Source organism: Pteropus vampyrus, unplaced genomic scaffold (assembly GCF_000151845.1).
Source record: "Pteropus vampyrus isolate Shadow unplaced genomic scaffold, Pvam_2.0 Scaffold217, whole genome shotgun sequence".
In the NCBI taxonomy this organism is placed as follows: Eukaryota; Metazoa; Chordata; class Mammalia; order Chiroptera; family Pteropodidae; genus Pteropus; species Pteropus vampyrus.
This window is the reverse complement of record NW_011888998.1, coordinates 3,494,866-3,562,409: the sequence shown is the minus strand read 5'-3', so window position 1 is coordinate 3,562,409 and position 67,544 is coordinate 3,494,866. Positions and strand designations below refer to the sequence as shown.

At 49.4% G+C, this 67,544-nt stretch overlaps 4 protein-coding genes and 1 long non-coding RNA gene across 12 annotated transcripts; 1 reads left to right on the top strand and 4 right to left on the bottom strand.

Moving 5' to 3' along the window:
• Positions 1 to 13,414: 13,414 nt before the first annotated feature.
• On the bottom strand, positions 13,415 to 20,284 carry TAGLN2 (transgelin 2). Of its 3 annotated transcripts, none has more exons than XM_011373096.2 (5): positions 20,146 to 20,284; positions 15,337 to 15,544; positions 14,736 to 14,910; positions 14,367 to 14,469; positions 13,415 to 14,073 (listed from the first exon to the last, which is right to left on the bottom strand). In XM_011373096.2, exons 2-5 carry the CDS (start codon positions 15,514 to 15,516, stop codon positions 13,932 to 13,934), a joined length of 600 nt encoding a protein of 199 aa, XP_011371398.1. In that variant the 5' UTR covers positions 15,517 to 15,544; positions 20,146 to 20,284; the 3' UTR covers positions 13,415 to 13,931. The 3 variants fall into 3 exon arrangements, with proteins under 3 accessions (XP_011371398.1, XP_023394089.1, XP_023394090.1); XM_023538321.1 differs by lacking the exon at positions 20,146 to 20,284 and adding an exon at positions 19,014 to 19,038; XM_023538322.1 differs by lacking the exon at positions 13,415 to 14,073 and having other exon boundaries at positions 14,361 to 14,469; positions 14,633 to 14,910.
• LOC111747286 lies at positions 18,230 to 19,220 on the top strand. Its single transcript, XR_002783485.1, has 2 exons — positions 18,230 to 18,509; positions 19,031 to 19,220. It is a non-coding gene; the product is annotated as an uncharacterized LOC111747286 (long non-coding RNA).
• Positions 20,285 to 21,701: 1,417 nt separating the features above from the next.
• IGSF9 (immunoglobulin superfamily member 9) lies at positions 21,702 to 39,533 on the bottom strand. 6 transcript variants are annotated; one of them, XM_023538318.1, is made up of 21 exons: positions 39,107 to 39,533; positions 36,915 to 37,165; positions 36,523 to 36,711; positions 31,692 to 31,844; positions 30,769 to 30,923; positions 30,414 to 30,531; positions 28,847 to 28,988; positions 28,599 to 28,744; positions 28,355 to 28,497; positions 26,956 to 27,096; positions 26,396 to 26,512; positions 26,037 to 26,187; positions 25,756 to 25,867; positions 25,339 to 25,514; positions 24,830 to 25,080; positions 24,546 to 24,630; positions 24,273 to 24,452; positions 24,015 to 24,057; positions 22,830 to 23,690; positions 22,434 to 22,561; positions 21,702 to 22,232 (listed from the first exon to the last, which is right to left on the bottom strand). In XM_023538318.1, exons 2-21 carry the CDS (start codon positions 36,970 to 36,972, stop codon positions 22,051 to 22,053), a joined length of 3,531 nt encoding a protein of 1,176 aa, XP_023394086.1. In that variant the 5' UTR covers positions 36,973 to 37,165; positions 39,107 to 39,533; the 3' UTR covers positions 21,702 to 22,050. The 6 variants fall into 6 exon arrangements, with proteins under 6 accessions (XP_023394086.1, XP_023394085.1, XP_011371393.1 ...); XM_023538317.1 differs by having other exon boundaries at positions 25,744 to 25,867; positions 36,915 to 37,213; positions 39,107 to 39,531; XM_011373091.2 differs by having other exon boundaries at positions 25,744 to 25,867; positions 39,107 to 39,531.
• Positions 39,534 to 43,870: 4,337 nt separating this feature from the next.
• On the bottom strand, positions 43,871 to 46,587 carry SLAMF9 (SLAM family member 9). Its single transcript, XM_023538313.1, has 4 exons — positions 46,434 to 46,587; positions 45,653 to 45,994; positions 44,589 to 44,861; positions 43,871 to 44,242 (listed from the first exon to the last, which is right to left on the bottom strand). The coding sequence occupies exons 1-4, from the start codon at positions 46,477 to 46,479 to the stop codon at positions 44,037 to 44,039; spliced, it is 867 nt and encodes a 288-aa protein (XP_023394081.1). The 5' UTR covers positions 46,480 to 46,587; the 3' UTR covers positions 43,871 to 44,036.
• An 11,811-nt stretch (positions 46,588 to 58,398) lies between these two features.
• On the bottom strand, positions 58,399 to 64,065 carry FCRL6 (Fc receptor like 6). The gene is made up of 4 exons (XM_011373114.1): positions 63,990 to 64,065; positions 59,117 to 59,395; positions 58,695 to 58,976; positions 58,399 to 58,409 (listed from the first exon to the last, which is right to left on the bottom strand). The coding sequence occupies exons 1-4, from the start codon at positions 64,063 to 64,065 to the stop codon at positions 58,399 to 58,401; spliced, it is 648 nt and encodes a 215-aa protein (XP_011371416.1).
• Between the last annotated feature and the right edge of the window lie 3,479 nt (positions 64,066 to 67,544).

Here is a 67,544-nt window from a genome sequence, read left to right as displayed (position 1 = left end):
AGATGAAGGCATGTCCTTTTCTGGATGTTCTCTCCACCCTGGATCTAGTTCCTCTTTTGCATATAGGTTCCCTGCAAGCTAGCAAATTCAGGCTTCAAGCTCTTGACCTGATTCTGCTTCCTTTTACTGTAGGCTTTGGTTACTGAGGTGGGGATGCCAAGGCAGCAGGTGCCTTGTCTTTCACTAAGTAATCCGCTCAGTTCACCTCTTTCCTCACATGGAACCAGGATGGCCTTCTGTGGGATGCCATCTGAAGACATCTTAGTCAGTACTGAAGTCCATCCCTCCTTCCTGAGGATATAGTTATTCCTTGTTTTTAAGAGTCCTAGAGGTCTGCATAATTGTGAATCTCCCCCAACCACCAACTCTCCCCACTCCCCCAAACACTCTAAAAAGCTAGTAAGTAGCACCATACAATACACAGACACACACACACACACACTCACACATGTACACACACTCACTTGCACACACCTGGTCTTCCAGAAGAGCAGAGATCACTAACTTGACCCGCTGCTTCTCAAAGGTGCCTTTATGCCCAGTCCTGTCCATGAGATTTCAGAAGTGCTCAGTCAGCAGGCCAAACCTCTGCCCTGAGTGGCCCTTGGACAGGGAATCCCTGATCTGGGTGCAGAGAAGCCCACAAGTCTAGTCCAGGTGCAACTCACTGATTAATTTGGCTTAGAAATATGAAAGTTTTAAAAATGGAGGAAAAAAGAACTAACACTTACTGTATGCCCTTAGATGCCAGGTGTGATGCTAGGCCCTCACAGACAGATGTATACCACTGAACCTGAAAGGCACTGAGGAGAGCTTGGAACAATATGCATAATAAGTGCCTAAATGAAAGGGACTCCATTGCAACACCACAGGGAGTCTTCAGAAGAGGAAAACAGCTCTTTTCTGGAGACTTGTTTATAATTAACAAAGCTCTTCTGAAATCTCTACTTGGGGAGACTGCATTTGAACCATTGAGGCCCAGAAAAGCAGTGTCACCTCTGGGCATTAAGTATGTCCACCAGTGCACCCAAGGTGCCACCTTTGCCTTCTGGTGTGCCCCCAGAAATTCTAAGGTTATTTCCAATAACCCAAGGCTCCAACATCTATCCTCTGCCCCTCTCCATTATCCCTCAGGGACCAACACACTCCTCACTGGGGTCCATAGGTCCCCTGTACTATGCCTCCCAGCCCTCCTGACGCTTGCAATCTCAGGGACCCCAAGCTGGACAGATCAGTCCCAATCCCTCTCCAGGGACTATCAAACCTGGTACCCTCTTCATTGAATCATTTACAAATGTTTGCTGAGTAAGTACAGAGTGACCCAAGCCCCAACAACAGAAAAGAAAACTGAGGCTCAAGAATATTATGTGATTTATTTGTTGTCACTCTGCTAGTTCGTGGCAGAACAAGTATCTATAACCTGGTATCTGGCCTCCTCACCAGTGGTTTTTTCCCCATCACATCCTACAGTCCCCAGCCCATGTTGGCCCCAGCCTGATAGAAGGGGAAAAGGCTGAGACATCCCTTTCTCCCCAACTTCCAGGCTCAGCACCACTCCATGCTTTCAATCCCTATCGACCTCGCCCTTAATTCTTCTTTTGGAGGAGGAAGTTCCTTAGGACTTCCCTTGCGTCTTCTAGTGGGGTGTCTGCCCCACTCCTGGGCCTTCCTGACATCCAGACCCTGACCGAACTTCTGCCCTCTCCCAGCTCCCCACTTTCCTGGCTCAGAAATCCGACCTCATTCAGGACCCCTTGAGACGCCACCTAAGGTCCTCCTCCACCACCCGGGACCTCACCATCTCAGCCGCGCCTCCGCTGCCTCCGCCGCCCGCACCGCCAGGGAGGCGCTGGGTGTTGACGTGTTGCCATAGCAACCGAGAGCCCGTGTTCCGCGGCCTAGGCCCCACCCTCTGCCCCGCCTCTGCCCTCTGCTGGAGCTGTCGGAGGCGGCTTGCTGGTGGCCACAGGAACCCGAACCCCCTGTTCTGACCACTCGGGCAGACGCTGGAGCGGGAGCCGGGTCTCTGAAAGACTGGTCCTCTCTGGTGCGCCCCTCTCCCGGCTTCGGCTTTGGCTTTGGCTGAACTCTTGGGTCAAGACCGGAACCCTGAAGGGACTAGAGGGGGCGAAGGCAGGGGCGTTTAACTGCTGCAGCCCTTTGAAGAGCCAGGCCCAGGGTCCCGGTTTCCCCTAGACACCCCACTTAAGTTACTATGGTTACCGTTGCCCGAGTGAGGTGCCAAGCCAAACTCTGATGAGGGTTTAGTCTGCAGGGAAGCAAGCAGGATCAGAAGAAACAAGTTTCAAAACAGGAGAGTCTGGGTAGACCCAAAGAAAGAACTTCCAGCCATGAGGATGTGTATGTAGTTTTAGGAACAGTCACTTAAAACGTGGGCCTCAGACCTCTATCTCAGAATGGTAGAGTTTAATAGCCTCTTTAGGGAGCCTACAATTTAATGCTTCCCAGTTTGTTTTTATTTGTTTATTTATTATTATTATTTACACCTACAGCATCTAGTCTTCCTAGGTGGTCTCCTATCTAAGTACTAACGAGGTTCTACCCTGCTTAGCTTCCCAAATCAGACATCTCTGCTTGTTCAGGGTGGCATGGCCGTAGACCATGGACTGTGGCTGCACTGGGGCACAAACCCAGGACTCTCTGCATGTAAAGCAGACGTGCCCACTGCTACACCATGGAACCATGTCCATAATGCTTCCCAGTTTGTATGTACTGTTCTCAAGGAGCTTTTAGGAGTTTTATGATTTTTCCCAATTTGGTTTAGCCCTTATAACTTCCCAGTCTGCAGAGACAAAATTGAACTGAACCCCACAGCCGACTGGCCCCAACTCTTACCAAAGCTTTCCCACCTGACCAAGGACATTTTTCACTCCAGTGTTGATTGGCTAAACTCTTATGCCAAAAAGAAGTGGTGCTTTCCCACTCCTAAACCTCTCTCCAAACCTTCATAGGTGAACTTTCTGAAGCTTACTCCAGCTTGACTTTTGTGTTTCAAAGCCAATCACTGTGCCCTGTGGCATACTCCGGGCTGAAGGAGGACTGGCTGCAGAGCTAGGGGCACTGAGAGCTGTTTACAAGCCCCAGGGGAATGGAGGAAGGAAGATGGGGTAACCTCCACCTGCTTTTAAAAGGACTCACTCCAGGGATCTTTTCATTCCTTTTCCAGACTTCCCAGCCTTATCTCCTTTGGGATCCTCAAAAGAACGAGATTGGGGGTGAGAGAGCACAAAGTGTTGAAGGTGGGATCAGAGAGAGAAGAGGCCAGAGTAGCTACTATACAGGGGCAGGCCTGAAGAGGGGGAGCAAAACCCTCGGGACTTGGGAGTAAAGGAAGGGCTTTTCTGTCCCTGGCACCCTTCCTTTCCCTTGGTGTCATGACCCCCTCTTCTCTGTAGCCCAACATGGATGGACCTCAAGGTCATTATGCTAAATAAAATAAATCAGACAGAGATAGATAAATACTATGATCTCATATGTGGAATCTAAAAAATAAACAAAATGAACTCACATATAGAGAACAAACTGGTGATTGTGGGGGGGCTGGGGGAGGAGGTAAAATAGGTGAAGGTGATCAAAAAGTACAAACTTTCATTTACAACATAAGTCCTGAGGATGTAATATACAGCAAGGTGATTGTAGTTAATGATATTGTATTGTATATTTGAAAGTTACTAAGAGAGATCTTAAAAGTTCTCACCACAAGGAAAAAAATTATAACTACATATGGTGATGGATGTTAACTAGATTTATTGGGGTTGGTAATCATTTTGTGATATATACAAATATCAAATCATTATGTTGAAATAATATAATGTTATGTCAATTATGATTTCAGTTTAAAAAATTAATGGGTTTATGAAACAAAAGTGATGAAAACGAATCATGAAATCAGTAGAAATTGTTTTGAAACCGAGAAGCAAATTGTAACAAAAATTTTAAGATTATACCAAAACGGGTAATTCAGCAAAAAGAATAGACAAGTTTTAAATATAATAAACAGGCACTTGGATTGTTTGATAATCTAATTAACTCAGAGAAGAAAATCATATGAACACATTAAGAAAATATTAAATTCTTGATTCGACATAAAACATTGACATTGATGGAGAGTGCACTAAAATGAGGACTTGTGACAATCTGGTTAATGAGTGCCATCAAGGGAAAGAACATTTAAGACTAATTACTGAACAATGTCTTGAAATCCTACAACTTACATAAGAAATTTAGCGCAAATGTTCCCAAATTCGACATCATAAAAATTGATACGATTTTACCAACAATAAACTGTGCAATGAAAGAAACATTCTAATCTATCACAAAAATAAATGTGTTGATCAATCCATGCCAGAAGAAAGACTGAGTTACTGAGTTATTTTTCTATTTTCTCTATAAAAAGTAATATTTTAAAATCATTGTCATTTAGGAAGACAAAGAATAAGCAGCCAAAAAAGGTAAGAGTGAATTACTTGAAAGTTGTTTCAAGCAGCAGATTCATACAAATCTATGCTACTCTTCTAGATATTATGATATTTATAGTACTTGTTAGATTTTTAAGTTTTTATAATTTGTGATTTATTATTCTAAATAAATGTTTACTTCTATGTTTTGATTTATTAATTTCATATTAATAATTTTATATTGTTTTTCTTAAGCGGGGCTTCCAAAATTGTATAAGCTTCACCTCTCACAAAACTCAGTTCCACCCCTGATAAGTAGGACGGTAGCTTTTCCCTTCTCAGCAAAACTTGGCACAAAAGCGTAGCCATATCCAGTGGGGCTGGAACGGGTGCCCGTTCCTGCCCTCACTGCCCTCTTCCACCTTCTCCCCCTGAGCCCTTTCTTTTCTTCTTCTCATTTCTACTTGCTGGCATCTTTGAGGTCTTTCTTCTACTCCATCCCCAAGCTCTCATTTCATTCTCCTCTGCTCTGTCCCCATTTTCAGCGTTTTCACTGCCCCACAGGTGAGAATAATGAAGGAAGGGTTAAGAACCTGGAGAAGAGGGCAAGTCCTGATTCTTAGCCCTTAGCCCAACCCTAACCCCACCTCCAGCTGCCTGACCCTTTCTAGTAGGTCGCCACTCCCCAAGAAGTCTCGGAATTGCTGGCAAGGGCCAGGAAATCAGAGCCAGGAGAGGAACTGGAAGCAGAACCCATCAACCCCAGGCTGGGCTGGGTCCCACGTTCCCCCTCACCCAAACCAGCCTTGGAACCTTCCCAGGACCGGTCAGGCAAGTCCCACTTTATTGGCCTCCTGAGGTGCCCCCAACACTGGTTGAGGTGAGAGAGAGAGAAGAATTTTGACTCCGTGATGAATAGGCACATTTAAACATGAGGAGCCTAGGAGACAAGACCCAGAGGAGCCATTTGGTTAAAATGAGGATGTATCCTGACCAAGATGAGTGAGAAGAAAGACTGAGTCCTGGCTCTCCTCAATCACTCTTTCTCTCCTTTAAATGCATTTGGGAACTTGCCCTCCTGAGCACAGGGATCAGAGATGCTGAGGCTGGGTGTAGCATGAGGGTAGCAGAGCTACATGTGTAGAATGAGCAAAAGAGATGAGGCTGCCACATTTCTACAGAAGTCTTTGTGTTAAGTGCATGAAGTTCTTTGTTCATAATAGTCTGTTTTGTTCATGTTTTCTCCGAACTCCTTGCTATACACATCCCGGGAGTTCTCTGAGGTTGAGGCCTACTCCCTCCCTCTGGACCTGCCTCCTTTGCCCTGGCAGCATCTGCTCCCATTTTAGTAGTGAAGGGAATTCTGGGATGCCCACTCAGTTCTCAGTAAATTATTATTTCTTCTAGGCTGGTTCACAGTCAACAATTCCATCTAGAACAGCCTGGAAAAAGGTCCCCCATGAGCGGTTCTCCCTGGAGCAACACAGTGAGAAAGGAAAGCAGTGACTGATTCTGGAGCCAGACCAGCAGGGTCTGAACACTGGCTCAGCTACCTATAGCTGAAAAACTTGGGCAATCTGCCTACCCACCTGGGCCTTGTTTCCTTATCTGCGAGATGGGATGACAACCCAAAAGAGAGGCTCCGTGAAGAGACGAGGCTCAACAATCAATTTGCACAGTGCCTTGTGGTTTTCTTCTCTTTTCCTTTCTCCAGAGCAGGGAGATATTGGGTGGCGGTGAGGGGAGTCTTTGTCCTCACTGTAGTATAAACACGACAGGAATCAGACTGTAAATCCTCAGTTGCAAGGGTGCCCGACAAGCTATTTCACTAATCATTCTTTCTGGAACACTTGAACTCTAGGAACTGCCTTCAAGTCTTTTTAAAACAAAGGACTGCTTAAAACATAAATAAATACTTAAATGCATAAATTATTTTACTCAAAGTATTTGCTGCCTTCCTTCTTTCTTCAAAACTCTTTCTCATTCTTAAAAGTTGTAGGGCCTTCCAGCTACAGCCTAAGAGACGAGGCACAGGACAGGAGCATGGAGAGAGTTTGAGGAACAAGAAGAAATTCTAGACCAAGGAGAAAGATTGTGAGCATCAGTGACAAAGTGAGTGGAATGGCACTAGGGGTCAGGGCAGGGAAGTGGGGGAGGGCTGGGAGATGGTTAGGGTGGGAGCAGAAGTGGAGACTACTGGGGGTGCCTGGGGCTGGAGACCCTGGATGCAGAGTAAAGAGGAAAGGAAAGAGCAGAGGACACATGCCAGAAGGGCAGTATCACCTTCTGATAGCAGCAACTCCCACCCAAAGCATGGGGCAATGAATGAGGAGCTGACTCTCCAGAGAACTGACAGAGAGAGCTCCTTTTCTGGTCACACCCCCCACCACCACCCCTCCACCTCTCCCCAAACCTCATCCCCTACCTGGCGGCATTTCTACTGGGAAGATAGATATCCCCCAGGCAGAGGGGAAAGACATTAAATAATCTGCGGCCTCCCTCTCTGACCTCTTTCAAAACATCACCCCGCCCTCTTGCCTGCCCCAGGTGCTTGAGCCGGCATTGCCCTGGTGCCGTGGACACTCCTCCACTTGCCTGTCACCAGTTTCCCTGCCTACGTGACCAGCACAGGCCCTGGACTGGGTGGCGGATGCTGAGATAAGGCTAAGGAGGGGTAAACTGCCAAAGCCAGGAAGTTACACAGCCTGGTTCCCCTGGCAACCCAGCCACAGTCACCAAACAGTGCAAGGGTAGCGGGTAGGGGGTAGGGACAACTCCCATTCAAGGCATTAGGCCAAGGCCCTCAGTTTTCGTGTTGGAAAACTTCTCTCCAAATCTCCTAGGACAGTGCCTAAGAATTACAAGGAAAGCCAGTTTAAAATACAAACTCAAGTCATCATCCCCACAGCCTCCACCAGACTCTCAGCCTAGTAGGACTAACTCAATCTGCATTTCTATCCCGCACCCCAGTGATCTCAGTGCCGCCAGTCTGGGAACATCACTTAGAGAACAGAATATGTTTCACAAAATTGAGACTCGTGTCAGGGTTGAGGAAGATACAGGACAGTGCCCGGGGTATCCCAACCACCCAGGTCTGCTGGAATCTACAGCTAGCCCCATTCACACAGGTGCTTGACTTTAGGTCTTTTCAACTTCCAATGAGTGACCAGAGTCCAGACACCTGGATTCCGGTATATGCAGAACCAATTCAAAGCCACGACCTTTGACTGAGCTCCTTCTAGGCCAGGTACTACTGTGCTGAGAACCATGAGCCCTATGAAGATACACATATGGTACACTTTCTGCTCTCAAGAACCCTAGGTCTGGCACATAAAGTCTCTAAGTTTCAGTTTCTTCCTTCTCTCCAAAGGATATAAAAATACTAAAACCTTCTCAAGAGGTGACAAGGCTCCCTGGAATTTCCTATGGAACCGCCTTGAAAGTGCTGCTCTCAGATAGTCTCCTGGTGGTTGTGATGGTAGCTGGGCTGTCAGGGGGTTCTGGAAAGGTCAGGGAGCCTTGAGGAGGGAAAGCTTAAGTTGCAGGAACCAGGGACTGGGCCTCAGGGTTTCTCCATCAGTTCCTTCTGAAGCGGCCATATCTTTGTTTGCCTTGGAGGGGTGGCTGCTGCAAAGCTGAACTTCCTGCACCTCTTCCCAGGCCTGACCTCTCCCTTCCTCACTGTGGCCCTGGCCTCCACCCATAGAATAACCACAGTTCAGACTGGCCGCTAGCCAAACCCTTCCCCAGGGTCAGCCACCTCACAGAGAAGCCTCATGATGGAGCAAACAATTAGCTTGGACTTGTTTTGTCACAAGTTTAAATCTCAGAGCAGCCACTAGCCAGGTTCTGCAAGAGACTTCTGCTCTCTTAGCCTCAGTTCCTTCATCTGTAAAATGGGAGAGAATAATATCTTGTGGTGGTCTCAAGCCCCTTCTCCTGGATTTCCTATTTCAGCGACAGACAACACCATTTGCTTAGTCGACAAAGCCAGAAGCCTGTCTCTCTTCCCCTTCTCTCTGTACAGTCAACCAGAGAGAATTAAACAATTTTGAAATTCATCCTCTTCTTTTCGCCCCCACTGGCCCTTCCTTAACCCAGGCCACTCTCACTTCAGCCTTAACTACTGCAGTATCCTCCTCAAGGCTGCCTGTCTCAGTAGTCTTTCCCAACCCTAGGCCGTTCTCTACTCTGCGGCCTAAGGAAACTTTCTAAATAGAGCACAACTCTAATCTCTTTGTTCCCTTGCTTAAAATCCTTCAGTGCCTCCCCGTGCCCTTAACGAAATGTTCACAATTTGACTTTGAAGCTCCTTGGATGATCTGGTCCTGACTCCCCTTTTCCATTGTATTTCTCAGCATCCTACCCTGCACACCTCTGACACATACATCCTACAGTCCAGTGCCACACGTTCTCGTCTTCAGCCTCTGCACTTGCCACTTGTGTACCTAGAACACTCTCCTCATCACCACTGGCCTCTCTTTCATGCTTCTAAGTATCCTTAAATCCTCAGTTCAGACATCACCATCTTCCAGAAATCTTCACTGACACCCCTCCGGTGTTAAGGCCCCTCCTGTGGGTTCTCAGCACCTATAATCCCCTTATCACAACCTGTATCACATTATGTCATAATTGGCTCTTTACTCCTCTAGCTCCTTGCAGGAAGACAGACTATATTTGCCTTGTTGACTGCTATATACCCTAGCACCCAGGGATGCATTGCCTTCTAATGAAATTAAAAATACAGGTAAGGCTCTTAGTACAATGACTAGCAGAAAAGTGGTAACGAACACCATCATCATCATCATCATGGTTCAGCCCCACATTGAGCCATGTTTCTTGAATGGAAACACAATTCAAAATTCAAATCCCTCCAACAGTGAGTGAAATGGTGTGACAGCCCTGGTGTCTGAGATGTTTCTCTGACACCCCCAATCTCACCTCTGTGATGTTGATCTGTCCCTACCCAATCCCTGGTCCTCACCACTCCAGGCAAGAAACATATAGACCCCCACTGAAACTTGACCTCTGACCACAGAGCAGGTGACAGCTCCTTTTTCCAGAGGATCCCCCCTAACCTGCAGCCCCACTCCCCTGGGCAGATCAGGGGAGAGGATCCCTGAAATAGTGGCCTCAGCTTGCCATGACATCACCACCAGACTTTACTCTGGAAATGACCCAGGACCGAGAGGTTGGCGAGTGGTCCTCCAGAAGAGCCCATTTGCATTTCTCTGGAGGTGCGCATCACGGGCTTCCTGAGTTATCATGGCTGCTATCCATGTTTCATCCCTACAGGACTGTGCACTCTTTAAGCAAAGAGACCATGGATTAATAATCTTTGTATCCTTCATAAGGTCTGACAGGATAGAAAACCAATGTTGGATGGACAAATATGTAAATGAAGAAATGAGTGTGTATGAGGATTCCCAGGCAGAATTGCCCATTTTCCACTTCAAGAAGATGGGACTGGCCCTATTATTGAAGACCTTCCTCCTGATTTTTAAGACATTCCAGAGGCTAATAGCCTTCCAAGTCAAGAAGATCATTTTTCATTGTCTAACCTAAATTTCTCTGGATATAACTTCAGTGCATTTTATTTTTGTCTACCTCCATAACCACTGGGACAAAATTCATTTCTTTGTGAAGAGACAATTACTAATTTATTCTTTAGCCTACTCTTCCACAGATTTGACCCCAGACCCTTTACTGTTCCCTCCCTGGAGCCCTATCGCCCAGCCCTTTCCCAGTTCCACTACTCCTTGGGCTGTTTGCCACGCTCTCAAAGTCCTCCCTCAGCTGTAGAGGCAGGAATGGGACATATTGTTCTCCACAGAGCCATGTGCAAGCACACAGATGCTTATTCACCCACCTACACACAGGACACACACCTTTCTGCACCCATAATCCCCAGTCCTCAGTAAACACATGCTCACAGACAGCCTCCACAGTCATAGACTCTCTCTTCCACCTGCACCCCCTGAGCCCTAGTCCTACACACCTAGACGCACACTCACATGCCTGCACAGACCTATGCTTTTTCCCCACAGATGAGCCAAACTAAATAGAGTGTCTGAAGCCTTCCGCTTCTCCCTCACCCACCTTCCTCTCCTCCAACTCTCTTTTCCATTGGCCATGAAAGGCCAAGCCTACTTTCTCTCCGCCTCCACAGTGATTTTCCACTTCAAGGCTGAAGGCAAGGAATAAATGAACCAAAGTTGACTCCTCTGTTTTCCTTTTGCCCTCCTCCCATTTTCCCCCTCAATGCACCTTCAGTTTGCCCAGAGCAACACCTTCCTCTCCATCCACTTCCCAACCTCCATTCGTCTGGCCGTATCTCCAAGAGCACTGGCTTCTTGAGTTTTTCCCTTTCGGAAATGAATAGTGGAAAAGCATTGGAAACTGACAGACAAAGTCAATGGTAAGTGGGTTGCTGAGACCCTGGGCTGGTGACACACTGCCCAGCCAGCCCAGGGGATTCAGGAACATGAGAGTTGTGTGATATTCATTCGTCCATTCATTCATTCGACAAATATTTATTCATCACTTGCAATATGTCAGGCACTACTCTACATCAACAAAACCAACTCAATCCTGCCCTTACAGAATACATACTGTGGGTGGAAACAGAACATAAATAAGTAAAATATATTGGTTATCAAGTGGTGACAGAAGAAAGCAGGGAAAGAGGATGTGGTGCAGGCTGAGGGTGGAGAGTGCAATTTTAAATAGCGCGGCCAAGGAAAGCTTCACTTTGGAAGGCGATATTTGAACAAAGATCTGAAGGAGGTAAAGGAGCAAGCTATAGTGAGATCTGAAAGGACACTGTTACAGACAGCAGGGACAGACAGGCCTGCATGTGCAGTTAGAGAGCCATGGAGAATGAGGTTCTATACAGACACACTCTCCCTCCTGACCCCATTCTGGGCCCCAGACCCTGAGAGAATGCCAGGAGAGATGAGAAAGGGCAAATCAGGGATGAAACCTCAGATGGGACAAAATACTAAAAAGCAAACAGAAAACAAAATGTTGACGTGTCAGTGCTGGCCATTTCCAGAGGGAAGGACCTGACCCTGAAGCAAGACGGGTTAAGGGCAGAAGTGGAGAGTCCTCGTAGGACTTGCTGGTAGCTGTGGGTTGCAACCAGAAGGGAGGCAAGCGCTCTGGCTAAGTACCTCTCAAATCTAGGTGACATTTGCTTTGAAGAGTGAATTATTCCAGGAAATAGAGATGGGGCTACCTGAACTGTCTCTGACCACGTTCAACAGGACAGTGGCATGGCTGGGCACCACCTCTCTGCCATCAGTGTCCACACAAACCCTACCTGTTCTCTCCACGCTCCCATTTCTTCAGCACTTGCTATGAGATGGGGACTATGCAAAGTGCTTTCAGCATATATCTCACAAAATCCTCACAGCAGCCCCACAAGGAAGGCATAATTATCTTTAGTTTTCAGACGAGAAACATCCACCACTCCACCACCACCTTTGGTCCCCATCTCCCTCTGCAGCCCCTCTTCTTGCTGAGCCTGAAATAGCACAGGCTTAACCAGGCTCACAGCCAGGTTGACCCAGGCTCAATTCTCTGTCCTTCCACTTACTCCTTATGTGACCAGTGTGCTCATCTGGGAACAAAATGGCGAAACACAGCAATGCCCACCTCATGGACTATTGTGGGAATCTACTGGGAGAAGGCAGTGGTTCTGTCTTGACTCTGTAACTTGCTGTGTGTCTCTGGAAGTTGTGAGGTATGTGGCCAATAATTTGTACCTATAAATAGTTAAATCAAGGAAAGGTGCAAATGTTTTGCTTTTTTAGTATAAATATCAGTGAGTTCAATGTTTTCTCTGCAATGACATCACTCTCCTTGAGTGGCATTCCACAAAGCCTTCCAGAATGGGAGATAAAAGGATGGAGGGAGGGCCTAACCTGAGGGAGCCGGCAAGCAAATACTATCTCCCATGGGCGTGGTGTCAGATCAGGCCGAGGCACTGGACCGACCCCTCCTTCACAGCCTTGGCAGCGGCCTGGCAACATAGTAGGGCTTCTTGGCAGAGGAAGCCACAGCAGGACAGGGGAGTGGTGGGGAAAGGAATGGAAAGCTCACTGGTTATCAACCCTGCATTGCGAGGGGGTGGAAATTACGGGTAGAACATTCATGCCTGGTTGAGGGTTAGGAGCTTGAGATGACCTGACCCCAAAACTGATTATCTTGGTCCAAGGCTTCCCCCTCCCCACATCTAGAAGGGAATCTTGCTACTAGGTTCTCCCAACAGGCAACTCACAAGTTCATGAGATCAGTCAACAAGGCTTTCTCCCTGTAGTCACCAACATCAACTCTGTGCTCGTCCCCCTGCTTTCCAGGTCTTCCTCACCACTGAACCCCTGCCTCGGGGCCCAAGCTGGTGTGACCGCCTTGCCCCAAGGCTGTCTGAGGGGCCACCCCCAAAAGAGACTTGCCAGGACTCAGGGCTATGCCAACAGCCAGCCCCATCCTCTTTCAATGGCTGAGAAGCTATTATGGTTGGGTGTGGGGAGGACCCAGCCAGGAGCACTGGGGAGGACTGCCAAATTCCCTGGGTAGGTGAGGGCCCCACTTCCTGTGGACGTTGCCCACATTTCCTGCACTATGGCTCCCAGACCAGGGGTAACTGTGAAGGCCTGTCCCTTCTCAATCCCAACCTACCATGACCTAAAACAAAAGAGAAAGATGGAAAAGGGAATCAAAGATGGGGCTGAGGATTGCAACTTGTCATCTCAAAGTTCTCTTCTCCTGTACTAGTCACTGCATATCCCCATATTCCTTCCTCCCCAACAGTAAGCTCAGTGGCCTCAGACATAGCCAGAGTCCATCAAAAAAAACAAAGATTCTTTATTGAAATCAGTAAACTCAGATTCTTCGAGCCCCAGCCCAGAGTGGGCAGCTCCCCGCCATCCCCTGTCCCCTCACCGCACCCCTTAGCCACAGAGAGGGGAATGGAAAATGAGAAGCCAAGAGGGCCTCTGCCCGGGCAGGCTGCCTCCAATGTGTGGTGAACCCAGTCCAGCTGCGGCAGGGGCGGCAGCCGCTACTGGCCCCTCCTTATAAATTAAGTCCCTGTAGCCACAGCTGTGGGTGAGGCATGTTTGTGGAAGGAAGGTCCAAAGGTAGCATTGCCAACCCCCAGCCAAGGAATGGATTGAGGGCACAGAGATCAGAGAAGAAGAGGTATGGGGTGGGGGAAGGAAGAGGCCCTAAATTTTGGTCCCAGGAGAAAAGAGGCCAGTTGGTCCAGTTTTTGTGGGTTTGGAGAAGGGAATGTATTAGTAAGCACATGGGGAGAGGCTACCATTGGGCACCCCCAGAGGAGATAGGCCAGGCCAGGCCCTCACCCTAGCAGGGGGGAGGTTGAAAGCTCAGGGAGCTCTTGGGGAATGTCACTGCTAATATATATATGTAGATGGATATGCATATCTATCTATCTATATATATATATTAACCATCCACGGGAGAGTAGATGCAAGGGCTGGAGATGGATCAGAGGATCTGGCGTGGCATCCCATAGCCGGTCATGCCCGCCTGAGATGCCCCACGATTGGTGCCCATCTGCAGCCCAATCACGTTCTTGCCCTCTTGCAGCTGGTTGTCCGAGAAGTTCCGAGGGTTCTCCTTGGACTTCCTGGGTGGAGAGAGAGCATTGGTTAGGAAGAGGTTGAGGCTGCCCTAGTAACATCTTCCCTGGAAAGAGCACAGGCTTTGCTGTGGCTCTAGTGCTGGCACCAGCTGTTCTTGAGAGCCCTGAGTGCTTGGAAGCCACCTCCTCATCTCTCGAAAGGGACAGTACCATGCAGGAAGATTAAGTGAGAGGAGGAACGTGAAGGTGCTCTGTAAAGGGCTAGCTGCTAAAGTGGATTAGTCATTTCCTAGGGACAGGGAGGGACAGGGTGACTGGGTAGCCCCTGCAATACTTACTTAGGAAACCAGTTGGGATCCCCAGAGAAAAGCCCATCGTCCCGGGCCACTGCCAGCCCACCCAGGTTCATCAGTGTCCGCTGCACACAGGCCATGTTCTTTCCTGGGAAGGAGAAAGGGGTGTGTTGTCCTCAACAGAGTTGGGGTCCTGACACCAGGGTTCCACCTCTATCCTAAGTCAGCAGGCCAGCTTCCAAATTCTTTTACTCTTTATCCCCATCTTTCTCCATACACAGCTCCTCCATAACACACACATACACACACACCCCTTTGGTCTCAGGGTACCATAAACCTGCCCCTTCTCCCTAGTCAAATTGGCCTGGCCCAGTCTCTGGTCTTCTGGATGACAGCACCCTGGTCCTGGCCAACCTTCCCACAGGTCCACAGTCTGGAAGATGTCTGTGGTGTTGATGCCATAGCGCTCAGCTGCTTGCAGGAACTGAGAGATCTGCTCCATCTGCTTGAAGGCCATGGTGGAGGCCTGGATCTTCTTCACTGGGGCCTGCCCCTCAGGGTATAGTCCATTAATGAGCTCACACAGCACCTGAGTAAGGACAGCAGGTATGCAGAGGTGAGGCCACGCCTACCACAGACCAGAATGCATCACCCTCAGAGCCAGAGACAGTGAACCACGGAGGTTCCTCTCCTACCTGAACACACCTGACATAGCCTCAGGCTCTTCCTGCCTAGCCGCTGCCTCTGAGCCCAGAGTGAAAAACCTGGATATTCTAATAGCAGTGACTAGAGTACATCCACGAACAGTTCCTTCCTTAGAGCATTCCATGTGTCACCTAGAGCCTTCCACTATAGGGAGGCCCATTCACCTTCCCCCTTCAGAAAAGCACGGGTCCTCTCCAGGCTCCAGAAGTTGGGACAGGTGTGCCCTCAGTTCTTCAGATGAAACAATCCCCAGTCCTCCAGACCTAGCCCCGCTTTCCGGCACTTCCAGTAGGAGGGGCCCAGCTCTCACCGTGCCATCCTTGAGCCAGTTCTGGAAGTTCTCACGCCCAGGCTGGGGCCGGCCCACATCCTTGCGGCACTGGGCTGTAATCCACTGGATCAGGATCTGCTCCAGGTCTGCATCATACTGCTTCTCAATCTTCTGCTGCACCTCCCGACTCAGACCATAAGCAGGTCCCCTGTTGGCCATTCTGAAGGGTGGTGGTGGCTGTGGGGAACTAGGAAGGGGACACACCCAGGCCTGTGGTCAGCACTCTGTAGCCTGTGGGTTGGGGGTTTTGCCTGCAGGGATATATCCCACATCCCCAGGGTAGGCCCCAGAGGTGAGAACAGTTGCCAAATGAGGGAAAGGCTCACCTTTACCCCTGGACATGGGCTAGAATAGCACAGTTCAGCACTCTGGCCACACAGGCCACCTCTGGGCTCTCCCACCCCTATGATGGTCTGTTTATTATTGAGGTTTCCCACTAGATTGCATTTGAATGGTTCCATTACTAGAGTGAATTAGAAAACCCACCAGAATATAAGATATATGAGGCCAAGATTGGGGGTTCAGCCCCTCATTTAAGGTGGTCAGATTTAGGAAAGGCAACTGGTCATTCTAACCCCACCCCCTCCTTTTTTCAGCCCAGTAAGGAGAATGATTTTGGGAAACTAGGAAGAATATGGATCAGTTTGGGAAGACTATGGGAGGAGCTAGAGGACTGGCTGGATCAACCCTCAATCAGCCACTAGGTTAACTGAGCACCCATTATTTCTGCTAGGGATTGTAGAAGAGATAGAAGCCCTTTGTCTTAAAGTTGCCTCAGAGTGCCATCAGAAAGATGAAGTGAGAACAATGAAAGGATAAGGGCTGTACACGACAAGTATTAAACTGCTTAGTCAGACTATCTGTTGTAGGAATTTGAAGAATAGTATGGGCTCTAGAAGCTAGAAAAAGCAAGGAAATGGATTCTCCCCTAAACTCCCCAGGAGGCATGTAGCCCTACCCACACCTTGAGACCTTTGTTGGGGTCCCTAGAACTGTAAGATATTAAATGTATATTGCTTTAAGTCACTAAGTTTGTAGTAATTTATTACAGCAGAAATAGGAACAAATACAGGAGCCCTGAGTGGTATTTTTAGGGAAACCTGGGAAAAGAGGGAGGGATGGGGAAGTACATAAAAAGGTTTTTCTTTAACTTAGTTTGAGGACCTCAGGAAGTACTGGGTGGTTTCCTGACAGCTGGCATGAGTTGGCAGCACTTAGCAGGCAGCGTATCCCCACCCACCACCTCATTGCTTAGGTCCCACACCCAGAGGTCTATCAAGTAAGACCCCAAATGCCACCAATGCCAAGTGGGAGCCCCTTCCTGAATGGGCAACTTTCTGCTCTGAAATAGAGCTAGCTGTCCGGTTGCTCATAAAAGAGGATCCCCCAGGAGAGGCACCTGTGCTCAAGGAGAGGCAAGGGAGCTGCTTCTCCCCACGCCTAGTCCAGGGCAGAGTCAGATTTAAGGGATGAAGTCACTCTGGCTCCCTTTCTCCCGTGCACCCCAGGTTAAACAATCTTGCCACTCCTTCAATGGCCCTTGGGGCTCGGCAACAGCACAAGGCACCAGGGCACAGGGGAAGCAGCTGTCCCAACCCCCTCACATCTCTCAGCCCGAGGGCCTGTCTCAGGCCAGTCCCCACCCCCACACTCCAGCATGGCTGCTCCTTTCCACTCCAGCTCATCCAGCAGCACATTTCCGGCAAAGATCCTCCCCACAAATCAGTTATTTTTAAACCTCATTAAGAGCAACCGTCCCCCTTCCCCCAGCCTGGAAGCCGGGCCAGATAAATGTGGGTCTGGGCCTTGACCCACACCATCAGCCACACACACTCAGCTAGGGGAGGGCAGGCAGTTGAGTAGCTAAAGCCTGTGGAGAGAGGAGGACAAGATTCCCCCCAGGCCAGCCCCAACTGCTCAGCCACCACTCAGTCTATAACCTGTGACCCCCGTCACACAGGGGCAGAGCTGGAGGCTTGGGAGGAAGGGGAGGGGGCTCAGGGCCACCGCCTTTTCTCAGTAAACATCCCTTTCCCAGCCCAATGTCCAGACCTCTCTCTGAGAACAGCTTCACTTATGGCCACCTGGGCCTCAGGGCTGCGTCTCTATGGAGCCAAGTGGCCCGAGGCCCAGGGATGACAGTGGCCCAGAGAAAGAAAGGGCAGGAGAATGATTAACCCAGCATCAGGGTTAGGAAAGGTGAGCAGGCCTGAAGCTGGACCCTTCCAGTGCCCCTGACGGGCAGCCTCTCAGGCCAACCTCTGGACTCAGGGTGGATGCTGAGGACCCCTCCCCTACTCTGGCGCCAGTACACAGCTGGCAGTCTAACAGCCTCCAGCTGCAGTGTCCAGGCTCCACTCTGAGGCTGTTGCCCTGGGGTGCCAGAGCCATAGGGCGGAGCTCTGGGAAGGGGCAGAACTCCAGGAAGGAGAGAGCCCAGCCAGGCACAGCCTGTGGCAGACAGTTCTCCTCCCACCCCCTTGGGCAGGCGACCGCTGATGGGCTGCGGCTGCTGAAGCGGGAGTGGCCTACCCTAGTGACACCCACAGGACCTACTCCTGCCCTCCCTCAAAGAAAGGGAAGACAAGCAGTTGCCTGCTGGGATGAGGAGAAGCTGTGTGGGAGATGCCCAGGGCAGAGGATCCAGAGGGAAGACAACAGCTGAACGACTTGTGGGGTGGGTTGGCCGTGAGTAACCTAAACTGGAGAGCTGCCTACAGCTGTGGGAACTGCTCCATACCCCCACCCACAAGGGTACAATAGCTGGGAAAGGGGGAGGGGCAACAAAAGGCCCCACCCAGACTCTGGGCTGGAAGTTTACCTCACTCCTCAGACCAATGCCAAGGAAAAAGCAGACTGGGGTGGGGGTGGGAGCATTTTGAGCATTCCTGGCTGGGGGTTTAATTGGGAAAAGAAAGGTACTCTCCATTAATTGTGCAGATAACACAGGTGAACTTCCCAGCTCCAGAAATGGGACTAAGACTATTTTAAGAGGGCAAAATGGGGTACCTGTCCCCAACGCAAAGTACCACATGGAGCAGGCAGAAGGTTGGTGGGAGACCTACGATTGGGACAGCCCCCTCACCACCATGTCAATGAGCAAGAGAGAAAGCTGAACCTACATAAACAGGAAGCCACAAGGCCTGCAGGAGGTAGGGTGAGATGGGGGACGTTGCCATGGCTTCTGTGTACCAAACACAGGCAAGGGGTAGGGTGGGGGCACTAGACAGAAGCATGCGCTCAACTCAGAGGCGTGATGAGGAGCTTCCAAGCACTTGGGCAGAGGTGGGTCCTTGAGAAAGTGGCCCCTCACAGCAGTTCTCAGGGATAGCCAGGTACAAGCCGATCCCCAAGGAGGCAGCTATGGACAGTACAGAGAGCATTTGGAGATGGGAAGTTCTGAGTTTGAGGACAGAGAAGTAGACTGAAGGAAATGGTTCAGAAGAAATAAATACCCTGGGAACAGAAGATATATTCTGAGCTAGAGCCCCATACCTGAAAATCCTGTTGGAAGACCTGGATGGGGCGAAGAAAGGATTAGAGGCCAAACCCCAGGGGGCAGAATAGGCACTGAGACAGGAGAATGAGAAGGTTGCAGCTGGACAAAAACTACTTGTTGGTTCTGGAATGGTAGGGCCCTGCTGGCCTTACCATACCTTGGCCTCTTCTGCAGTTTTAGGTCATCTCTGTGAATTAAGAGACGGAACTGAGAGCGGGGTTGAAGCTGGGGAGCTGTCCCTCTGCCTGGTGCTCTGGAGTCTGACACACAACTAGGGAGAGCCCATCCAGGTCTCCTCCGGCACCAGACTTCCACAGCAGTCCATCCTCACTTCCAGCAGCTGCCTTCTGCTCATGGATACCAATTCCCCCCAGAAAGTCCCTGGTGTGGGCTCCAGGAGGTTTGCAGTGCGGGAAGGCGGCAGGCCGCTTCCGGTCCCGTAGGTCCGCACCGCCCCCCCTCCAACCCCGGCCACACCCTGTGCCGTTACTGCCTAATGAGTCACACTGCCTGCCGCTGGGGTGACGCAGTGGTCTGGGCAGCCCGCCGCCTGCCTGCGGCCACCACCGGCTTTCCCAGCAGCTGGGGGCACGGGGTGGAGACCTCGGCTAGCCTAGGGGCAGGAGGGCCTGGAAATCGGCCATCCCTCCCACCATCACCTCACACAGGCAGGGTACCCGGGCGCAGTCAGGGATGCAGCCCCCAGAGATCTGCGCTAGGGGACTCTCCTGGAGTAGACTGCAGCTTCAACTCCCCGCCCGAACCCAGGAAGGCGAGGCTACCGTGGGATCTGAGCCCCTGAGCCTCAGCCCTTGACCATGAGTCCTCAGGAAATGAGCCGGCAGGAGTAACAGAAAGGATGGCCTTGGGGCGCAAGGGTCAGGCAGCCGCCCGCACGTGTTCCTGAAACCAGGAAGCTCAGGGACGCTCCGAACTGGCCCAGGGTGGCCCTGGGACACCAGACGCGCAGTCGCTCGGAGCCAACCAGCCAATGCTCGACGCTGTCCTAACGCACCCCAGCGAGAACCCGGGGTTGGAGCCGACCGGTGGGTCGCAGTCCCAGAGCCCCTCCCTGCTCCGGGCGGACGCCCCGTCTGTGCACCAGCAACATGGTCTGACCTCACCACCCAGCAATGCAGGTCAGGGCCTGGGACAGGACCTGACAGCGTGAGGCGGAGCCGTCATCGGACCCTTGCCCCGCAGCCCTGGGTTCCCAAGCTGTGTTGCAGGTCGCCAGCCGGTCTTCTCGCTTTCTACAGATCCCCCTTCCCCCACTCCCCACTGCTCACCGTAGGGTAGTGCAGAGAGCGCGAACTCCTGGCGGGGCTGCAAGGCAAGTGGTGCGCTCGGGCCGGGCTGGAGGTTTTCAGCCGCTCCCGCCTCGGACGGGGTGGACCGAGGGCGGGGCGAGAGCCGCCAAGGTTTAAAGGCGCCGTAGCGCAAGCCGAGGGCCATGCTTAGAAGAGAGGGGCGTGGACGAGAGAGACTGGGTTAAAGGATCTGGGGAGCTGGGAATTCCACCCGGGAGTGGCGGTGGTCTCCTCCCGGGACGACCTCTACTCCACCCCAGAACCCAGAGACTTGTGCTCCAGTGGGAAACTTTTTGCCTAGGTTAGCTCAAGACTCAAGGTTAGCTTACGTGGTTAGAAGCTGCTTGGTTTGAAAAGGGTGGTTAGGTAAACGGAGGCACAGGAAAATCCCTCCCCGCAAATAACTAGGGTGTGACTGGACTGGGGCTTGCAGGCAGGGACAGCACCCGCACCTACTTCAAGCCTAGGCAAGAAAACAGTAGTGAGGTCATTCATCTCCCCTGTGCCCAGGGGTGTGGTCATTACTGGAGCCCAGGGTTGGGACCCGACTACTCTCCCCTTCATCTCCTCCTATGTATTTTTTGGCATCTCTCCTTAAACCTGGAGGGCTCAGAAGAGGCGGCCCCAGTGGAGGAGGCTGGCAATTCTTGTCTCTGAGGGCGGAAGAGAACATAGTTTGGGGGTTGAAGCATACGCCCCGCCTTTCAGGCTTTAGCTGAGCAGTCAACCTAGGCTGGAGTCCCTGCTTACACTCATCAGTGCAGTTCTTCACGTAGGGTAGAAGCCCATTTCACCTGGGTTTCAAGGAAATCAACGACTTGTCCTCTCACCTTTCCATTCTCTTCCCGGATTCAACCTGGCCCTAAATTCCAGTGCCAGTGATTCCCAAAGCAGCCAAAGTTTGTAGGGGTCTGTGCCTTCACACAGGCTGTGCCTCTCCCCGGGGTGCTTTCCCTCCCTTGACTGACTCTCATTTGCTCTACACCTCGCCCACTGTGACTTTTGGAAAATTACTAAAACACTAGATATGTTAGTTCCTTAGTCTAATAGTACTACTCATCTTAGTTGTAGAGAATTAACTGATACACCCAAGGCTCTCAGAGCAGTGCCAAGCACCTCAGGAGTGCTTGGCTGTTAGCTGTCATTGTTCCCACTCTGAGGACTCAAGGATCCCCTACATGAAGCATTTGTCCCAGTACATAGCATAAGCACTCACTGTGTTGGCTCTTTCTTGTTACCACAGTAACCAGCATATCACTTTATCACAGAACTTATCACATCACATTGTAACCATTTCTTTGTCTGCCTCACAGACTAGAAAGAATTCCCTAAGGGCAAAGGTGTGACTTCCTTAACTTTGTATTTTTTCAGCATCTAGCTCAATGTCTGGTCTTTAGTAGCTCATTTCAATAGACAATAAATGCTTTTTGAATGGATGTTGAATGTACCTCTATTCATTCAGGAAGAGGCCCCTCATTTTTAAGGGTTCAGAATTTTCCCACCTCCCTCAGAGATTCAAAGCCAGATGACACAGAAACATTTGCCAGACTTTATTCACCTGTAAAAAAACCTCACCCACACCACCACCACCACCACCACCACCGCCGCCGCCACCACCACACACACACACACACACACACACACACACACACACACACTCTCTCTCTCTCATACACCAGCAGACCTAGGATCCCTGTTCCAGTCCCCAGACTCTAGGGGCTCAGCACAGACATCCCACACCATGCCTACCCAAGCCCACCACCAGGGTCTGTGCCTGGGCCGAAAGGGGCAGGGGCAGTTTCCCAGGCCAGAGCTAGGTCTTGTTGGAGCCTCCTTTGCAGGGTTTGTGTGCTTTCACCCTCGCCCTGCCTCACATTACAAAGTTCACAGCAGAGTGGCCTGTTCAGGATGGGGTACTGGCTGTCGACAGGCTGGTAGCCGGGCTCTAGTGGCATCTCGGCGGCGGCGGAAGGCCAGGAATTCCTCCCGAAGGGCAGCACAGCGGGCCTCAGGGCCAGGAGCGTGAGCAGTGCTCAGGAGGCAGCCCTCCTCTGGAGTCTTTTCACCTGCAAGATGAGGGCAGAACAATGTGAGAACAAAGTCCTGCGGTTCACTGGCACCATGAAGCGCCCCAGGGCCTGCAGTGCAGATGAGGCAAGGGAGCAAGAGGAGAGAGCTTGGAGTGCAAGGATGACAGGGAACAAACTGGGTCATCGGGCTGTGAGGGAACGTGGGACAGCGAGGCCAGGTGTGGAGGGCTCACACACCTAGCTCTGGCTCAGCTTCAAGTCGGGATCGAGGGCCAGCCAAGCCCAGGTGCAAAGTCTCCAGCAATTCCATGTCCCCAGGGAATTCTGAGTCCCATTCATAGTTTTCATCCACAGATGTGTTTCTCCTGTTAAAAGGGACAAACGCATGGGGTGGGTAGAGGAAGAGAGTGGCCAGAAAAGCCTGAACTAAGGCTCTCCAAATTCAGGTAGGGCCACAGGTTTTCTCTAAGGATTCCTGGACCTCAGCCAAAGCTTCTAAAGAACAAGGTCCTTTAGTCCCAGGGTGGGAGTGAAGCAGAGAAGGCAGAGGGTATTAAGAGAGGGGTGAAAAGAAAATCTAAGACACAGGGCAGCACTGGGGGCAGGGCAGGGATAGCCAAGGACTGCCCTCACCTCTTGCTGACTGTCACCACATGCTCCCTTCGGGGCCATCTCTCAGGGCCACTGGCCCAGCTGCTGGTATCTCCTGGAGCAGGGCTGAGGTAGCTGCCTCCTGCAGAGGGGGCCGTGGAGGGGGGCCGCAAGAATGAGGCACTGCCCCGCCCACTGCTCTGGCTGGTGAGGCTGCCCCGAGGGGCAGCAGGGAGAATGCTTGGCAGCAGCCGCTCCCTCAGCGTCCAGTCAGCCAGTGCTGTATACGGAGGCTCTGGGGCAGCCCCAGCCCTGACCATGGCCCCAGGAAGCACTGCCCTGGGAGATCCAGGGGAAGAGTCCAGAGAATGAAGGAGAGATGAAGTGGGGCAAGGCTGGGTGTCCACGTAATCTGGGAGTGGAGCAGGACGGGGCTCCTCAAAAGGGGGCCAGTCCCCATCCACATTCATCTCTCGGAAGAAGGGCAGGCTCAGGTACTGGAGCAGCGGTCCTGGATGTGGCAGGGGACTGGCTGGGGCTGCAGGAGGGGGCCCCACAGGGCTGATGTCTGAAATGCAAAGGGGCTGGGGCTGCCCACTGGGGCTGCTGCTGCTGCAGTCATAGGACCTGGCCTGATGCCAGGCTAGGGTCTGAGGTTCGGCCCACTCAGGGCCTGACTTTTCTTGGGGGGTCGCCATGTTGGGTCCCATCACAAAGCGCCCATCTGGTCCCCGGCAAATGGGCTCTAGGGGCAAGGGCCCCCGGCTAGGTAGAGGATCCAGAGGGGAGCCTGGGGATCCCGGGGGGTCCCCACAGAGCAGACTCTGGCGCACGCTGGGGACTGGGGAAGCCTGGAGCTTCAGCTTGGCCACACTGTCAGGACTGCCTGAGCCTGGGGCAGAACTGTGGAAGGAAAAGAGATCAGGGTCTGTGGTTGGGGCCAGTCCCCCTCCCAGGAACCAGCGTCAGGCCTGGATAGGTTTGGTATACAACAGAGCAGAGCTAGGAGAGCAAACAAAAAAAACCCACATGGAGAGGCAAAGGGAGGCACAGGCAATGCTGGACTACCCCAGGCTGAGGCTCTGCATGTCCATCCTTACCTCTCTCTCACTTCTGTCCCACCTCCCAAACCTCCCGCACCTCCCACTCTGAGGTGCAGAAAAGGAAGCAAATAATGGGGTGTACTGTGGGAAGGCAGAAGGAAGCCCAGGAGGTGGAGGGACTTACAGTAGAGCTGACAACCGGGGCGGAGAGAAGAGAAGAGGTGGATCTGTAAGGGCAGGAGAACAAGAGGTGACACAGGCAAACCCAGGGCCTTCCAGGGCCACAGGCACAGACCCTCACCCAACAGCAGGTACCCAGCTCCATTTGGCTGGGACTAGTGTAGGCAAGGCTGAGTGCAGGACCAAGTAAGGGAGGGCCCCTGGCTCAGAAGAAGGGAGGGCTTTCCTCCAGGTAGGAGGTACTGCTGGGGGTCAGCCCTACCTTGGTGGAGGTGCTTGCGGCGGCGGCGGCGGGCAGCCCTGCGCCGGTTGGTGATACAAGCAGCCAGAATGCTCACAAGGACAGCCACCCCAAGGAAGCAGAGCCCACCCAGCACGCCAGCCAGCACAGGCTGTGGCAAGAGACCTGGCAGCTGGGTGCGTGATGGGTAGACCTCCAGGCCTGCGAAAGGGGCCACAAGGGAGGATGGGTGTCCAGAGTCAGTAGGCTTAGAGCCCCTAGGCCCTAGTGTCAGCCCTCCTGCCAGGTTCTCACCAGAAGTGGAGACATTGGCTGTGTTGCTGGGATCGCTGACATAGCCACCAGCCAAGGCCACAAGGCGGAACTCGTAGAGAACATCCTGGGGATGGAAGGGTCAAGGAAGATCAGGGCTGGGCCTGACCGACCACCCCAGCCCCATGCACACTACAGCTGGGAACTAAGGGTAAAGTGGGAAGCCAGGGAAACGGTCAAATCTGGGTGAAAAGATCAGGTTTGGTGCATGGAGCGAGGGCCTGGAAAGCCGCAGAAGGACCCCTGTGCCCACCTCCCATGCTAACCTTAATGAGGCCCGGCACCAGCAGCTGCATTTCCGTGCCTGCCACTGTCCGGTCCAGCACCTCCCAATTCTGGGAGCCTTGTCGGCCCTCCAGGATGTAGCCATCCAGTCTCTTAGGGACCAGTTCTGGGGGATCCCAGTGCAGGAGTATCCCCCGGGGTGTCCTCACTGCCACCAGACCTCGGGGAGAGGACAGCGGAGGTGGCATTGCTGTCAGGGGAAGCCTGGGGGCAGCTGGTGTGGTAGGAAGCCCTGATTGGGACAGACAGGCATGGTAGCAATAGGATTTCCAGTGCCCTTCTCCACCTCCCTTGGCCTTCCACAACCCCTGGTGCCCAACCATTCTCCCAGAGCCCCGAAAAACAAGCCTGGATCATCCTCCACAAACCCCTCTGGGTCCAACCTGCCCATCACCTCTGCCCTCTCCCACCTAGGTCCCCCCATATCCGGGCTTTCCCTGCCAGCCCTTCCCCATCCTTGTCTGTTGCTCTGGGGTGAGAGGTCTCTCACCTTCAGGGGCAGACAGGACGATCTCACTGAAGGGCCCACTCCCCAGCTTGTTCTGGGCTAGGACGCTGAACTGGTACTGGGTGTGGGGCTGCAGCCCTGGAACAAGGAGGTGAGCAGCCCCCACAGGCACCGCCAGGGACACCCAATCATGATGGGCTCGGTCAGGACCCTTTGCCCTGGAAGACATGAGGAAATGGGGGCACCTGAAGAACTAGGAAGCACAAGAAGCTTGGAGTCTGGAGAGCTAACCGTTCTCCTCCCCTCAACCACCCAGGATCACTTAAGATTCTCTGGAAATCAGGCAGCAGAGTTGGAGCAGGGCTGAAATGGAGGGGTAGGAGAAAGGGCAAAGGGCCGGAGAGAAGCAGGGTGGGGAGGAGAGAGGTGGAAGGGCAGGTCACGCACAATGGGGTATACCAGATGCTGAATCTCTGCAGATAGCCACCATCAAAGCCAGGCTCCCAGGAGACATTGGCACCCTCGGGAACAGACACCACAGACACATTGGTGACAATGTGGGGGCTGGTGCCTGGGTGAAGGGACAGAAGGAGGGACAATGGTTAGGGCCATGAGGAAAGGCAAAGAGCTAAGGGGAGCCCAGGGGTCCTCCCATCCCCAACTGGGCCTCCAGAAATGATTCCCCGTCTCCTGTCCCACATGGTTTCCTACAGCCCCCAGCCGGCTCTGCAGCCACTAACCCAGCACGTAGACCTTCGTGGAGGTGGCCACTTGGGCCACAGCATTGCTGGCGGTACACTCCCAGCGCCCATGGGCCTCCTTGGTCAAGGGTCGCAGGATGAGGCTACTGTTGCTGTCCACCTGGGCCTGGCCCTTCAGCCCCCGGCCCACCTACAGAACCACTGGTCAGCCCTGAGGACACACGCAGCCACCCCTCACCAAGGGTGCCACTTATCTCTCCAGGCAACTTCAGCTTCCTTCCCACCCTGCTTCTGACAACCCTCCCATTTCAACATCCTCCTTCAACGAATGGCCAAGAGCACAGAAAGGAGCGGGCAGAGTGGGCAGAGGACAGGCAGAGCGGGCTCAGGAGCCTTACCTTGGCCCAAGAGACAGTAGGCGGAGGGTCTCCTTGGGCAGAGCAGGGGATGAGGAGCTCCCGCCCTACTTCCTGGAAATACTCTTCCTGGGGCCGTTCTAAAAAAGCTGGGGGGGCCTGCAGGCCAGAAATGGCTTTGGGAGGGGCCGCTCTCATACTGCTTGCTGTCCCCTCTCTGGGGCTCCCTCTCACACCACATCTCCGTCTCATCTCTCCCTATCTCTCTAGCTTCGTAGATCGGTTCCCTGGTGGGACAAAGACTGTGGGGGTGGGAGGCCTCTCTACAGAACACTTCCAGAAAGGGAGGTGGCGGGGTCAAGGTTAGTGAGATGGGGTCAGGCAGGGTATCAGACTCTGGGGATGTGCTGTGTGACTGATGTCCCACCTATCTCTCACTATCTCTGCAGAAAACTCTGGGATGGTGCCCGACAGCTGCTGCTGTGCACTGTGAGACGCACAGACTTGGAAGCCCCTCCCCACCCCGCTCTGCCAGCCTGGTGTCCACATGGGCGCATCTTTAGCCACCTGGCCCACTGCTGCAGGCCCACCCTGAGCCTCACCTTGAGCAGCACACGGGTCACCGGGGAGGGCCCTGCAGTGCCAAGACTGTTGTAGGGGGTGCAGGAGTATTCTCCCAGAGCATCCTCATTCCCCAAGGCAATGACCAGTGAGCCTTCTGAGCCCTGGGACCAGCCGGGGAACTGGGGGTAAAAGGAGATGATGACAAGAGAAAGAAACTCAGCAGAGGCCAGGCCAAGACAGAGAGAAGCCATACCAGGGAAAAGATGGTACAGAAGCCCACAACTCCACCTCTAGGCCTGATCTCTCTGCAGTCCAGTCCTCCATCTCCCTTTCCCAAAAAGGGACCACTCCCAGTGGGTGTGATGGCTAGGACTGCATAACTCCAGAAGGCACCACTCACAGAGAATACAGCGTGAATAGCGCCCCTTGCGGTTGAGCTGTGTGTGGGCTCCCTGCCTGGTGGGACCATATCTATTTGTCTTCCCAGCACTCCAGGACAAAATTCAGCATCTTCCACCCCAAATCAGTTTCTTTTCCTAACTTCCCTATTTCTATGTTAAAGGCCCCACTGTCCTCGGTAACATCTGACTCCTTACCCTTCCTCACTCTCCCACCTACACACTCATCAGCTCTGACCTTCTGGAAAGCCCATCCATCTTCACATCCTCCTCCCTAACTTGGACTACATAACCTCTCACCTGGACCATTTCAACAGCCCCTGAACTCTTCTCCCTATGTCCACTCTCTCCTCCTCCATTCCATTCCATCTGACAAACTCAACTGCTCACAGCTCTGATACTATCACACCATAGTTCAAACAACTTCAGGGCCTCCAAATGCCTTTAGACTTTTTTTCTAACATTCAACAAAAATTTACGGAGTACTATTACTGCAGGAACCATGGGGACACTAGGATTAAAGCATGCAATACTAGCCCACAAGGAATTTATAGTCTTTGCAAACAAACGAAAGATACCAATCACCTCAGAATGAGGTAATATTTACTTGTCATTCGGAGTTCTTCCTTTGAGCCCCAACCTGTCTTTCCAGCTTCCTCTGCACCATTCACATCTGCACAGTACTCCCATCAAGCTAGACAATTCATTATGTCATAAACACAAACACTCTGAGCCCATCACCAAAGTCCCAGAAGCTATAGCTGACCTCTCTTTGACCAGTCCTAATTGGAAGGTGCTTTCACCATCCCGAGCCTTCCAGCAGAGAGTCTGTTACTGTCCTTCCCCCTCCTAGGCTGTGCTCTCCTTTTGCATGGATGTCTCTTTGCTCAAGCTTCCCGTGCAATACCCCACACAGCACCCAGTAGTAAGTCTATGTTCTAGTTACTGAATTGAATCAAACTGAGCTAACTCTGCCCCAGCTGTCCTGACTAGACTAAAACCAAGCTGAGACATTCCTTCCCTTGCCCCAAGCCTGTACCTTGTCCAGCTGTAGGGCCTGCCCATCCTTGGTCCAGATGACAAAGAGCAGTGGGGGGTTGGCACGAACTGGGCACCTGATCACCCCTTGCATGCCTATGGGCAGGGGTGTCTCAGGAGGCATTGCTGTCACCTGGGCTGGGTCTGGGAAAAAACAGTGGGAAGTAGTGCAGGTAGTGCAGGAGGAGCTTGGCCCGGTCCAGGGGAGGGGAGCAGGCTGTGAGGGGAGCTGGGGTCAGGCTTACAGAGCACAGTGAGGTAGGCAGAGGCCGAAGGCGGGTGTAGGAGGCCGTTGCTGGGCACACAGGTATAGCAGCCCGCATCATCAGGCTGGGCAGCCTGCAACCACAGGCTCCCATCCACCGAAATCCGCACCCGTGACTGAAGGCGCCTGCAATATGGCATGTGTGGGGAGGGGTCCAGGCCTTGCTCAGCCAAGGGGCTCCTCAAAGACTTCCCACCAGTCCCCCACACCCACACTCCAGAGCCCCACCTAATGTGGAAGACATTGACGCTGTCCTGGAACCAGCTATAAGTGAGATTAGCAGGGTACGCCTCAGCCTGGCAGGCCAAGGAAACATCCCGGGAGGCATTGACCGTGCTGTTCTTGGGGGACACCACGATGACTGGGGGTCCTGTTGGGAGTGACAATAGGAGGGAGGGGCCTCAGCCCACGGTCATCTCAGAAGTCTGAATTCACTTCTACGATTCTCCCTGGACCTCCTCTTTGGAACCCCATTTGCCCAGTTTCCCCTACCTAGAAACACTTTGTGTGTGTGTGTTGAGTAGAGAGATCAGTTCTTACTCTCCACTCATTCACCCTTTATATCTCTCACGTCACACCTTACATCACCTCTGTCTCCTCCCCAACTCCAGGTACCCACTACCTTATCCCCAGATGCTGCATTGATCCCTGAACCCAGGCTCCCCCATCTCTGCCACTCTGATGACCATTCGTGCATTGAGTGGCCATTCATTCTTTGGCCACAGAACACTTCTGCTCAAGAATCCACAACAGCTGCTGTCTTCTGCCACATGAAGCTCCAACTTCTTGACCCAGCCCTCGTGATCCAAACCCTCCCTGCCTGGACAACCATTTTCATATGCCAACTCTTACAAATAATTCTGTCAGATCAGTGCGGGCAGCTCACTGTGTCCCATGCTAGGCTCACTCTTGTCTCCAGGCCTTTGCTCTTGGAACCCCCAACCTGGAATGCTCTTCCGGAGAGCCTAGCTGAGCCACAGAGCCTCTGCTTTAACTTCCAGCACTGCACTGCTCTCTCCCTGCTCTGGGCTCCTACCACACGAGTAGGCAGTAATAGGCAGGCCAGGAGCTCTGCCAGGCACTGCACTGCACCATCTCACTTAACCCACATCGGAGCCTTTGTGGTAGGAATTGCCATCTCCACTTCATAGATGAAGAAATGAAGGCAGAGGCAGAGAGGTTGTGAGGTGACTCGCCCAAGGTCGTCAGGGAAGGTGAGATTCAGTCAGGCCTTCCCAACACCAGAGACTTTGTTCTTAATCATTATCTAGCACTGCCCTTCCCACAGAACCACGGGGAACCACACTTCCTAACTGGGCTGACTTCCCCACGTGGATGAGAAGCTCTATGAAGGCAGAGTCAGGTCTTCTATTTCTCAGCTTCTCTTCTAAAGGGAAGGTCTTGGCCAGGAATTACAATGTCCTGATCCCTGTGCTAAGCTAAATCTGATTAAATTCTTGCCACAGTCCTGAGAAGTAGATATGAACCTCTTTATATAGATGGGGAAAATGGGGGTCAACGGGTCACAGAGCTCATGGCCTAACAGTAGCACCCATGCCCTTCCCACTATACCACACTGCTGAGCACTAAATATCTACCTGTTATTGGCCCTTTTCAAATTTAAGATGCTGTTTTCAGAGGAATAGCCGGCACCTGTTAGGGGCTTCCTCACTCTCCAAAGCCCCTGCCCTCAGGCACAAGTCTCCTCCCAATTCCTGCTATGTGTACCCCCAGCCACAGGCCAGTCCTCACACTAGGAGTCCCGGTTCCAAGCCTCCCCCCTCTCAAAGAGCACCTAGCACCAGCAGCTGGGTCGTGTGGATAGCACTGCCCTCAGTGCTGGAGGCCTGGCAGGTGTAGATCCCAGAGCTGCTTCGCTCCACCCGCTGGATCCACAGTGTCCCGTTCTGCACCTAGAGTAAGAATCCGTGAGGAAGGCCCCAGGGGTCACCTATCCCACCAGCAGGCCTGACCCTGCACTTCTGAGGATGGCCTGCAGAGGGAAGCAGCACCACAGGCTCAGGAAGCCAAGTTAGAGCCCCGCCCCTGGCCTGTCTCCCAACCCGCCTTTGCCGCCCTTTAGCTCTGCTCCCAGGACTGCTCCTGACCCTCACACTATATGGCTCACCCTGCCCAGCACCAGGACTTACCTGCATCTGGCCCTGGCCCTGGCCAATGTCCTGTCCTTGGAGCTTCCAAGTCACATGAGGCTGAGGGCTACCACGGGCCACACAACGCAAGGTCAAGGGCTCCAGTTCCTGAACTTCCAGCACCTGGGGAGGTGTCTCCAGGAATTGAGGGGGCGCTGTGAAGAGAGGGGCTTCAGGAGCTGCCAGAGTAACTATCAGCCCAAAAAGCAGCGTCTGAGGACAGGGAGACAGATCAGGGCTGCAGCCCTCCGCCCACCAGCTCACCCAACTTCACAGAACCCCCAGCCCAGGGGCACTCTGCCTGCTGCACCCAGGGCCAAGTGAGAATTGCACCAGCCCACCCCCCAACTGGCCTGCAGAGTTGGCAACCCAGGCCGAGCACAGGCTGGGTGCTCAGAGCCGGAGGAGAGCTAGATAAACCTCTGGAAGAGCACTGTTTTGGGAGTCAAAAGGCCTGGCTCTAGACTCTATTCAGCCTCTAATAAGTGGCATGACCTAGTCTCCCAGTGCCCTAGCCCATCTAGGAAATGGGAATTATGACCTCCTTCCTTCTTCATGGTTGAGAGAGGATTCATGAGGGTTAAAAAATGTTTGAAAAAACAAAATGCTATATATATTTGATCTGTTTCACTCAAGGCCCAAAGTCCCCTTACCCACTACTGTTACTCTCTCCTGGCCAAGGGGTCAGGAGAGAAGAGAAGGGAAGTTCCTAACACAGAGCCTAGAAGGTCAATTGGATTTAGATTTGAAGAAAGAAAAGAGCAGAAGTGGGGGCAGGAGAGGAAAAATGCAAACGATGAGCAAGCAAACAAGGGCGTCAGCAAGGGTGGGGCATCGGAACTGCCATCCTCCCCTCCCTCACCAGCCAGAGGTCCCATCATCCTGCACCCCCCCTTCTCCACTGCCTGCTCCCAGCTTCATACAATTGACTGTGAGGTGCACCCAGGAGCCATTAGCAGAATCATCTTCGGGGCTGTGCTGGTCCAGCAGGAGCACCCGGCACTCGTACCAGCCCTGGTCTTCTGCTCGGAGCCCTTCAATCTGAAGAGATGCCCCCTTCTGCAGCCTGACTCGCCCTGGAGGAGGAGCCCAGAATCAGGATGCTTCATGGACCCATAGGAGCCCCAAACCTCTGGTCACACTTGTCATTCTCAGAGGTCAAGAACAGACCCAGTCTCTCCATGTTACCCTGATAGAGAGGCGTCCAGAGAAGCACAGAGGGTGTTGGGTTATTGAGGGCGGATCCCTCCCTCAGCCCCTCTGATCACTCCTGCCTTCCAGCAGCTGGGACCCAGTCTAGACAAAGCAGGTAGAAGACCCTCCGCTGAGCTGCAGCTCCCAGGACTGTTGGGGGAAGCAGGTTGAAGAGCCAATGCTTAGTTTCCTCTGGGTTCTTATAGGACCTGCCCATCCCTGGGCTTTTCACAGGGCGAGGAGGTATGGGTCCCATGGGCTCTGTCCCCGGAAGGAAGCCTCAGTAGCGTTTGGGGCCCGAGCAGGGACTCATACCTCTGCTCATACCTCGCCTAGCAAAGCCCGTAATCCCTCAGGGCTATTATTGGTGGCCTAAGCCCCTTAGGGTGGCCAGAGTCCAGCCCAGCCAGACAGCAAGGTCAGCAGCCTCCTCACCTCATCCCTTCATGCCCCAGGGCACCCAGGCCCCAGCTGGCTGACCACACAAAGCTCCACAAAGCCACATAGCCCAGCACAGGCAGACACTACACTCCCACCCTCAACGTCTGCACCATACCACCAGACTGACTGAGGGTACCCCCAGATCCCTCAGCACCTCAGCCATGCACCCCAAATGGCTTCATGGGTCCCTAGCAGTACAACCTAGTGAGAACAGCAGCTCTGCTGTGCAGTCCTCTGGGCAAGTTATTAACCTCTCTCAACTGCAGTCTCCTCTGTAAAGTGAGAAGGGAAATGTGGGTAGGGTGGAGGGGAGATCATGTAGGACAGGCAGGTAGCATGGTGCCTGGCATCAGCAGGTGCTAAAATAAAGGCTGTTGAACAAATGAATGAGCTCAAGATTTGAAATCGGCAACTTGTGTTCAATCCTGGCCTTATCCCCTATCCCCTTTACACACTATAGTGGATAGTAACACACTATCTCCCTTTCTTCGTCCTGTATCAGTGAATAGCACCAGCATACACCAAGTCACCCTTCCAGACACCTGGCATCACCTATTCCTTTCTCCATTACTTCCCCCTCTATTTGTTCAGTAAATATTTCAAATTCTACCTTCTAATATTTGTTCCTTCTCTACCATTTTCACCTTAGTTTAGTCCTGGGTATCTCTCACCTGTGGTACTCCCACTGCCTACTAAGGGGCTTTCTCCCTCCTGCCTAGCTCCCAACAGTCATCAGCGGCCCACCCCATCTTAACTTTTTATGTGGTTGAATGACACTTCTGAATCTTTGGGTCATGTAAAACAAATATAGCACTAAAAGGCCACTCCAACCAAGCAGACTGTGCTCCAAATTAGTCCTTTCTAATCTTGGAAATTCTAAAGTTGTTAGTGCACTCATCCTCTCCAATCTGCTTCCATTCTACCTAAGGTGATCTTTCTGAACTATAATCTCAATCTAATGCCATCCAGGAAGAAGAGAATGATCAAGTGGAAGCTGGCTTTGTGATAGTAGGCAGGGATGTTTTTCTCCCAAGAATGAGGTTCAGGGCTGTGGATTCTCTAGGAAGGGTGGAACTGATTAAAGGGCTAGGTGTTTAAATCCCCACCTAGGAGATAAGCCGAGACCTTGCAGGTAAATATTTAACACACTCATACCCTTCCACCCAGCAGCAGGATTCCTCAATGACCTTAATCTGCCTGCTCAGCCATGGAACCCCGCAGAGCAGACCACAAGCTGCAACCTCCCTTAACTACTATGTGTAATTTTTCATTGTAGTGATCTTTGAGCTCTACAAAGAAGGCAGAAGAGGGGAGGGAGGCTGAGGTTGAATACGGGCCATGCAATATTAGGCACTGTGAATGTATTTAATCCTCTTAAGAATTCCATTAGAGAGAAAGGAACTGATGTTAAGCTTCTTTCCAAAAACTCTCATGGTTAGTAAGTGACAAGGCCAGGCCTCCTGTCTCCAGATGGACATACTTTCCATTGCACACTGCTGTTAGGATCACGTTATGTTCAAGGTACTCAGCACTGAGCACATTCAGTATGTTCTTACTCGGGGGTGTTGGTAACCAGTGGGTAACAGTTCCAAATGTGTGTTGACCAAAACATCCAGTATGGCATACTGCACGTCCTAACTTTTCTGAGATATGGACTTGCCTTTATAACAGAACAGCACTGACCTTAGCAACATCCACCTCCACTGCCTAGCAACTGCAGTTCAGAGTCCCCTCTCAGAAGGCTGAGAGGTCCCTTCCACACTGGAAGGCAGTAAAGAGTTAATGAAAAGAACAAGAAGATGGCCAAGGCAGGCAGTCCTGAGTCCTCCTGAGTCCTGGGCCCATCTCCTGGAGACTCAGTCTCCAACCACAGGGGAAAAGAGCCTGATAGACTAGAGACCTTCTGGCATGCAGAGATTATAAAGGAAGCAGGAGAAGTATCCCAGCGCATCCCAGCTCTCAAAGGCAGGGAACCCACACTTGCGTTCATGTGCAAGTTTACATACACACACACAGTTCAAGAAATGGTGCTAACTTCACGGTTCCAAAAGACCATGAAGCAAGAGTACAGAAGGCCTCCAGGAAGCTGTGACCATGCAGAGGGTTTTGAAGGATAAAAAGCAGTAAGGGGCGATGACTAGAGGCAGCAGGGGCATTCTAAAGGAGAATGAGGTAACTGTCCTGAGAGAAAACTCATGTCCTTTCTGCTCTATGGGGCATCTTGAAACTCCCAAGAAATATAGCACAAAAGTCAAAGATCAAAAGCCAAACCCATTGATTAGAAGGAGTTGTCTAAGACCCACCCCAGGAAAGCTGGAGCAGAATAAGGCATGTCTCTCTTTCCTCTGGACGCCTGGTCATGTTTTACACCATACAAGCTCTCTGCAGGCTCCATGCTGGCACTTCACACACAGTGGCTAACTTAATCCTAGCATTTAGTCCTAGCTGGCTTTATACTGCTTTTTACTGCTTTTATACTTGACTATAAATCTAGTCTCCTCTGCCAGATGGACTCTAGAATCCTCAAAGGTTGGAGGCTTTTCCCTTCAGTACAGTCCCTAAAGCTCCAAACAGCCACTTTCATGGTTCCTCCCAATTCTAGGCACCAGCTTCATACACAGTTCCCAGGCCATTGATCCTTTACTTGCCCAGAGGGTTTATGACAGGATAGCATTGTCCTTAGCAACCTCCACCTCCCGTTACCTAGCAACTGCAGTTCAGAGCCCCCTATACAAAGGCTGAGAGGCAGTAAAGAGTTAATGGGTGGGGTGGGGGGCTCCCCCAAGGCCCTGACCCTGCAGACTAGCCCTGGCCCAACTAGGAGCTCCAGACTGGGGGCAGGGTGGGCACAAAGGGTAAGAGGAGGAAGAAAGCCCCAGAGGTTATTGCCCATGGCCCTGGCAGACACAAAGAAATCCCTCAGGTAGCAAAGTTGTTGACCAGATCTCAAGGCGGGGCAAAGAGAAGGGGAGGAGTTGCACACTTTACTGGTAGAATCCCAGGAAAAGCCCTTCTCCTTCCTCTCCTCCCCTGCCCCCTGCCTGGTCCTTACATAGACATCTTCTGCATCTGCCCAGCCTTTCCAGTCAGCCTTCACCCCTCCCACCCAGCAGGCAGGCGGAGGCGGAGAGGGGGAATGGTGGGCATGGCCATATTTGCTCCACTTAGTCCTAACTGGGGCTCTCTTTCATCAAGTCTCGTGGGGCTTGTGTAGACACATACTCTCCCACCAGGCTGTCTGCCAACAACTGCCCCCGGTTTGAAAATAAACTCTTCCCTTCGGCTGCACCTGCCTCAGCCAATCCCAGGGCTTCTCCAGGATTCAAACTAAAAAGGGGAGAGAGAAAGCCCCCCTTCTGCCATCAAAGGCCTCCCAGGTGGTCGTTCCTGGGCTTCCCCTCCTTCGCTCCTAAAGGACCCATCCTTTGGCTCCTTTGGCCCTCCCACACACTGCCCTCTGAGACCTGCACTAAACAGCTCAGCTTAAGGCTCCAGCCAGGATTAGGAGAAAGCTGAGCCTTTTGAGGGAGCCAGCTGGGGCCCAGGAAGGCCTATACACTATTTTAAGACCATACAGAAGGAACCCAGCCCAGCTCCTTCCATTCACTGATCTCTTGGGAACATGGCCCTCCCCAGCCCACCTCTCTGTGCACACGCTCTTCTGTACTCAGAATCAGGCTGAGTCCCCAATGGAGAAGCAGACGAGTTGTAGATCCACCCACCCTGCTGCCCCATCAGCCCAGGCCCAAGGCCTAGAATGCCCAAACTAGCATTGAAGACAGTGGAAGAGGGGGAGGGCAAGGGAAGGAGTTGACTGCAGAGCCAGGGACAAGGACAGGGCCACATGGGGAGACCAAGGAAGATCAGAATGGAGTCTGGGAAGCTTCGTGATGAGATCTAGAAAAGCGATTAGAGAAGTAGGTTGGATACTTGAAACAGGGCTGCAGGATTTCCAGTCCACGTGGAATTCTAAAACGCAGCTCGGGAGCACAGCCACGCTTGTTAAGCAGAGTTGAAGCAGTGAAGGTGGAGGTGAGGTCAGGGCAGGGCAGTTAAGGAGACAACCCCATCCCAGCCCACCTTCGCTGGTGATCCCTCTGACCTGCAGCTAAGTCTTACCCACGTAGTCAGGGTCCACTCGGGGAGAATAAAGGCCAAACTGGATGAAGATGGGAAGCAGGAACCCAAAACGCAGCCACTCAATGACGTGCAACGGGGGTCGGCCAGCCGGGGGCAGCAGGTCACAGCCCAGCACTGCACTCTCCCCAGCCCGGCCCACCACTGATACCACTTCAGGCTTCCTTCGACCTGCAGGATGGGTGGCATGAGGGATAGACAGCAGGAGCCCAGGTCAGGGCTGGGAGTGGAGGTCCCATCAGTGGCCCAGGGGGCTCCCTAGGACTCTAATTGAGGGAACCCTCAACTTCTCCAGAACCCAAACATGCTCAAAGAGAACCCCTGGGAATTGCCCCCACCCCAAGACTAAATGGGAGTTCTTGAGTTCAGCTCACCGTCAGCCCCCTGGCCGATGAACAGGCTGAGGATGGCCAGACCAAGGCACCAAACCATAGCCCAGCTGCCTGCTCACCCGGCCCCCGCTATCCACAGGGGCCCAGGTGGAGGGGCCTGGGGAAGTCCGCAGCCCAGCAAGCCCAATTAATCCTTCTGATCAGGTAACAGGCTGCAGCTCCCACTCTTCTGGACAGTTAGAGCTTGGCTCACGTAACACCTGATGAAGCTGTTCTCTGGAGCTCCGCCAGATCTAAATGCCAAATGCAAGGCAACATGCAGAGTTGGCCAACATCGGAAACTAAGAGAAACCTCACGGTTAGAGAAAGGCCAGGAAGAGAGCAAAGGAAGAGAAAGGAAAGGAAGCAATAAGTTTGAAATCTCGACACCCCACCCCTGGGGAATAAGGCTTGGGTTGGGATAGGGACACTGGATGAATGAGGGAGTGCTGGCGTGGAGACTAGATGGGTGAAGACATGCTGGGGCCAGATCTTAGGAGAAGCATGGGAATTCTGGGGAAACTCAGGTTACTAAGATACTTGGAAAACTGAGGCAGGAGGGAACTGAGGGTTCCTATACGCTCAGAAAAAATATTTAGAGAAGTATGGAAGATGAAGAGCTCCCACAGCTCAGACTCCTCTTCCTTCTCTTTCCTTAGTCCTGATACTAATAACGAGGTAGCAGATAGAAGGCAGAACTAGTATTATCGTCTCGATCCCCAGAGTGACAAATAAGGACCCTGAGACTCCGACAGTCTCGCTCGGGGGTAGAGAGCCAGTCAAGGGCAAAGCTTTGATTACAACCTCCAGAAAGAAGTCCCCAGGGGACCCCCACACAATTCCTTGCCCTGTTCCCCTAGCCTCCATGAACCTGGAAGCTGGGGACCAGTACCTACTTCTCCACTCAGCCTCTCAAAGATGCTTTAGCAGTTAGTCAGGTGCTTGGGAGAGGAGGAGCTGCTCCCCCACTGGCTAGTATGGGGGCCCAGGCAGCACTGCCCAGGTCTGGGTAGATTCGGGGACTGGTGGCTGATGCCACTTCCTCTTCGTGATGCTTCAAGGCAGCCTCCCTCCACAGGACACCTAACTCAATGCCTCAGCCCAATTCTTCCCACTCACTCCCCTCCAATATTCTCTGAGCCTAGGGTTTCCCTGCTCTCTCCTCCCCAACCCTAGGGGTATGGTCCATGAAAAGCCAAAGAAGCCATGAGTCTATCAGGTGTACAAATGGAGGGTAGGAACCCTTGACAGCCCAGCCCCAGAGCTCCTTGAGCCTGCACACTGGGCTGGGGGTGGGGTAGGGGTGCTGCCTCAGGCCTGGCAAATCCGAGTGGACTCTGCTCTGGGCCTCCACCCCACTCTTGGCCTCACAGTTTGGTACTGGCTATAAAACATCCCCAGGTCTCTCAGACCGACTTCTGCCTCTATTTAATGGCCCTGTGTGTCTAACTCCTGACAACTTCATAAATATTGCCCTTGCTCCCCATTGCCCCTTGTCAGCTCTCCCATACTTCCCCAACAAATCTTTTTCCAAGTGTATAGGATCCTCCAGTTCCGCCTGGCTCTGGGTCTCCCCAGAATGCTTCTGCTTTCCCTAAAATCCATCCAACTCCTCTGCTCCCCGCACGTCCTCACCTGTCTGGTCTCCCACCCAGCACCCCTTCATTCTCCCAGTACCCTCATTATAGTTATCTCTACTTCTCACTGCCCCCCTCAAATTCCAATTTTGCGCACCAGAACTGCATCAGGTCCTCTGCGCCTCAAGGAACTCCCTTCCTGTCTCCTCCACAATCCCCACCCACCCACGCATCCACTTCTCCCATCCACTCCTCCCTGGAATTTCCCTCCCTAGAATTCTACCTCAGCCCACAATACATTTCTAGTGCCCCACCCCCAAATCCCTTTCTCCCTCACCTTCTCTGGACCCCTGGAACTCCTCCTTGCTATTGGAATCCACCAAGAACCAGCACCCCCTATAAACACGTATTACCTCCAGAACTCCTCCAGTTCCAGGAGAACCCCCCACCCGCCAAGAATTCCACTTCACTTCCCAGAACTCCCTTAGTTCTGCGCCCCAGAGAATTCCACTTCTCTCCCAAAGTCCCCCGCTTTCTCCTGTCCTCCTGACCTCCGCACCGTTCTCCATCCCCCCGCTGGCACCCCCATTCCATCTCCCCGTACGCCCCCGCCCTTACCTGCTCTGCACGCCGCACGGTTCCACTCCTCCAGCGACACAATAGGAGGCGGATCCGCCTCCCGCCTCGGTGCCCCAAGCGCCTCCCGTCGCCCTGGAGACCGCCAATCCCCGCCTGCGGTGGCCAATGGGAGCAGCAGAGGGCGAGGGGGCGGGCGCGACCCCCGGGCGGCCTGGGACTTGCAGTTTCCGCGGAGCAGGATTCGGCGGCACGTGGGCAGGTTGCCCCCTGGTGGAGAGCGGTGCGACCAGGCGCGGAAAATCCGGAAGGCCAGCGGTTCAGAGCCCTTGCTCCAGGGGTCTCAGGAGCCAGCCCTGCGCTAGCTCCGTGCACGCCCTCCTTCTGGCGTGCGCTCCCTTCGACTCCCTCCCCTCCCCTAACCCACAGAGGCAGCAGCTAGTGTTGAAATCTGAGCGTGGGGAAGGAGCACTCGGCAGGGAGCAGAACTCCCCGCCCTCCTCCTAGAGGATCCACTCAGCGCCTCCTCTAATCTCCTCCCCAATCCCCAGCCCCACCTCCGCCCATTTCTTCTCTGGCCAGACTGGAAATACCTGTCTGCACTGGCGAGCTCCCACATCCTGCCCAGGCGCCTCCCGCAGTATGCGGAGGGGAAGGCTGCGCCCCAGCTGAGGTTGCCAAGTCAGCTCCCGCCGCAGCACCGGCCGCAGCACCCAGCACCAACCTCCCAGAGAAACAGGCCCAGAGGGGAGAAATGAGAAACATCTTGACACTGGTGGTTGAAAGAAGAGGAATGAAATAAATTATCATTTACTGAACCCCTGCAGGTGCCATAACCTGGACTCCATGCTTTGTAACTCTTATATGACGTACAGAGAAACCCTGTGAAGTAGGTATGGCTCCAGGTGATTAATGAGAAAACCAAGGCGCAACGAACAAGGTGAAGTAACTTGTCCAAGCCTTTCCATCTAGGACATGGTAGAGCCTGATTCAGACCCAGCCCCGACTTCAGTAACCCACCCCCTTGGAGACTTCAACCTCAGGCACAAGGATTTCTTGCACCTCTGCCCTTCTGAGCTTTCTTCTTCCTTAGTTTGGTGCTGCCTCACAGATGGATGCAGCTTAGTCACCTTCACCACCAGGCTTAAGCAGTTATGCTTTCCTTCAGGAAGCCTTCCCTGAAAGCGCATTGATATCACCCCAGTATGAACTCCTTTGACTCAAACTGATTGCACCAGGCATCTGATTCATGAAATCGTGGCCTTAACGTCAGGAGAGACCACTGTTCACACCAGTGTCCTTGCTTCCTGCAGGTGACCAGCCAGCCCCATCTGACCACATCCTGGGCCAGGAAGTTCACCACCCACCACCATTCCAATTTTAAGAACTCTAATTGCTGGAAAGTTCTGCCTGGTGTAAACTTCTGGGTGCCTGAGATGGAAATGTGGAGGGGGAACAGGAGGAGAAGGGGAGGCAGGAGCAGTGTCATGGTCTCTCCCACCATCCCTCCAGCAGATTCTCCCAAAGTGGCAGCTTTCAGCAATACTCTACAATGAAACAAACTGAACTAACAGCGATGAGACTGCAATGAAAACATGTTAGTGGACACACATGAAAGTAAGGCGAGGCAGAGTGCCTAGGAAAGATGGTTGAAGCATCTTTTATCTCTTTGCACCAACCAGCGGGAAAAGAGCTACCTCCTTCACCGTGGAAACACTTCTGGTCCAAAGGTTTCACTTCTGCTGTCTCCAGTGTTTTCCTGAGGATAAGCTAATCTCACTTGAACATTAAAATAAATTTTTGTAAATTTGGGATTTAAATGATTTTCAATATTTAAAAGTGTATGATACAGTCATTTTTTCTGGAAGCTTATTTGTGAGTTTTATTATGGTCATTTTGCTGTGATTCAGGTGTATCTTGTTGGCTTGTTGGTAAGAAAAGTAACCTAGTGCTATAATTTGTTCCCTCACCATGTGATATATAAAAAGTGAAAGAAAAAAAAAAAAGCCCCTGAGGCTTCAAACTAAAAATTTTCCTTGGTTGTCCTCAACCCATAGCCATTACTCTCTGGGGAAGTTCATCTAACCAGCTAGAATTCTGCCTAACCAAAGTATCAGGCAGCCCACATGTTTTCAACTTGTTGACAAGAAGGTCAGAAAAGGTTGTCAATTCCAGCAACTTTGTTGACTACATGCCCATGACCACTGGTCCTGTCACCTGATGAGAAGACAAGTATGATTTCTCCTAGACTGTCATTTAACTGTTGGTGTGTCTGTCTTCTGTCCCCATGAGCCCATTCCATGAGCATGTGGAGCCTGTCTAGCTCATCACTGAATTCCCCTACAGCCCTTAGTCTCTCAGAGGAGTCCTGCCCACCTCTCCAGACTCATTTCTCACCCACCCCCTTATCTATCACACACAGTGCCTGGCTTTGCAGTCCCTAGATTTCACTGTGCTCTTTCACATATCAGTGTCTTTCCCCTTAACTGCTGTCTGGCTAGGATGTCCTTTTTCTCCCTTCCCTGGACTTCCTGCTAATCGTGTGTCAAATTATATTTACCTCTTCCCTCCAGGACATCCAGTCCACCACACCCTCACCTTCGCTTACAGCCTTTGTCACACCTCACTATACTTATTATATCTTTACAGATCTTACAAAGTTCCTTGAGGGAAGACAGTGTCTTTTCTTCCTCTTCCAAGCTAGCTCAGTGCCTGACACTTAGTAGGTGCTTAAATGTTACCCTCCTTCTCTCAGGTTGCTTTCACCTGTTTCAAAGGATGAGCAAACTTTACAAACTGCAGTGCTATCTGGTGATTATTATCCTGGCTTCCTTCAGAGGAAGAAGCCTGGGCCTCTCTGAGTTTGTATTCCACCTTCTTTAGGGTCTCAGCCTTCCTATTCCAGGTGCCCTGGGTTATTTGGGGGCCTCAGCCTTTCTCTGTTCAGAGGCTGCATGGGAGAAGAGGGGACTTTGCCAAATTCCAGGGCAAGCCCTGGGCCAGCTGTACAGGGACCATTCACTCCTTTATTACTTTCTGCATGCCTGACTCAGCTGTATTAGGAACAAGCTGCCCCTGTGTATGCAGGATAAATTCCGGTTGATTTTTCCAGTCTTCAGAAAGATATTAAGGAGGTAAAGGAAATAGGGGCTGCAGGCTTGGCCCTAGAACTCAGGCCTTTTTGAAGGTGGAACTACTCAGGCCAGAAGAAGAGGCAGCGACTGCCTCAGGCCTCCCAGCAGGACCAGGGCTCAGGCCTGCCCAGAATAGAATGGATGTTGCCAGTCAGGAGCAATTTGGGGACTAGTTACTCACCCTCACTACCTCCTTCCCAAGCCCCAATGGGCTTCCTCTCCTGCACATAAACCTAGAAAGGAAATCCCTGCTTACCTCCTGGCCCTGATTCCTTTCCAGCCAGGGACGCCTGGCTCTTGGCTCCCACTGCTTAGACCCACATGTTCTGTTTTCCTAAAAGCAGTGTCCTTGATCTCCCCAATTCCCCAATGCATCCCACAGCCCCTTCACAGTCTAATATCCCTTCTCTTGGAAGACATTTTGGAGGTCAGCATCCTTCTTCTCACAGAGAGGGTAACACAAGGTCCGGGGAAATTCAAGTATGGCTTCTGTCACACGGCTGTCTCCCGACCCCTCAGTCTCCTCTTCTAAAACTCCCCAGGCTCCCCAGCTCCTCCTGCTTCTGTGAGAGCCATGGTACTCTCATAGCCATGTCTCTGTAAGAGCTCCAATCAGCGGTATTGATGCCTGTCTCTCCTTCGAGGTATGTGTTCCTTGTGGAAAGGGACTGTGCCCCAGTGGATGTTTCCTAAACAAAGCGTTTCAAGCTAGAGATGAGTGGTAGAGCAGAGCCCAGGTTTCCTGAGAGCTAACCCAGTGCTGTCCCTACCGAATCCTACACCATCCACTCCAATTCACTCACTACCTACACGTGTCCAGTTGCTTGGGTGTTTTCCAAGCCTCTCCCCAATGCCCCCAGCCCATGGCAACTGCACAAGATCTGATTAGGGGAGGATGGTCAAGTCTTGGGCAGTGGCAAATCAGGCCTGGGTGAGGAATTCAGGCTGGTCACTGGGCTAGGGAAAGAGCAAGAACAAAAACTTAAGGGCCTTTGCCCAAGGCGGGTAGTGTGTAAGGGGTGGGCATTAACGAGGACAAGAGTCCAGAGAGGTCTGAGACATGGAAATCTACAGAGCAAGGACCGACAAGACAGTAACACCAACCACAAACAGAGGTCAAGGGTCCAGACCTTAGCTATTGATTCAGCTGAGTTATCACCCCTCTGTGGTAGGCACCAGAGACCCAGAGCCCCTGGCATCAAAGAGATGACTGAAAGGTCCGGGGCTCACTCAGACCCAGAGTAGAACTGCACTAGTGGTTTCCTGTCTCCCAGGCAGCACAGCTTCTAGATGGGGGTGGGTTGCATGGGGGTAGTTAAGTGAACTCCTCTGCCAGGGTGGAAATAGAGCTGTGAGAGCAGAAGAATCTTAGCAGGAACAATACACCCACGTAGGGCTCTCAGTTCCTGCAATGCTCTCATTGAGGAGTCACGGATTTAATTAGATTAGAAGAAATCTCTCGCTTTTCTTATTTAAAGTGTAAAATGTTTTACGTGTTGGTGGGGAAGGAGATAGATGGTAAATAATAACACACTAACACCACATTGTGAAGACTCACTTCCACCCCTAAAAGCAGGCATGGGAAAGCATGGGGCCTTAGAAGGGGAAACCTGGAGTAGAAGCAAAGGCAGGAACACAGGTTGGCCAGAGTCACCCAGCTCCTCCAGAATGGTGGTCACTTGATTCAATTTTACTGCCAGACAATCTTCGCTGTGAGAGTACGGCCCTTTGGATACCCACCGTCAGCCCCAGGAAAAGTAGAGCATGGGGAAGAGAGGGAGGATTCCTTGGGCTCTGGAAAGATACAGTGGTCAGGACAGGGACCCCCCCAGGGGTAGTCAGGCCAGGACCAGGCCAGGCTTCCCTTTTTTTCTCAGCCTCATTCTGTTTCTCCTGAGTTTCTTCATCCTTGGCGTCTTGCATCTTGTCTGGCCTTGGATGAGCCACAGCCCCACAGCCAGAGTTATCAGGAGCAGGAGAAGGAACAATACCTTGGTCAGGAGGCAGAAGGAATCTAAGGCCTTCTCCAAAGGGTAGCCAGGATCTGGGACAGAAGAAAAAAGGAGAGGGGGCTCACCAGCAGGAGGGGCGAGGTCCGGATGATACCTACCCCAAATCCCACAGTTGTGTCTCAAGTTCACAGTCAGTTGATATTCCTTTGCAGGTGTCTCTGGAAGCCCAGGGACTGAGATCTGGGGAGCAATCTCAAGCTAAGTGAGAGAATAAAAGAGACTTTGGAAGTTGGGAGCTCCCTCCTCAATCCAAAGGTGAAGTCTCTATGGGAGGGAGTTAGGTTCTTGATTCCATGTACTCTCTTCAAAAGAACTGAGGGAGGGAGGTGGTGGTCTTAAGGGCCTGCTGTAGCTCAGAGCTGTCTGGATTCCTGGTACCTGCACAGAAGGTCCCAACGGGGATGAGACGGGAACTGATGTTGCTGATGGGGTTGCTGGCCCTGCAAGTGTAGGAGAGGGCATTGTCCCCAGGCCTCCAGAATGTGTGGAGGACAGAGCCTTCATGTGCTGTGTCATGGCTATCCTCCTGGGACATCCAGCTGTAGGTCACATCCAGGCCTGCCTTCTCTACAGAGCATGTCAGGGACATATTACAGGAACCTTCCTCAGAGATCTCAGAGTTCACAGTGATGCGTGGTTCCGACAGCCGTCCTGGATGAAGGAGGAACACAAAGCCCCGAGGTAATCAGGGGTCGGGTCTGTTATGCTAAGTTCCTCAACATTGGGGTACAGGCGCTGTCCTCTGTGAGCCCCTCCACCCAAACAACAAATAAGCAAAAACTAACGAAACCTAGCCACCATACAACCTGTGCTTCCAGAGTTCCCCAGGCAGCTGCTAAGGCAGACAGAGCTATCTATGGCATCTTCTACCTCCCCTTTATTCCTTGCCTTCTCTCTCTTTCTCTAGCATCCCACTTTCCTCCAAACTTCATTCTGCCTCCTTGATCTCAGAACATATTGTCACCCTCCTGGCAACATTTATAGTTTAATCAGTGTCTCTGCAAGATTCAAGGCAGAATTCCAGTCAATGTCACAGGGGCTAAGAAGAAACTTGGGTTCAAGTAAAGAGGAGACACTGATTAACAGCCCTCAAGTCACACAGGAGGATAAAAGTCTCCAGAATGGAGGTGACATTCACCCCAGGATGCAAAATCTCACTGGGAGAGGAAGGTCTCCTAGATGTCTACAGACAAAGCCTCTGAACTCACTTTCTCTGTGTTGGGCACCTCCACAGGAACAACCTCCATGCCCAGGGCCTTGCTGTTCTAGGTTACTTCACCTGTGGTGGCAGCCTAGATGCTGGGGTCAGGCACACTGGAGACAATCTGCCTTCCAGTCCCAGCCCCTCAAACCATAACCCAACTCTGACACCCCTCCTCCTTTGCATGGGAAGCTCAAGAAAGCCAGAGGAAGCAGATTTGTGGTTCCTAAAGTAAACTCACGGTAGATACGTAGATTGTAATGCTGTGTGGTGGAGATTAGGGATGTCCTCAGGTTAACTTGAGCTTGATAAGGCCCTGAGTCCTCCCAGCTCAGATTGCTGATGTGCAGGGAGTAACTGGGATCCAGGAAGCTCACTCGACCCTGGTAGTGAGAGTTGGTCACCGTGATAGTAGCTGGATGTCCCTCTTTCCCTGGCACCACAATGGCAAGCATTATGTGGGAAGACCAAATGATGTCCTCAACCTCTTCAGAGGATGGTATTTCCAGGGGAAGGCTGATGGACTCCTGAAGTACTGCAACCACTTCTTTGAAATCCACACCATCTCCAGAATCCCCTTTGACTGCAGGTAAAGGAAGAAAAGAGATGCAAACAGCCCAGCTAGTGTCTCTGGGCTGCTGAGCCTGGCAGCAGGGCCTTGGTCTCAATCTCAGTTGAGTAGCTTCTATGGCCCCACACTCAATCTTGTCCTACAGCTGCCTCTTCTAGCTTTAGCTTTCTGCTGCACCTGACTTGAGCCCCTACCAGGGGTTGGCTTCCATCTGTGCCCTCACCCTCCAAATTTTACCTTCTCTTTTTGCCATCTTGGAGCTGTTCTTCTTCTCATATCTCCAAGTTTCCTCATCTCTTGGTTCTGCCCTGAAGCCATACCCTATTCCTCTTCACTCCAGAAGAGCTAAAGCATTCAGCCCCACAGGAGGTGCCTTGCTAGCCCAAGGCCCAGCAGAACAGAACAGAGTGGGAAGGATACACTTCTGTCCCAGAGCTGCAGTCTCTCTCACCTTCCCGAAGCAGCAAGAGGAGGAGCAGCCACGGAAGGGCCCCCATGGCAGCAGCCCTGAGCTCCAGACTGTGAAGAAGATAAACTGTCAGGAGGCTACAAGATTCAATGACTGAGGAGAGGGAAATAATTCTCACCCTATCTCCAGCCCTCTAACTTCCTCTGTCCTCACAAAGCCCCTCCCCATCCTTCTTAGGAAGAATTCTCTCTCTGAGCCTCATTGTCAAGATGGTTTACCCAATGATTCATGTTTCCTGTTCAGCAACTCAGCTCAGATCCCATTTCCTAAGTGAAATCTTCCTAGAATCCTCACCCTCTGTGTTCCCAGACCTCCCAGGCATATCGCCTCCCTTGAACTCTTAGAACACTCCTTATCCAGCCTTTGAAAGTGCCTGTGTTGTTTGATCATTTGATCTTATAAACATCTTTATCTCCATAGAAAGACTCCATTTTGGGGACATCTCGTATGCCCCACCATTTCTGGTTCCCATACTAGATGCTTGTAGCAGTCAACTGGTATTTTTGGAATGGATGAGTGAATTAAGTCTTTCTATTTCAAGCCAGTTATGTTCCCAATTGAGAGACTTATTTAGAGGAAGAAAAAAATTGACCCTCTTAAAAAAGCAGTTTGGACTGGAGAGCTGATCGAGGTTGTTAATATTATGGAAAGACTTTAAATCATTTTGTGAGGATATGATCTAGATCAAAACTATAGGAAATGAGATCGAATGTAAGTGCAGGGAATCAAAAATCTTTCTGATGGTCAGAGCTGTCCAGGACACACTGGGTGACTTTGGGAAGTAGTTTCTGGCCTTGCTATTCAAACTAAGACTGGAAAATCACTTGCTTGAATATTTTGCAACATCTCTGGCATTGGATTGCATATAGAAATAGATGTGAACAAAACCAACTCCATCTTTGTATCCTGAAGTTTTCATGCTGGACCTTTGACCAACCTTATTGTCCTTAGCAAGCATATCAAAGCTTTCTAGTTGATGATTATCTATGTTCTTTAAAATGTAGTCATAAATATTTTTGTTAATAATGGCCAGAATGAGATGACAACTGAGATAAATATCAACCAGGTGATTGCACTGATAATAAACAATCATCTGTCACAAGATCATCAAGAGGTACGGTCCCTGGTGCTACTACTGCCTTCTTGGTCTTGTCAATCATTTGTACCTGAGTTACACTATTTAAAAAGTACTGTAATAGGAGTCTGTTAGTGGAGAATAATTCGCACAGAAGTGCTGGGTTATCTGTCTTCTCCAACCCTACATTCCTGTAAGTAAATTACCCTATAATAAATTCTGTTTTATAGTCTATGGAGTTGCCTGCCTTGTCTCTCAATACCTTCTTGTTACAGTGGCCATTACACCTTTGCCTCACCGTCAGGCAGAGGGATACTCAAACTAGATAATTTTTAAGTTTCTTCTAATACTCAATTCTATGAGTCTGTACTGCAATGAGGAAGCAAGAGTGGTGTCTCAAAACTAAGGGCATAGAGGAGGCAGAAATACCCAGTTCTGGTCTCATGCCAACATCTGACACCTTTAGGTTAGCAAATTCAGCACTCAATCAAATTATTTATTGAGAAGCTTCTATGGCTCAGACACTGTCCTAAGTGCTGGGGGACCAAGAATTTTAGATCATGACTTCATGGAGATCATAGGTTCACAGCTGACCATGAACTGTCAACTACATGTCTGATGAGTCCTACCAAAGGAAAAATTGGGGAGCCTATAACAAGGGGGTTTAGCAAAGTTCAAGCCAAGAGGGTTGGGGAAAAGCTTTCAGGGAGAAATGATATTTATGCTGAGATTTCAAGGATGAATAGAATCTTCTAAGTGAAGAAGATAATGAAGTAGTTGTAGGTAGTTGTTAAAGTTCAACTTATGAACATCGAACCTTGGGGACTGGGGTTTTTGAAAACGTAGGTCAGGTCTCAGCCTGAGTATGAATACTTTTTATGTAATCTTCCCTTTAAAAAAATAATAAAATTAAAGCAAAGGGGAAAAAAAAAAGTCACGTGCATAATGTTCAGAGTTTCAAGGGTGAGTATATCAGTTAGGTTCTCTGAGAAGCAGATGTTGGAGTTAAGAATGAAAGAGGAAGAGTTATGTCTATAAAATATAAAAGGGGAAGGAAGCAGAATTGAGCAAGGAGAGCCTAGAACCACAATTCAGAGCAGTCTCTGCTCCCTCAGCAGGAAGGTCTGAAGCTTAGAGCCAGCACCCTCACTGCGCATGGTCACTGCCTGGGCCCTGCAGGCCCTGCAGCTGGAGGCTGTCAGTTAACTAACTGCACCTCCTGAAGTTCTCTCTTGAAAGGAGGTCCAGGGGCACCTTCATTGCTGCCACAGTGAATGTGCCGGTCAGCCAAAAGGTAACTGTTCAGATTAATTAACCCCATCTCCAGAAACAGTGAATTATGTCTTTTGAGAAAAGTAATTTCAGCCCCCTGCCCCCATCCTCACTAAGCCCTCCCAGTCTAGTGTGGACAAAGTACTTTTCAGGGCACGATTTTCAAGTGCTCTGAAAATCTGATTTTCATTCTAGCTCATAGATTGTGATCACAATGTAACCCCATTTCTGCTTCTTACTGCCTCATTAATCTTACTCAGTGAAATAGTCTTCCCTGCCCCAGGTAAGAACTCTGGCCTTGGTTTCTGGTCTCAGTTCAGAAATGAGAACTTTCTGTGCTATGTAATATACAAAATTCCAAACTTGAATTAGAATCAAACTTGTCCCAGTGTGGGTCTGTTTCTTGCAGAAGCCTACAATGGGAGAAGAGGAGGAAGCTCCTCTTTGCTATCAGCTTGCTCCTCCACCCCTAACCCTAACCCTAATCCTAACCACATCCCTCAAATCACCTCCCCCAACTCCTGTCCCCTTGTCCAGGAGGGTAGGCGGACAGGGTGAGGTGATGAAATTGTTCTTATCTGGCTGAATGGTTTTGCTCTCTGCAGGTCTGGCTGATGGTTAAGATGAACTCTTTTCCCTTGAAGGACAGTTGTATGGATTCTTAAGAGATTCCACTGGTTCCCTCTCTTCTACCCTTCACTCAGGGTGAATGTATCTCTATTCTGGGTGGTCCTTTGAAACTCCTTCCTCAAACCCTGGACACCTTGGCCATACATCTCGTCTCTCCTCTCCCCTCCGGCTGTCCCCACTGTATAGCACCCAGGCCAACCAAGCAGGTTGTCTCATGGGTGGCCACCAGTTGCCCAACATTTCTCACCCTGACGGATTCCAAAATCTACAACACCACACCGCACTCCCAGCTGTCTCACAGGAGTCAGATCTCAGTCTGCAATGGTTTTTAGCTCTCCCAGGCCAGTTTTAGGCTCCCGTTTCCACAGATCCTCAACGGCAGGGCACATATTTTGAAGTTCTTCAAGTCCTTTCCTTGAAGTCCCCCTCACCTGTCTTCTGGTCAGAGATAAAACATCATCTATCCTTTGGGGGAGGAAATGAGAAATCACAATAAAGTAACAGTTATAGCAGGTCTTTAAATAATGATGTTTTGTTCAAAGTTGTTTCATAAACATGTTGGTGAAAATAAAAACTTAAGTCTTATTTATATCAATTAGACTGTAGTAAAACTGGTTTCGTTATACACGGTTTTGCTTAGTCTCTAAACCTATCAACGATATTAAGTGAGGACTTACTCTACTTCCAAAGAAATCTCTTTCCAATCTCCCTCTCCCAACTCTCTAACCATGGTTGAATGAAGGGGTTCCAAGAGTGGTGACATAGGTTCTTCTTCATTACCATTGTGAATTTCACAAAGGGAAGTCTCCCTCTTACTGCCTTTGACCTCCTGATACCTGTCACATAGACACTTTAGTGTAACCACAGTGAGGAGAGTTGCAGCTGACATCTGGCTTGTAGCATACACTTAGGGTTCCCTTACCACAGCCTTTGACCCAGCTGATCTCTGCATTGCTCTGGTGGACCGTTTCATGATTGTGCCCCTGAACCCCAAAGTTTACATCTCTGTTATTCTGCTTCAGGACTTTCTCTGAAGCAGTGGAATGTCCTCAGCCCAGGTTCAGTACAGTGGAGAAGTGGGGGGATAGTGCAGATTATGGGGGTGACCCCTGCCAAGCAAGTGCTGAGTTGGTGGCTAGATGTCCCAGCCTCCCTGCCCTTTCACGGGACAATTCTGAGGCTTATTCTCCATGATTCTTCAGAGGGATGGAGCCCCGGCTGCCTACAGTGGAAACCAGCCATTAATATACCCTCTACTCCTTTTCTCCCTTCAACGTCTCATGTTCCTCATTATTTCAGGTTTCCTGGGTCATCTCCCAAAAAGAGTTCCTCCTCCCAAGTTCTCGTCAAAGGCCCTCTTTGGGTGGAATGTAGAATAAGAGACTATTATACATGAAAAAGTAGTTGAGCCAGTAAAATTTAGACTCCCTCTCTCTTCTGCCTCCATCTTTAGGATCAAATAGTCAATGAGAAATAAGCCTTTCACCCCAATTCTTCTGATAGAACAGCCTTAGGAAAGAGGGGCCAACATAAAACTGGTCCTGCTCTGATGGAGAAGATGGGGTGATAACAAAGGTCGAAACTTCGATCAAACTTTCCCCCCAGTTTCTCTTTGGGTCTGGAAAGATTCAGAGCCACACGGCTGAGCCATGTTCCTGGAAGAGCCATTAGCAGGTAAGTTCCAAATAAGTCATCTTCTAGTCTAATCACAGGATCTGCTGTGCACCTGACACATCATTTGCCTTTTTTTCTTTTCTAAGTGTCAAGGTTAAAAGAGATTATTCAGCTGAACCATGAAGGTGGCTGGAGAGAATTGAAACAGTCTGTAAATTCTTGAAGTAAACAAAGGAGCCATTATAAAACAGAGGAGAAAGGAGTGTCCCTTGCAGACAGACCAGCCAGTACAGAATCCCCGAGGTGGGACAGAGCAGAGCACATGGAGGCACAGACAGAATCCCACCAGGTAGGGCCAAGACAATGAAATGGAGAGAAGATGAGAGGAGGCTGCAAAGATGCACTGGAACCAGCTCACCAGAGCCTAGAGTTTATGTCACACTCTCTCAAGAAGTTTACTTTAAAAAAAATAACCATAAAAAAGAAGTAAACCTTTCATGGGCAGGAGAAATATAGGGTGGAGGTGAAAGGAGAACATGAATAGAGGGAAAGTCTCAGTGCTGTTGATTTTTTTAAGATAGGAGAGATTTGGACACATTTAAATGCTGAGAAGAGAAGCAAGTAGGGCGTGGAGTTGAAGGCGCAGGGAAGAACGGAGATGATGGATGGAGCAAGACCTGAGAGATTCAGAGCCCAGGAGGAAGAACTGGTTTAGATTGTAAGATGGCCCTTCATTATAGTAAGAAAAGGTGGTCAGAGACTCAAACAGATTTGTATGTGCCAAAAAGTTAAGGGTAATCCTGTCTGGTGGTTTCAATTTTCTCTCTAAAGTAGAGGCAAAGTTATCTGCTAAGGGTGTATGTGTCAGAAACAGATATTTCAGGAGAATGGACAAAGTTTGAAACAGATAAGATGACTCCGTCCAGGTTTCTAGGGACAATCCTGTTTTAAGCCTCTTGTCCTGGCCTAATTATTAATAGTGTCCCCTTTGACTTTTAGAAAATGTCTTAGTTTGTGGGATAAATTATATGGTTACCCTAGAACAGGAGAAAATCTTATTAAAGGAATAATAAGATTTCTTATTAGTCCTCATGGTGAGACAGCTAAGCCTTAAGAGTTCAAGACCACCGGTAGCTTTTCTGGTCAACAAATTGCCCTGAAGATCTGGAGGATTATAATGATTCCTTCCTTGTCTCTCTGACATCACACATCACAGATCCCAGATTGGTTTTTAAAGACACACACACACACACACATACACACACACACACACACCCTTTCCTCAACTTCTCTGGTAAGTACAATTTGTCTGCTCTTCTTTCTTGAGATTGACTTGCCAGGTTATATTAACTTAGGGAGAGGGCAAGAGAATTAAAAATGTTAAATCAAGCTACATTCAGAGAGTGCAATATTTTGATCAGCTCTGCAGCCAGGCTAGGAACAAAGGAAGACTTCTGCCGGGATTGCTAACAGCCCATTCCTCACACCTGTGAAGGGGAAATAGGAACAACAGTCTTTAAGTGGCGCCCTACACAAATAAAATCAGTCATTCCCTACGGCTAAAACCATGGAGAACCTATGGATTAAAGGCGGGAACTGCCCGCAGGCCTTTCAGGCTACATTCTCCTTCCTCACTGTATATCAAAGGAAATGGGAACTAAAGAATGATATATAAACTTACTCCTTCTCAGTCTCTCTTTCAGTCCCTCTCACTGTCATTCTCTCAGTACTCCTTATTCTCTCTCACTGTCCCTCTCACTCTCTGCCTCTGAGAGGAGCTCTTACCTTATCTGCGGAGTGTTACTCCTTTTTTCTAATAAACGTTCCTTTTGACTCTAACTTTGGCATATATGTTGAATTCTTTCTACACTCTCTACCAAAAGACCCTCTTCTTCTCTCGGTGCAGGGCTTGGTCGCTCTGCCACTCAGGGAAATTTGACCTGTCCTGCAATAGTAAGTTCTCTGCTTCTTCCTTGTTTATTCTCAAAATGCAAATTTTGTGCTATCTGCATCAAAATCACATGAAGGACTGGTTACAATGCTGATTCCCTGACCCTGCTCCAGACCCAGGGAATCGGGATGCAGGGAGAAGTTTGCAAGTCCACCTGCTTATCAAGAGATTCTACTATACTCTAACGTTTGAGAATGCCACACTGCCTGCTTCTCTGTTTCGCTGAAGCAGAGGAAGTTCCCCAGCCAGCAATGCCTTTGTCTCCAAGCACAAAAGGTCTATTTCTCCCTGAGTGGAGCTGTGGAACTGCTGCCTTCTTGGGCTGCGCTTCCTAGAGCCTGAGAAGAGCTCTGGGGCTTTACATCTGTCCTCCTGGGAGACCTTTTTGGAGTTCAAAGAGCTGTCTCCTGGACTGGGGGTCAGGGGAGCAGGTACAAGGCCAGGACCTTCTTATCTGAGATGTCAGCTTTTATCCCTTGATAGATGTGGGTATTGAAAACAGTTCTGTTGATCAAACAAACAAAGTTTAGAATCAAGTGATCTCTTCCAATCCCTTATTTTACAAATTAAAAACACAAGAAATAAAACCCGGAGGTCCAGGTGGTGTAGGAACTTCTCCAAGACCACACAGTTTAATGGCAGAGCTAAGGCCAAAACCCAGGTCTTCCAGTGTCTTGCTGGCAGGACTTTATTGATTAAACTCATTTGAAATGTAATAGGTAATGTCCCAGCACATAGAAAACCCTCAGCAAATGTTATTATTGTCGGTGTCATTATTAATTTGTATTTGCATTCATTTGTTGTTATTTATTTATATTTGAGACTGGTGGCCCCCAAAGAGAGTCCAAAGGGAACAGAAGGGAGTGACCTGAGGAAAGCCAGCTGGCCACCCAGATAAGTCTGCACAGAGTGATATTTTTCTTAGCAAATTCAGCACTGATCAGGCTCCAGCTCTCCACAGTACAGGCTCAAAACTCCAGTTCATCAATGTCCCAGAGTTGATCAGGATCTGGGATGCAGCCTGATTTTATTAGAGCCTCATCAATTGATATGTAAAATTAGCCGTTCATCCTACAAATATTTATGCAGCTCCAATTAAGTGCCAGGCACTGTTCCAGATGTAGATGCAGCAGTGAACAGAAACACATCGAGTTTCCATTACAGTTAGAGCGGGGCTTCGGGGGAGAGAACAATATACACCAAATAAACAAATATGTAACAGCAAGTAATCAAGTGCTGTGAGAGAAGACAGAGCAGGAAGAAGGAGTAGAGAGAAATGGAGGAATGAAGTCCACTTCCTCGAGGGCATTCAGATCAAATTCTCCAGTCACAGGTGCATTGCCCTGATGGCTCCTCTTGGCACACAGTCAGTATGCGGAGTTATCAGTGGAAGGCTGCTGGCAGAGCACAGTGTTAGAGGACAGATGATCTATGATTCAACCACATGGTTCAAGGGACCATGCTTATATAAAGTGGTAATATTCGTGGAAGCTGGGTGAAGGGTATACAGAAACTCTGTAATTCTATAAATCTAAAATTATCTCAAAATAAAACGTTTAAAATTTTTTTAATTAAAAAATAAATTTAAAAAAAATTAATTGGTGACAACCCGTATAGTACACACTTCCTGCCAGGCTGCCAAGATACCATGGTATGGCTGACAGAGTCCCCAGGCAGAACTCAGATGGCACTGTCAGAATTTACTTCTGTGACTCTACTTGAAATGAGTCCACATCACTCCATCTTGTTTTTCTAATAAGGTAGTTACATTTGTTTGGTCATTTGTTTCTTTGGGGATAATTTGCAGATTTCATCTCAGATCCACTAAGTATTGACTTCATACTTTGAGACTCAGAAGGAAATTTAATTTTCTTCTTTTCCACAACTAACTAATCCCCTGCCATCACATACACATACACACGCACAATATTTTTCTTGATCACAGCTGCAGCTATTCCATCATAAGATACTAAATGTTCTCACCGGGGAAGACTCTTCTCCCTGTCAAGTTCCCCAATGAGGTTATTACTTATAAAGTTTTTGTGACATACATGATGTCACTTTGTTCTCTGGGTAAAATCTTTCTTCCTAGGGGGCGAGGAGCTGTCTGGAGTCCTGACCTCAGAGCATTGAAGGTGACTTGTAGTTTCAGCCATGGGATGGTGGGACAGGATCTCCTGGAACTGAGAGGTGTTCCCTCTCTGAGAAGAGAGGAGCCTGGTGACAGATCACCAACAATAGAGACATTTTTCTCCCAATCTATGGAAATGGCTAAGGAGTGGGGAAGTCCTTGGGGGATCCTGCAGTATACTAGAAGAGGAAATGGAGGGACAAAAGAGGAAGTCGAAGATCTAGGAGTAGCTACCACAACCACTCTGTGGGCAGGAGGAGAAAGGGTGGAAAGGAGAACTTCCCTAGGATTAACCATTCCTGGCACAAGGGTTAGGCAGTTTGACTGGCTGTGAATCACTGCATTGGGAGGGGCTGGATGAGGGGCAAGGGGTATAGTTCCTAACTGGGTACTTTTCACAAGCTCACCTGATGAGATATTAGTTAAAGGTTCTGCAGTTGAGTCCTTCCATTAGAACAATGGTTTCTGAATTTTCAAGAATATCCACACAGCCCTTTCCTCAAAGGAAATATTATAGGAAACCCAATATGTGAAACGGATAAAAATGGACTTTTCTGGAAGAAGCTAGAGGGTTCAGTCCCTCTCAGCTTAAACTCCATGATGAATCCTTGGAGCCCTAAGGGTTCTGTGGAGCTCCCCTCCTCAGGGGTTGCAGATGGCAAAGAATTGAACCAGTAGAAGCAGGTAGAATTTCAGGACTTCTACTCCCATTTCCAACAGAAAGGCTGGAATTTCTTCTATTTACATATTGGGCCTATAAAAAGATTTCCTGTGGGAAAAACTTCCCTTAAAAAAACCTGTCCCCTACTCTGCTCAAAAATCCTTTAAAACAGTGTTTATTACTGATTTTTTTTTACCCTTAAAAACACAAGAGAATACTACTATATGCTCCAATAAATAACTAAGGCTTGATCTGGCAACAGTCCCCAAAGCTGGGGTGGGAAGTTTGCCCCCACTGGGGAATCATTAGCCCCAGTTAAGCCAGACACTCAGAGAGCTGAAACCCAGGCCACATCATAAGGACTGTGCAGATTTGCCTTACCAAAGTCCTTTGCTGTGATGCCTAGATCCCATGTGGGAGTTACAAAGTAGAAATATTCAATGGGGCTTTGGAAAAGATGTAGCTAAAGAAACTGTTCCCAAGCATCACACAGTGACCTCTTGAGAAAAAATGCCTCCCAGTGGCTGTTTCCCTGAGCAGTCCTATGATGCCATCACAGACCTCACTGCCCTCAGAGTTGCTGCTGTCAAACAGAGAGCAGCATGTGTAGTCCTCCCATAGCCAGGACAGAACGCTAAACATGTATTTTGGATACTGACCTTGTTCCCTGCTCCAGCTTATCTTCCTATCCTGTCTTCTTCAGATCTCATTTTCCTAACTGATTGGTGTCTCATCCTGCCACATTGTATGCATTCGGCCACGCTTACAGTTAGAAAGAATACAGTCTCCACAAGACCACCCTCACTACTGACACCAATTCCAAGTTCCAGGTGTTCCCCAAACCACCCTTAGTTTCAATAACTTGGTAGAAGGACTCACAGAACACACTGAAAGTTTTCATATTTACAGCTATGGTTTATCACAGGGAAAGGATACAGATTAAAATGAGCTACAGGGAGAGTGAATCAGCCCAGGAAAAGTACAAACACATCCTCTCCCTGTGGAATCCTAGGTCAGTGTTACATTCCTGGCATCAATGTGTGAAAATACATACAGAAAAGCTCACCCAAGCTTTGGCCCAGTTTTTATTGGCATTTGATTACATATAGCCTGCACGAATGACCTTTAGTCTCCAGCCCTTCCAAAGGTTGGGCTGATACTTTTAGTCTTCAGTCCTTCTGGAGGCAGAAAAGATACTGTATGGCCCAAAGTCCTTATCATAAATCACATTGTTAGACTTGTGGCCAAGCTTCCAAAGCAAAGACACTCCTATCAGACGTGACATTCCAAAGTCCTGGGGATCACCTCCCAGAAGCCAAAGGCCAGACCTCTCTTTGGGTAAAGTTAATTTTTCACTACACAATATGTTAAATTTATCTTTCTAACAAGATGAGAAGAAGGAAAGAAGGAATGAACCAATCAGTCGAATTGAATCAGTCCAGACTGACCAGGCTCCTGACTATTGCTCCTCATTGATGATAATGCCACAGGGGGAGAAATCACGTGGGGGGACTCCACCACTGAGCCCCCTGTTAGTTGGCTGTGCTGCTCATGGTCCCTGAGTTGGAAGAGAAGACCTGAGCAAGGGGAGGAGAGAAATCTCGTGTGCCTCTGAGATCAGGGAAGGCATGGAGATGCTGCCGAGGTTGAGACAGATTTGGACTCATTCCACCTTCTCCTATTATTAGGTAAGGGATTCCTAGGCTGAGCAGATTAAGATGGTCATGTGTGTGGTAGGAAGTGGGAGTCCTGGCAGCTTTGCAGAACCATTTGGGACAGATGCTGAGTCGAGGTCATAGCTGGCACCCAAGGTCTACAGCCTAAGAGCCACTCTCACAAGTCTTCAGGTAGCACCTGAGCAAAACAGCTGCCGTTTCTCCCTTGGCACCTCAACGAGTCCTGGGAAGAGGCCACCTATGGTTCCCAAAATACCTCCTGTCTATGAGGTTGCAGAGGCCCCTCTGCAGAGAGGTATACAGATGATGTGATGGCCTACCCCAGCAACTAGGGGAGAAGGAAATGCAGCCAGCTGAAGAGAGGGTGCCTGCAGATCCTGGTGAGAAATGGGAACCAAGGTAAGGATGCAGGGCTTCCTGCGGGTCTCCCCAGTGCACCTGCACACAACGCTCCAGCTCTAGGCTTTCTCTGTTTATGTCCCTGTGTGCAGCTCTGTTGGGCTCTCCCCTTCCCAGCAATTTCTCTAACACATGCTGGAATTAGCTTCGACTGCCATAATGAACAGAGATTGGGTGACTTAAACAATAGAAATTTATTTTTTCATAGTTCTGGAGGCTAAGTTGGAGACCAAATACCAGCAAGGTAGATTTAGTCCTGACGCCTCTTCTCTTGGCTTGTAGGCATCTGCCAACTCCATGTGTGCCCATGTAACCTTTTCTTTTTCAAGCCTAGAGAAGGAGCATGGTCTATGGAGCTCTCTGGTATCTCTTCTTATAAGGGGACTAATCTTGTTCTAGAGAACAACTTTCATGACCTCATCTAACCCTAATTACTTTTCAAAGACCCTACCTCCAAATACCATCACATTAAGGGGTAGGGCTCAACATATGAATTTGGTGGTGGGAGGACACAACATTCAGTCTATGACACACAACCTTATGGCCTGTCTGCAAGAGAAAAGTTGCCTGTGTCTCAGGCCAAAATCCAGATGGCTCAGATTTAGTGAGACCCCAGAAAAGTGGTTCTCTAGAGGGTCCAGTAATTATGATTATAAGAAGGGGCTCATCTAACTGCTTATTTGCATGTGACTTGAGATTATTCTCTCTCCACATGCACATCTACCTCTTCCAAGCTCCCATGCTCTGTGCTGAGTGGTGGGAGGTACAGGGAAGAGGGAAGTCTGACCCTGGCCAGTGTGTGGGACTCTGAGCCAATTGGGGAACAAGATGTACCATTCAGGGAGAGTGTCTCGTGCTGAGTTTTCTCTCTGGAGACCCTGTTCTCAGCTTCACAAGAGTAGTTCCCAGCATCCTGCTCCGGTGTCACCAGGAAGAGGAAGGAGGTGGCTCCACCATGGGGGACCAAGCAGTTCCCCAGGATCTTCTCTTTGAGGTAGAATGAGTACAGGATGGGAGGGGAGCCCCTCTGGGCCTCACAGAGGAGCTCCACTATGTTCCCCACAGCGAGCCTGGTGGGCCTGGGGCTCACGATCAGCAGAGGATGGGACACAGGAGCTAGGGCAGCACCCGGGGTCAGAAGTCAGCTGGAGCACCCAGGCTCTTGGCTCCTTTTCCCTTAAGGACCCCTCCCCATACTCCCAGAGGGACCCACTGCCTGATGCTCAGACCTCCCTTCCCTCCCCCACTTACCCCACACCTGATCTCCAGCTGGGGGCTCTGTTTCTGGACCCTGCCGCCCTCAGGGACCGCCTCACACCAGTAAAGCCCAGAGTCTCCCTCCCCAGCTACTGAGATGGAGAACCCTGGGTGGAGCCCCCTGTCCTGCAGGGCGTGGCCCTCCTTGTGGAAGGAGAAGAGGAACCGCGAGGCAGGCTTCTGAGGATGCAGCTTCATCTGGCATCTCAGGGTCAGCGGGCTCCCCTCACAGGGCTTGGAAGAGGGGACGACACTCAGCATAGGAGGCAGGAACAACTCTGGGAGAGGCAGGTCTAGGGTTCAGGAGGGATGTCCTGGACAGTGAGGCCCCAGGAGGCTGAGGGAGACACTGTCATTATCCCCCAGGACCTAGCCTCTCATCCTACCCACACAGTCCCAGCCACTGGATTTCCAGAAGGCCAGAGCCAGAGAGCGTTAGAGGCCATCTCATCCCCAGAGGAGAGGGTCCGGCCCAGGGCCTCAAGGAGGGGTGAGCAGCAGGGCTGATTCAGGGCTCCTCTTGCCCTGTGAGAATCAGGGATGGGGAAACCTCAGCTGATTTTCTTCTCCCTCCTTCTTTAGAGTCTCTCCCAGGCCCAAACTCCATCACAGCCCCATGCCAGTCTCCATCTCCAGCAGGGCATGAGTGATGCTGAGAAAATCGCATCTATAAGACTCTATATATATTCTTTATAATGACAAAAGACTGAAAACAACTAAATGTTAATGAAGAACTGGTTAAATAATTATGGTCTAACCATATAATAAAATATAGTGTAGCCAAGAGAAAGAAAGAGGTAGGTTCATAAGTACCTATATGGAATTAGCCCAAGATAAAGCATTAGTGAAAGAAAATTTAAGGCAACACATGGAACCATGTGAACAGTGCACCTTCATTTGAGTGTAAAAGATGTACATGTACCTATTCACACACATGTATATACATACATCTAAAATTTTTTAAATATAGACTGTTTAACTCATGGGCTAGGATTGGAAATAAATAGTTTTCACAATGTGCTCCTTTGTTCTTTTAAAAAATCTAACATTTTTACCACGTTCTCATGTATTTTTCAATAAAAAAAAGCTAGATAAAATAAAAGAGTCTACCCTATTAACAGACAAATGGATAAAGAAGTTATGGTTCATACATACAATTGAATATTATTCAGCCATTAAAAAAAATAAAATCCTACCATTTGCAATAACATGTATAGACCTAGAGGTTATTATACTGAGTGAAATAAGTCAGACAAAGATAAATATGTGATTTCACCTGTATAAGGAATCTAAGGAACAAAAAGAATAAACTAATCAAAAACAAGCTCACAAATATAGTGGACACTTTGGTGATGGCCAGAGGGTATGGGGTTTGGGGGCTGGGAGAAAAGGGTGAAGGGTTATAGAAGTATAAATTAGTAGTTGATAGATGGAATAGGAGAGCATGGCATAGGGGATGCAATTAGCATAATGTAATAGCTAGGTGGAGAGCCAGAGGAGAGAAAGAGCCATTAGGGAAATCGTTTTATAAACTATATAAATGTCTAACCAATGTACTGTATACTTGAAACTAATAATAAAATTTAAAAAAGATTCTAACTTTCTTTATTCCCCCATACATCCTTTAATAAACTCCTCTAAATTACCTGAGTATGGAATTATTTCTGGCAACTGAAGGTCTAAGTAAGAAATAATGCCTCAGTGCGCAGTGAAATCAGAGGTAAGGAATAGACTCTGGCATTGAGAGTCCAGGAGACTAGCTCAAGCAGAGGAGGATGAGTAGGTGAGAAGATTGACAACCAAGAATGGCTTGAATTTTCTTGATGGCAGAAAATAAGAGAGACAGAAATTGTGGCTGAGCCTATGTCTTTGGAGTTACATGCCAAGGTCTCAGGTAGTATTGGAAGACATGTGAGGTTAGCAGATGGCACCTTAACTCAGAGGAAAAAAAGAAGGATTTTCAGTTGGAAGTTGGTTTTGGCATTGTTTTCTCTCTCTCCAGTTATGAAATGGTTCACTGGGTCTCTGAATGATAAGCTCCCAGTAGAGCTAGTCACAGCATCCTTCAGCTACTGCTGGCAGAGCCAGGACTTCAGTTGGTGGAAAGGCCTGGAATGAATGAGAGAAATGGCTGAGAAGGCAAAGGAGAATGCGTCCGAACACAGATGTTTTGTCAATGAGCCCTGAGGAGAACGGGGAAGTTCAAGGCCATTCAAAGGAGGGAAGAGACCCAGAGACCTCTCTTATCTTCAGATCTGAAATAAACCACCGCAAAGATGGGCACAAAAACCTGAGCTTAGTAGAGCGAAGCTAGCCTTACTGACTGATTAGAGTCAAGGGCTATAGTGACCTTAGCCGTCGACAACTGTCCCCTCAGACAGATAGTTCCCAACAGCCTGAGTGGTCAAAATGGGACATGAACACAGACATACACACAGGAACAATAGGAACATGGAATGAAAGAGGCACTAAACTTTCCATCACAGGATCTGCAATCAAGCAAAGTGATGGGAATTACATTCCATATAAGGACTTCTTGACAGATAGTGTAGTTAAAAGTGGGGATGGTGGATACACGAGGGTAAGCTCCCTTACTCCCTCTTCCTACACAAATTTAGAAAGTGCCAGCCCACCCCCACTTCCCCAGATCCACCTGGAAATTTTCTGTGCAGCATCTGGCCATCCTGGTTTTAGAGTCTCCCAAGGCATACCTCTCTCAATTCCCTGTCCTCTCTGCTTCAAGAAGAACAAGGAAAGGAGGCCAGATGGGACTTAAACAACAACCACCTTGTCCTCTAAGAAGAAGCAGGCAGGAGGAGAGCAGGGGTGGGAGTGGGGGATTTTGTAAAGGAAACTTGACTTTGGTGTCAATTATTAAGGGAAAAGTGGATCTTCATACAGGATACCAAGTTCGAAGAGGAGGATCTCAGTAGGTCGGAAGGACTCCTAATCTCTCAAGAGCCTGGCTCTAACATGAAGGAGGTAAATGGACAATTATAGTCATCTGTTGACAGTTACTAGGCTAGCATTCAGAGAAGCCAGTAACTAAGAAGAGAGGCAGCTAAAGATGTCTCAACTGTATCTTATAAGACAGATTCCCTTTTGCTTTCTCCAGTCTTTAGTATAAAGTCTTGTCTAAAGATTTCAACCTATTTTAACTGCATGTTGAAGGAGATAAGGAGGCCCCCAAAGCTCAGCATGATGGACATCAGCAGCGGCAATCAAGGAGAGCCCCCAAAGAAGGTGAACCTCAAGAGCAGAGAGAACTTCAGGTTTATGTGATCCAATTGGCCTCTGCATCAGGAGATCCTTGTTCCGTGATCAATCTGATGACTCTGAATTTTGTTACTATTAAAGAAGAAAATATTTTCTTCCAAAAATATAATTGAGCAGTAGCTGGCTCTCTCTTCTTACAGGAAGGGGCTTCTCCATTCCACACCATCTTTTTCCCTGAGCCACCCCCAGAAAATACTTCATTTATGTGAAAATACAGATTGCTTTTGGTTTTGAGTGATAGGGGTTTAGTTTATGCTTATTTATCATCAAGAGCTACATGAACTCTGTACGTGATTAAATGTGTCTCATCAATGTTGTTGGTATTATTTCCTTTTAACTTCCATTTGGTCATGTTCAGTTTCTCGAGTCTGAGGCTCACTTAGCATGGCCATTAGTAGAATATCTTGCAAACCTGGTGTGGGTAGGGGGAAGTTGTAATATTGGTACGAACCAGAAGTAGAAGGCTACATAGGCAGTATACTTTGAGAAGCCCCTCCTGATCACGTCTCTCTAGGACCCATCCCCAGCTCCTTACATGAAATTCTACTGATTTCTTTTTAGTTGTTATTACCTTCAAGTTCTTCTTTTAATATGCAAATACTGCTAGGAAGAGAAGAGGAACCCATAGCATATTTCTGTTTAGAAACTGTTCTAAGATATTTGTAAATGTTCAGAAAAAAATGTAAATCTCTTTGGGTAAAGCAGCCTTAGATGAAGCTATGAGCTCATTTTGGTAAATGCAAGCTTAAGCATGCAATCTAAGCTTCAAAGGGCAGGAGTTAAGAATCAAAGTGTGGCAGCCAAAAAGTATTTTTAAGACTGCAAGGGACTCTCCTAGGACTCTACCACGAATGACCTAGAGAAAATAATATAAGGCAATATTTTTCCACTTTAATTCAACTCAACAAAGCTCTGTGCTACTATATGTAAGGCACTGTGCTAGGTGAAACCAGGGACACAAAATTGCATACAGCAGTTGTTATTCCCAGGCAGTCTAGTTACGCAGTAAAAATATTTATGGAGATGCAAAGCAAAAAATCAGAGTACCAGGACAGTTCAAAGAAGGGAGATAGCCCACTCAGTTGGAGGGCTCATCTGGCATTGAGAAGGGATTTGTAGACAGTTATAAGTGAAATAAATTGCATATGAGAGAAGTGGCATAAAGAAAGTTACAGAGTTAGGAAATCACAGGATATTTTAGGAAACATCAGATAGTCGAGTCTGGATGAAACATAAAGTAAGAGTAGAAGGTCAGTGGAAAATAGTGTGAGAGAGAAGATTGGGACCCTCTGAGCAAGGCCAAGGCAAAGGAAATTTAGGGATAATCAGCAGCGTATGTCTTCTGTTGTTTCCCATTTCTTCTGTTGCTGAGAGCTCATCCACAACCGCCCACTAGAGCAGTTTTTCCTAGACACACTTCTAGATGGGCTTCTGGAGCACAGACATCTTCCTACAATGAGCTGAGTACTTGGTTTTACTCTTAGAAAGACTTGCCTTCCCAGCTGGCTCAGTGTTCTTCTTCCTTTGGCCACTCTTCCCAGCCTCTCCCCTTTTACCATATTCCTAACTCCCTCCAGCAGCTATGGTATCTCTTACCCTCCTGTCTTTCACCCCATGGCCACTTTTGTTCCCTCTCGAAGGTGATGAGCAATAGGAAGGTAGCCAACAGCATTGCCCAAGTGTCTGCCTGCTTCCTCCTTGATGGACAGTAGAGACTCCTGAGGATTATGTTCTAACCCTCAGATGAGCCTTATTTGAGAGCTCAGCCCTATTTTAATACGTCCATTTGTCACTCTCCAACTCTTCTCATGTCTTCCTCCATCACTCTGTATCTGTGTCTCTTGAACCCATCTGATTTTCCTTTTCCTTGTCAAATGGCAGAAGCAAGAATCACAGGAAGGAGCACCAACACATACGCCAAAGGACTAGGGCCTCTTGGTGTATAACAGGGTTAGTAGAGGCAGGATAATGCTTATCCTCAGTTATGAGCTGAGTTGTGCCCTCTCCTCCAATTCATACATTGAACTCTGAATCCCAGTACCTCAGAATGTGACTGTATTTGGAGACAGGACAAGTAAAGTGGTAATTAAGTTAAAATGAGGCTGTTGGGTGGGCCCTAATCCAGTATGACTGGTGTCCTTATAAGTAGAGGAGATTAGGACAGTATGGGGTGTTTGTGCACAGAAAACCCTGTGAAGAAGAAGCAAGAAGGTAGCCTTCTACAAGTCAAAGAGGGAAGGCTCAGTGGAAACCAGCTCTGCCACCACCTTGATCTTAGACTCCTAGCCTCCAGAACTATAAGAAAATAGATGTCTGTTGTTTAAGCCACCCAGTCTGTGGTATTTTGTTATGGCAGCTATGGCAGACTAATACATCCTCTCTCAAGGCCATGCTGGAAAACATGGACTTGGAGAGACATTTTGGATATTATAAATGCCTACCAGGTGGCTCCTTCAGAAGAAATAAGTTTTGCCTTGATACTCCAGCAAAATTTGCCATTCCTTCAGTTTTATGACCCTGCTACCTTGGACACAGCTGACTGGACCAAGGATTGAGGACTGCTAGACCAAAAGATTTACAGGAGAGCCTCCCAGTTAGATTCTCTCCTGGGAAGTTTTGAATATAAAACAAACAGTAAAAGAGCAGTGAATTCAGAAGGACAGAAACAGAAGTAGAAGAAGTAAAGACAGAAGAGAAAGTGAAGCTGAAGAACTAAAGCAGCTACACCTGGTGTAGACACCCACTTCAAGGGGACCACCACTGCCTGGGCGACCAGGGTCACTGTCAAGTAACTCCTCTTCTGTGAGACCTGGCTGCCAGATAGTTGGAACAGTTCCCTTACTTGTTCTTGTATCCTTAAAATAAATCCTCATCACTCAAGTCTTCTAAGCCTGAGACTATCTCTTTTTCTTGCAATCTGAAAGAATCTACCTACTACAATAGTGTGCTCATTTTCTAAGGCTGCTGTAACCAAGTACCACAGATTGGGGGCTTAAACAACAGGTTCTCTTTTTCTCACAGTTCTAGAGACTAGAAGTACATGATGAAGATGTCAGCTGAGCTGGTTCCTCTGAGGGCCATGAGGAAAGGATCTATTCCAGGTCTCTCTCTGGCTTGTAGATGGCCGTCTTCTTCCTGTGTCTTCCCTCTGTACGTGTCTGTGTCCAAATTTCCTTGTCTTATAAGAACACCAGTCATATTGGATTAAGACCCACTCTAATGACCCCATTTTAATGTAATTACCTCTTTAAAGATCCCATATTCAATATAGTCACATTCTGAGGTGCTAGGGGTTAAGATTTCAATATATAAATTTGGGGTGAGTGGGCACAATTCAGCCTATAATATATATGTTCATATCCAGACAAAACCAAGACATTTCCCAGCAGGCTTCCTCCCAGCCAGGTAGGTTTTCTCACTTGACATTCCCCCAGATTAGCTGCCATTCTGGGGTGATGGCCCTGCTCACCAACAACCTGGCCTGTGACCTGATGTTACAGCTCTTCGGGGAAAGAACACTGATGTCTCCACCAACCTCCAACTCACTAGCACGAATTAAAGTATGATAGATCTGCATATTGATATAAAAATATCTCAAGGACATTTATTAAGTGAAAAACCAAGCTAGAAAACAATCTGTCCAGCATAAACATATTTATGCTTAATAACAAATCTATATATTTTATACATGTACATAAAATAATATAACTGCACAGAAAATAAACCAGATGATCAGAAAACAGAAAAGAAGAGCATGACATCTCAGTTAGTATGTAATAGGAAGAAAAAGGTGAGGAGCGACAGTAAGTTCGAAAGAAATTTTTAAAAAATATTTTTCAGTTATAGTTGGTATACAATACTATATTAGTTTCAGGTGTACAACATAGTGATCAGACATCTATATAACTCACAAAGTGATCACCCCAATAAATCTAGTGCCCCTCTAACAACATACATAGTTATTACAATATTATTGGCTATATTCTTTATGCTATACTTTCTATCTCAATGACTATTTGTAACTACAAATTTGTACTTCTTAATCCCTTCCCCCTTATTCGCCCACTCCCTCAACCCACCTCCCATCTGGTAACCCACAAAATGTTCTTTGTATCTATGAGTTTGTTTCTGTTTATTTATTTTGTTCTTTAGATTCCGCATATACACATGATCATATGGCATTTGTCTTCCTCTATCTGACTCACTCCACTCAGCACACTACCCTCTTGGTCCATCATGCAATATCTTTTCCCATTCCCTTACTTTTTGTCTGTGAGTGTCTTTTAATCTGAAGTGAGTCTCTTGTAGGCAGCCTATGTAAGGGTCTTGTTTTCTTACCCATTCAGCCACCCTCTCTATCAATTGGAGCACTTAATTCTTTTTCCATTTGAAGTACTCGTTAATAGATATGTAGTATTGCCATTCTTTATTCATATTTTTGCTACATATTTTTTCTTCTTAAAGAAGTCGCTCCAACATTTCCTGTAATACTGGCTTGGTGATGATGAACTCCTGTAGCTTTTTCTTGTCTGGGAAGCTCATTATCTGTCTTTTGACTCTAAGTGATAGCTTTGCTGGATAAAGTAATCTTGGTCGTAGATTCTGGATTTTCATCACTTTGAATATTTTGTGCCAAAATCCTTCCGTTCTGTAAAGTTTCTTTTGGGAAATCAGCTGCCAGTCTTATGGGAGCTCTCTTGTATGTAACTAATGGCTTTTCTCTTGCTGCTTTTAAGATTCTCTCTTTGTATTTAACCCTTGGCATTTTAATTATAATGTCTCATGGTGTGAGCCTCCTTGGGTTCCTTTTTTTTTTTTTTTTTGGTGGGGGGAACTCTCTGAGCTTCCTGGGGTTATATGTCTATTTCCCTCACCAAGTTAGGGAAGTTTTCCATCATTATTTCTTCAAGTAGGTTCTCAACTTTTTGCTCTTCTTCTCCTTCTGGTACCCCTATAATACGAATGTTGTTACATTTGATAATATCCCATAGACTCCTTATATTATCTTCATTATTTTGGATTCTTTTTTCTTGTTGCCATTCTGATCGGGTGTCCTTCACTACTCCATCCTCTATATCAGTGATTCAATCCTCTGCTTCCTCAACTCTGTTGATTCCTCCTAATATTCTCTTCATCTCAGATATTTTATTC

What these genes read in the sequence shown, in the direction of transcription:
- TAGLN2 (XM_011373096.2), bottom strand. Translation starts at nt 15,516, where the DNA reads ATGGCCAACAGGGGACCTGCTTATGGTCTGAGTCGGGAGGTGCAGCAG. An exon ending in GACTGTGGACCTGTGGGAAG is followed by an intron (nt 14,470 to 14,735) that starts GTTGGCCAGGAC and finishes TCTCCTTCCCAG; the next exon opens with GAAAGAACATGGCCTGTGTG. An exon ending in GATCCCAACTGGTTTCCTAA is followed by an intron (nt 14,074 to 14,366) that starts GTAAGTATTGCA and finishes CTCTCCACCCAG; the next exon opens with GAAGTCCAAGGAGAACCCTC.
- IGSF9 (XM_023538317.1), bottom strand. Translation starts at nt 36,972, where the DNA reads ATGGTTTGGTGCCTTGGTCTGGCCATCCTCAGCCTGTTCATCGGCCAG. An exon ending in CACGAAGGTCTACGTGCTGG is followed by an intron (nt 25,868 to 26,036) that starts GTTAGTGGCTGC and finishes CCCTTCACCCAG; the next exon opens with GCACCAGCCCCCACATTGTC. An exon ending in TGAAGCTGAGCCAGAGCTAG is followed by an intron (nt 22,233 to 22,433) that starts GTGTGTGAGCCC and finishes CTCATCTTGCAG; the next exon opens with GTGAAAAGACTCCAGAGGAG.
- SLAMF9 (XM_023538313.1), bottom strand. Translation starts at nt 46,479, where the DNA reads ATGGGGGCCCTTCCGTGGCTGCTCCTCCTCTTGCTGCTTCGGGAAG. An exon ending in TTACAATCTACGTATCTACC is followed by an intron (nt 44,862 to 45,652) that starts GTGAGTTTACTT and finishes TCCTTCATCCAG; the next exon opens with GACGGCTGTCGGAACCACGC. An exon ending in CGTTGGGACCTTCTGTGCAG is followed by an intron (nt 44,243 to 44,588) that starts GTACCAGGAATC and finishes CTTCTGTCCCAG; the next exon opens with ATCCTGGCTACCCTTTGGAG.
- FCRL6 (XM_011373114.1), bottom strand. Translation starts at nt 64,065, where the DNA reads ATGCTGTTGGCTACCTTCCTATTGCTCATCACCTTCGAGAGGGAACAA. An exon ending in ATGGGGTGAAAGACAGGAGG is followed by an intron (nt 59,396 to 63,989) that starts GTAAGAGATACC and finishes TGCCTCTCCCAG; the next exon opens with AGTTGTTCCTGCCTCCTATG. An exon ending in CCCCCAGCTGGAGATCAGGT is followed by an intron (nt 58,977 to 59,116) that starts GTGGGGTAAGTG and finishes GTGCTGCCCTAG; the next exon opens with CTCCTGTGTCCCATCCTCTG.